The 68,009-nt window shown below is 53.8% G+C and overlaps 4 protein-coding genes and 1 long non-coding RNA gene across 6 annotated transcripts; 4 read left to right on the top strand and 1 right to left on the bottom strand.

Annotated features, from left to right (window-relative positions):
• Nucleotides 1–10,735: 10,735 nt before the first annotated feature.
• Nucleotides 10,736–19,006, top strand: HOXC13 (homeobox C13). The gene is made up of 2 exons (XM_021686777.2): nt 10,736–11,555; nt 17,439–19,006. The coding sequence occupies exons 1-2, from the start codon at nt 10,820–10,822 to the stop codon at nt 17,693–17,695; spliced, it is 993 nt and encodes a 330-aa protein (XP_021542452.1). The 5' UTR covers nt 10,736–10,819; the 3' UTR covers nt 17,696–19,006.
• Nucleotides 19,007–27,270: 8,264 nt separating this feature from the next.
• Nucleotides 27,271–28,884, top strand: HOXC12 (homeobox C12). Its single transcript, XM_021686780.1, has 2 exons — nt 27,271–27,877; nt 28,646–28,884. The coding sequence occupies exons 1-2, from the start codon at nt 27,271–27,273 to the stop codon at nt 28,882–28,884; spliced, it is 846 nt and encodes a 281-aa protein (XP_021542455.1).
• A 5,993-nt stretch (nt 28,885–34,877) lies between these two features.
• On the bottom strand, nt 34,878–38,449 carry LOC110577452. Its single transcript, XR_002480122.1, has 3 exons — nt 38,268–38,449; nt 36,286–36,457; nt 34,878–35,171 (listed from the first exon to the last, which is right to left on the bottom strand). It is a non-coding gene; the product is annotated as an uncharacterized LOC110577452 (long non-coding RNA).
• A 7,141-nt stretch (nt 38,450–45,590) lies between these two features.
• Nucleotides 45,591–48,800, top strand: HOXC11 (homeobox C11). The gene is made up of 2 exons (XM_021686778.1): nt 45,591–46,279; nt 47,534–48,800. The coding sequence occupies exons 1-2, from the start codon at nt 45,598–45,600 to the stop codon at nt 47,764–47,766; spliced, it is 915 nt and encodes a 304-aa protein (XP_021542453.1). The 5' UTR covers nt 45,591–45,597; the 3' UTR covers nt 47,767–48,800.
• An 8,864-nt stretch (nt 48,801–57,664) lies between these two features.
• Nucleotides 57,665–62,821, top strand: HOXC10 (homeobox C10). 2 transcript variants are annotated; one of them, XM_021686781.2, is made up of 2 exons: nt 57,665–58,510; nt 61,701–62,821. In XM_021686781.2, the coding sequence occupies exons 1-2, from the start codon at nt 57,760–57,762 to the stop codon at nt 61,976–61,978; spliced, it is 1,029 nt and encodes a 342-aa protein (XP_021542456.1). In that variant the 5' UTR covers nt 57,665–57,759; the 3' UTR covers nt 61,979–62,821. The 2 variants fall into 2 exon arrangements, 1 of the variants encoding a protein (XP_021542456.1); XR_006540069.1 differs by lacking the exon at nt 61,701–62,821 and adding an exon at nt 60,961–61,007 and having other exon boundaries at nt 58,458–58,510.
• Nucleotides 62,822–68,009: the final 5,188 nt, after the last annotated feature.

The following is a 68,009-nucleotide window of genomic DNA, read 5'->3' as shown; positions in this document are numbered from 1 at the left end:
ACCTCCGCGGCTCCCTCGAAGAGGGGCGCTCTCCCGGCCGCCCAGAGCCTCGGAAGGTTCCAAGGAGACCGTGCGCACCCCTGGACCCCAGCTCCCTGCGGGGACCGGCCAGGGGAAAAGCACTGAGCGCCGCTGCCCGCACCCCTCGAAGCCGCGGGCCTGAAAGCGCGGTCCGGCGCACGGTGCGGCGAGGCGAGAAGGCGGCGAGTCCTCCGCCAGCGCTCCTCGCTCGGCTTCTGCAAGGCCCTCCGCCTGATTTCGGCTGGAGGAGGTGGTCGGTTTTCGAGGGCAGAATACGAGGCTACGGGGAAATTGGACGGGAAGGCAATACTCCTGAGCCTCTTGAACGGCCCTGGGAGAGAAGAAAAATAAAGAAGCTACTGATTTTGAAAATAAAGATCTGGAGCGAGATTATGATCCCACTGTCTTTTCCACTGAGGCTCGCCCCCCACCCCCTACCGTGCACGTCGGAGCTGGCTCCGTCCGAGAGAGCACGAGCACGGAAAAAATGCCTTTTGGGCCTTGAGAAGGGGGACCACCCCCCAGCTTTGGATACTTAAAGCTGAAGCTGCTAAACAATGAGAAAATGGTGGAGAGGGAGGCGTTAAGGGGGTTTCTTCACTGCCCTAGGGGTTTGTAACAAAGCAGATTTTGAACTTACTACAAATACGTTCCCTGTTCACATAGCGTAGGCATCATTCTTCAGGTCCACTGTGTGGGGCGGGTCGCGGCGGCAAGGTTCTCGTGGAAGTGGGCGGACATATTCCAGCATTCTAAAAAACATTATCACGGCGAAATCGTGGGGAAATTCAGGCAACTCTTCCTCTCACTTACCTTTTGATTAGTTGAGTAATTCAGGAAAAGGAGAATTTTGGTTGCTTGTGGAGACCCATCATCGCTGGAGAGGAAAAAGAGAGAGAGAGAGAGAGAGAAGGAAAATCTAATAGAGAACCGTGGAGTGTGTGCTGAGATGGTGGAATGGGTCCTCTGTGCATATTTTCTGGTGTAAAAGGACAGAGTCTGCCTTTCCGGGGCATCAGTTCCAGGAAGGATATTGCTTCCACTGTGGTAAAAGGCATAGTGCTAGATAAAGTTACCAAAAGGTGCAGGTGTGTATGGTGGAAAACAAGGGGTTTCTACTTACATCGCTGGAAAACATCTTTCTTGGTGGGAATAATACTTGGGCTCTAGTGTTTTTTTTTTTTTTTTTTTCCACGGTGCTTGAAGCTCGGTAGGACCAACCTCCTCCACATAATCCTTGGGCTGAATATGCACTTGCAGAGTGAATCTGGGGCATTACTCCCCCTGACTTGAACTGGCAGATTCAGGTCCATATTCTAAGCTGCGCAGAGCATCTGAGAAATCCCTGCTGAGACCAGAGCCTGAGGAGTGAGCCCTGACAGGCCAACGTGAAGACCGAGGGGGTGTCTCTGTACCTAGCGCGGAGCTGGGCTCTAATGGCTGCACCCAGAGAACCAGTACCCTGAGACCAAGGGAGCAGTTACTTTGGGGAAAGGGGGGTTGGGATGGGGCTTTCTTCTTCCCTGGATAAACCACATTTGGGAGACTTTCTTCAAGGGTGGGGCAAAGTTTTGACCGTTGTGAGCCCACTTTTCTTACTGGCAATGTTTGAAGAGAGAAATTCACCACTGTTTATGATCCTGTCCCTACTATTTAAAGTACAAAGTATTCTAAAGAAAAGATTTAATATAGGAAATCTGTAGACCCACAGTGCCCCAGATTTAGAAGTACATTTGAAGCATGCCCAACTGGGTTGTCGTCCTGGGTTTCTACACAAAACAGGCATGCGACATGCAGCAAATGACAACAAATACATAGTCACACCGAAATTAATACTGAGATTTCTGTCATGTGAACAATTTGCTTTTTCTCCTTTACCCTTATGCCAGCTAAGATTTAGACAGCTTTGCAGAAGTCCTTTCTCATGGCTTCTCTGCCTCTGCCCACCCGTCCTTCCCACCCACTTCCCCCCACTTTTTTTCTTTTTTTTGAGCCAAGAATTCTCTCACAAATTTTCTTAGTAGGTGCATGATTTTTTTTAACCACTTCCCTATCCCAAGACTGGAGATCAGGAACAGAAAATAGTTTTGTTTTTCCCTTTCCTTTTGCATTTGGGGGGTGCCCTTTTCCCCAGGAACAAACGGACAGGGAGTGAGAAGGAAGGGAAAGCTGGGTGATTCTTGGTCTTGGCAGTGGTGGTTGTCAACAAAAATTTGCAATCGAGATGCGACCCTGTAGCTAAGCAGAGGAGTCCCCGGAAGCACAGGGACCTGACTCCCAAACCCCCCGCCTAGGCTCCCAGTAGCACAGCCTAGCATGCCTGGGCAGTCGGGTAAACCCCCCGCCTCCCCCCACCCGCAGAGCTCCCAGGGACCTCGTAGGTCTGCTCTACCCCACAAATGAATGTACCCACCTGTGCGCTCGGCTACCGGTGCCCACCGAGTGCACACAAGCGCATCCGTCCGGATCCCGGGGGCGATCGCTCCTGGCTGGCCGGCTCGGGCTCGGCCGCGGCGGGGAGCGGAGCGGGCGCCTCCCGATGCGGGCACTCATCCCGCTGTCCTCCCCTGTCGGCCATTTATTGTCCGGTGTGGAAGCGGCTTTCGCCCAGCTTAAGCTCGGTCGGAATTAGTGAAATCAAATACTCAATAATTACTACATGTAAAACAACAACAATCCCCACATCAGCCTATTAAAATAAACGAAGGACCTCTCCAAGTCTTGGGAGCAATCCAGAGAGAAAAGGGAAAGGAGTCAGAGGCTGGCGCCGAGTTCCCGGCGTAGGCAGGCGGCGGCGACCGCTCCGGCTTTGGGGGGACCCGGCATCCAGGCTCCGGAAGTGAGCCGAATCTCCTAAAGTCCGTGCCCGGGGAAAAAAAAAAAATTGCGCTGAAAGAACAGTGTCAACTCCAGGATTCCGCCAAGTTTGGCCAGAGGGCAGCTTGGTTTCCCCGCAGGCGCGTGATTCCGCTAAGCGATAGGGGCGGGGGGGGGGGGGGGGATCTGAGAATTACACAGTGCAGAGTTGCTCCTGCATATTCTCAGACCTCTTAAAACTAAAATTGTAACAAGCATTTCTGCCTTACCTATGCTTGAATACCATGACCACGACACAGAGAAAACACCGGTGAGGTGAATTAATGAACACGTGTGTACCAACGTGTATCTTCGTCCACAAAACGGTAGGTCCACCCGTCCGCCCCCACACATGCCGGCGTGGGCATAAAGACAATGAAGGGGTTTATATTTTAAAAATTAAACATGACTGTGTTTCATATTCAAGGGAAATATTTTTGAAGTTTTTACGAAGATTACCTCATTATCTGCATAGGGGTATCTGAGGGCACATATCTTGTGTTAGCATCTATCTAAAGTTCCCCTAACAACCAGCAAAGCATATATTATGTACTTATTTGTCTAGAGATGATAGGTTCTATAATAGATGAAAGAGAAATAAATCTGTATTACTTCTTTGGAAGGAAATTCATTAATAAGCCAAGCACTGAAAGGAGAGTTACAAGTATTTTGAATCACAATGCAGATTCTGGCGGAAAAGGATTTTCTTAAGGCTTCAGAGTAGGCAAGGAATTGCACAAGGTTCCCCCTCCCCATGCCGTAAGAGTAGCATGTCTGCAAAACTTGAGGATGGTCTTTTCTCACATCCGTTTGCTTATAGTGGCTTAGTGGAAGGAGAGAAGGTCACCTCTGGAGACAGCTGGAATTGGTGGGTTCACAGAATCTCCCCAAGCTCCCATCCTAAAAGTATTTCCTTTCCTTTCACCCCTACCCATTCCATCAGCCTGCCCCAACCAGCACCCCTGCATGACCAACCGGTAAATGTCTCCAAGCTGTACAAGCACAATGCACACCCATCGCAACACGTGTTCCTCAGCATGGGCACTAACTCTCCAGGAGTGTCCCGGAGCCAGGACTCAGCAATTATGCTCCTTAGAAATGCAGAAGTCCATCAAGTGTGAGGAGCCTGGCTGTGGGTGAGAGCCCTCTGTTCCCCTCCTCTCCCCCCCAAAAAACCTCCCCCTTTTAGGAAGCCTTTCAGAAACAGACAAATAAAATCTTGTTATTTTATTCAAGGCATACAGACCGTCTATGCCTTGAAAGATATTTCTTCTTATCTGAGGTCAATTTTCTCTGGCTGTGCAAGTGAGTGCAGTAATCTTTGGGAAGAGAAAAAAATGGATGTCCCCTCCCCCTTTCTAGTTATTCAGATTTCATCCACTTTGCTGCATGTACAAGGCAACACCACAACTGAGAGAAAAAAGTGCTCCTAAACACTCCCTAGAGAATGGGAATTTGGGTGAGAGGGAGGAGGCAGTGAGGGAAGAAAAGTCTAACACCCTCTCCCCAAGGGTATCATAGGGATAGTTTCCCACCAGTCACTAAAACTGCACCAAATTATATCTTTTAAGGAAGATTGAATTAATTACCACCTCTTGGAATCTTGTTCCAAAGTACCGCAACAAACTCCCTCCTGCCTTTCTGCTCCACAGATCCCAAGCCTGGTTGGCTATTTTAACAAAGGTGTTTATTGGCATCCCCCCCCAAATTTAGTTGAGCCTTGGGTCTTCACTTCCCTTTTTGGAGATGGGGAAATTAAATTTTCTTTCTTTTGATAAAGCATCTTCTGGAGGTCCTTCAGTTGCTTGTGTCCTGCTTGATTATTTTCAAATTAGAATGATTAGACTGTATCTTCTTCTGTGACTTCTGAGGGTGTCTGGTCATGTGGAGAACTAAGCTGTGTGATTTCCCCCCCTTCCTCATGATGAAATGTACATATATACTCCACCATCTGCCTCTTAGGGGTTCCACCAAATTCCAGTTCCCAGCATCACGGTGGCATTAAGGGGGTCTCTCACCTAGTTAGAAATGAAACCTCTAGCCCTTCAACTCTTTTATATTTAGTCATTCTTTGGGACAGTTAAACAGTCCTCTTTGATACAGAAGAATGATGTATTTGGGGTCCACAACCCCTCCTTTTCCTAAGAAAAACGTTATTCTCCATATCTTCTTTAAAGGTAACTAGAAATATGAAAGAGAGAGAGATTGGTCAGCCTCCTTCCTAGGAGCCCCAAATCTAAACTTTAAAAGATGGAGGAAAAGATCAAAAGTGATAAATGCCTTTTCCAAGCATTCAGTTTGTTGGCTTTCTGACCAAAAGGGGCCTTTGTTAGATCTCTGCAAGAAAGCCAAACCCAGCTCCCAGCAAAAACTCCTCCACCTCTTCCCCACCCCCCTCACTCCCTTGTCTAACTTGAAAATGAACTTGGACTTCCCTCTCAGACAGGCCCTAAAACCAGGAGAGATTTTATTTGTCTGTTTCTGAAGGGCTTCCTAAAATGGGGAGGTTTTTTTGGGGGGGAGAGGAGGGGAACAGAGGGCTCTCACCCACAGCAGAAGGTGGGGTAGGGGTAGGGGGCTCAGGGAAGCAAGAAAGGGGAGGAGATACTTGTTAATTTCTAAACTCCATGTTAATTCTCTGAATTTCTTTTGTCACTGGAGGGTGAGGAAAGGGCAAGTGACAGGCTGAGATGTTGCCAAGAGAGACGAGAGTAAGAGGGATGAGATTAGAAGAAGGATGGCGCTGGGGAAGGAGAAGATGAAGAGGCTGGGAAGGGGTTCTGTCAGGAGGTTGGCCAAGCTGGGAGGGTGGGGCCGGAAAGCAGTGGAAGAAAGGGGGCTGGGGTAAGGACCCCAGAAGCCACTGGAGGAGACTTCCTGAGAATTCTCCATGGCAGGGGCTGATTTCCCCGCCAACCCAGTGCACCACCAGGCAGGGTCTGAGATTGTGGGCAGGCTGGTGGAGAATCCAGGAAAAGATTGGTGCTAACAGCCTGAACCTGAACCCCTGTGTGGATCCCTGCAGAACTAGAGAGGAAAGTTTGATGTGGTGCCCCAGGCTCTGGGCCAGCACCACAAGTCCTAGTTGGCAGCAGAAGGGAATGGATTTCTCTGATGTCTAAAAGAGGGAAGTGAATGGGGTCTGGAGGAAGACGAGTTTGGGTTTGAGAGTGGAAAACTCTGAAACTAGGAACAAAGTGATGCCTCAGCCATCCTGGTCCCATCTTCCCTCAAGCTGGGGGCCCAGGGAGGGAGAACAATAAAGGTAGAAGATGCCAGGATGGCAGTCACTGCCCAGGAGGTGAGTTCCCAAGCTGGCAGGAGAGGTCTGGGTGGCCCTTTTCTGATGCCAGGCAGTGGGGGTGGAGAAAATAAAGTAGAGCATGTTCCAGAAGGATCCAGGTGCCTGGGAGGTGGCATCTGTGTCTCCACACTCCTTGGGTCATCCCCAACCTTCCAGAGCCCAGAGACGGGGAGGGAAAGAGGAGAGGAGGAGACTGGGCTAGGCCAGGGAGCCCCAGGGTCAGTCACTTTTCTTTCCTTCTTCACCTATGTCACCTTGGCAACCCACCAAGAATTTGCCCTGAGTGCGTGGGAGGCTGTCTCACTCAGACACACTCTCAGGGGTGCCCTCCCCTAGGCCTTCCCTGAGCCCCCAAACCCTTCCTGTATGTGGCCTCTTAATCCAAAACATCCCTTTCTTTCCTGGATAGCTCAAGCCCTATGTCCTCTGTAATCCACAAATCTCCTTTTCCACTCTGCAGCCCGTGCCCTGGACAGGAAAGGGCCCCCCAAACTATGCCTGCCCACCAAGGCCCCAAGTCTGGGCCAGAATCCAGACCCCATGGTGGTGAGGCTCTTTGTTCTCCAACAGCCTCAACCCACCCCCTCCTTTTTTTTTTTAACTGGAATTTCTCCCATAAAAAAGGGGGGGCAGGAGCTTGAGAGCTTCAAGCTTTTTTTTTTTTTTTTTTTTTTAATCCTGGGGAATTTGAAGGAAACAGAAGAGATTGTGGGGAAAAGAAAGGGAAATCAACTGATGCTTAATTTCCAGAGAGAAGAATCTGGGACATACCAACTTCATTCCTCTCATCCTTCTCTCTAACCTGATGTTTAAGGTACACGAGGCCCTCAAACGGGCTCATCACGCTTGCACCCTTCTGCTGCAGACACTGCTAACTTACACCTCTGACTTTGTCTTTAATGCAGTGGGCCAGGAATTCCACCCCTCATGTTCAGAAAGGCTCAGACAGCTGCCTCTTCATTTTCTTAGTATTTTCCTGGGGCATGTGTAGGTAGATAGGATGGGTATGTAAATCAAGTGTGTATACAGAGAGATAAACAGACCAGCAGAGATCTTTACTTGCATATAGAGGATGTCAGCAGAGAGCTGGGTATCTTCATGAACACACTGGGTTGTGTCCACAAGGGCATGTGCTGGAACAGTGCATGCAGCCTGCACACGGTCCCAAGTCCACAGGCCAGGAGCGAACACACACACACACACACACACACACACACACACACAGTGAGAACCCACGCTGAATATCTCCTTTGTATGTTGGACACTTAGAAAAGAAGAATTTCAGAGTTGAACTTAGCCTGGAACTCAGTCCCTAGAGGAAACTAAGGACAGAGCCCAGCCGTTCCAAGTGTCCCTTTGAGAAAGGAGCCCAGAGCAGAGCCCGGTCTTCCCGATGGGGCTGAGGGGCTATTTTCCATTTTCCTTTGATATAATGAAATGCTGCGTCTTCACTCCCACACCAGCAGCTCAGCTAGAGACCGAGGAGTCACATTCCCTTTCCTTTCTCTTGATTTCCTCTAAACTTCCTCCGCAGTCAAGCTCCAGCGCCCCATCGGCGAAGCCGGCAGGCGAGGTGTGGCGGTGCGGTGGGGGGCGAGCGCGGGCCACGGGTTTCAGCGGCTTTCTAGGGCGGGATGGTCTCGGAGATGTAATTACTACGTTTCCAGGGGTGCATATTCTCCTGGAGTGTTTAATTTGGTTTTATCTGTGTCTCAGCCAGATCCACATTTTTTCGGGGGAGGAGAGAGAAGCGACCCCAGGCTTAAAGTTAATTAACCAAGCAGGCTTTACTTTCCGCCGCCCGTGCGCCCGAAGGCTCTTGCACTGCCGCCTCCCTCCCCGCTCCCGGAGCGCCCCCGTCGCGGAGCCGATTTCAGGCGCGGAATGTCTTGGGGAGCCCAGCGAAAGAACCGGGAATCATTCAGAGTATGCGGTCACGTCTCCAGATGCTTTGAACTCCCTTAGCCCTGAACTTTCCCCTTCTCCAGCCTTCCCACACCCCCAAGTCTCTTGGGGGGCCTACATCTTCGCTAGCTGGTCTTCTTGATGGAGACTTTGGTTCTCTCTCTTCTCGTTGCTAAATTTTGGCCGCATCGTGCCCCTAATAAATGGAATTGTAAAATTGCCGGGTTAATTAAATCTATATCTCATTGCAATAGGAATAGTTAATGTCCTTACATAAACCTGGAAAAGAACATACTATTAATTTTATTTATTGCTGGGCCGCCCTGCACCCGGATCCTTCCCGCCGTTCTGCCCCCTACTCCCAAAGGCTGGGGGAAGCGTGTCTTTGGGTCCGGGTCCGCGGAAGACGCGTCTGGCGTTGGGCTAGAGCATTCCTGGACTGGGGAGGGAACCCCAGGAATGGGGTGGGCGGTTCAGGCCCTTTGTTTCTCCCGGCGGCCCCACAGAGCCCGGTCCACGTAGCCCTGGGTTCTCCACGCAAACCCAGCACTTCACAGTGGGAGAAGCCAGGGCTTCGGCACCCCCTCTACACCTGCGGCTGGAAAACCTCAGCCCTCCTCACTACCTACCCCACCAGCCAGGCAGCAGGCAGGCGGGGGCCAAGGTCAACACAACCCAGTCTAGACTGGCCAGCCCCTGTTTGCTCCCCTTGTTCTACCTTGACCTTGGACTCTGAGGCAGGGAAGCCAGTTTCCTAGCCAAAAGCCAGCTCCCAGCAAGCCCCCACCTTCCCCGGGCTCATCTCTTCTCCCTCCACCACCATCATCGCCCTCAACACACTTTGAAGCTAAGCCGGCTTATGTTTTGTATTTTCTTCCTACTGCCAGCCCAGCCCAAAGCCTGCTTTCAGACTCTGAGGTGACCCTTCCGGATGAACACCACACTGATAAAGATTGCTCATTTTTTATCCTAACTCACTGACACCAGGGCGCTCTCCATCGTCAAATACTACCTTCCCCATACAGGGAGAAGGGACGTGGCCATGGGGCCGCATCTCAGTACAGACTTGGCATTTGCTCTCAGGTTTGAGGGATCCAGTGGGTCCGGACTAGCCTGGGGCTACTGCATGGCCACCCCCTGTGAGCCGTCTGGACAGGAGCACCCAGCATTTAAAATCTGTGGCAGTGGCAGGAAAGAGGGAGATGCTGCAGCCCCTCTCCCCCCCCCCTTTCTCTCTCTCTCTCTCTCTTTATTACCTCACTGGGCATAGGAAACCCAAGTCTGGAGATTGGTAAGGAAGAGGGGGACTTTTTCAAAAATCAGTAAATTGGTGTTAATTTTCTCTTTGACATATGGGGCAATTTTAAAGCATGCAGACACTCCACACTAAAAGGGAGTGACCCCAAGAAAGCCGTGGAAGCCTAAGTTAGAGAACTGTGTTGATCCTGGCTCTGCCTCTGGGCCCTCTTAGGCCGGCTCAGCCCAGGCTGCAGAGGGCCGAGGCGGCCCACCAGGCTTAGGTCGGTCCTTCTGGGGTCTTACAGAGTTGTGCCTGGGAAAGGTCCCTCCAAAGGGGCAGATCGGCCGACTTTCGTTCCACGTTTCCTTTTGTACACCGATCTGAGAGCGCTTGCTCTTGTTCACATCAAGGGCTTTTAAGCTTTCCTAGACCGAATTCTTCCCCCACCTCCTGCCCTTTTCTTTGAAAATCTCACTCTGAGGCTTTTCATTTCTATTGTACATTGAAAGATCAGTCTATCATATTGCCCTCATTTCCCTCCTTTTACTCTTTCTCCATTTTCACTGAGAGTATCACTCCACCCCCTCCGTGTAGTGATGTGTGTGTGTGTGTGTGTGTGTGTGTGTGTGTCTTTTGGGGCTATCACATCCTCTCAGCCCTCTCTGCTCTGCGGTGGAGGTGGAGGAGCCCAAAGGGTCCCTCTCAGACAACTGGGGCTTTGGAGAAAGTGGCTGAAAGTCGGAAATGGAAATGCAATCCCGGCATCAAAGTCTCTCGGTGCGCGGCTTCGGGTTCTTTCCATCCGCGAGTTCTAGGGGATTAGGCCAGGGCCAGAACCAGGGCTCCCCACGCCTTGCCCGCACGCTTCCGCCTGCTTTCTAGTTTATTTATTTAAAAAAATCCAGTTTCTCCCCCACCCTTGGCCCCAACCCCAATCCAGTCACAGCGATCGTTTTTTGGCTAAGGATCAGTCTCCCCCATAGCCAATCTAAACCTAAACCTAGAGGGAGGCGCCCAGGAACAGTCCTAGTCTCTCCAGACCCCTTTGCGTCGGCCAAATTCAGCCTCCCCCTCCCTCTCCCTCCCTCGGGGCTGCCGGGGGGGCGTTGCCCTGTTCCTTTAAATCTCCCAGCTCCCTCCTCTTCGCCCCTCCTGAGAGCCAATCATCAGAGACTTATTTCCTTTTGCCCCGCCCCACCGCAAGGGGTGGGAACCCCAGGAGACCGGGCCCCAGAATCACGTGCGTTGGCAGCATCACGTGGGCGCGGGAGGGGTGCCGAGGGGAGCCGGGCGGGAGACGCCGGATTTCTTAATGAAGTGTCCCCGCATGCGTAGAGGGTATGTAGGGAGGGAGGTGGAAGCACCAGGAGGAGGAGGGGAGGAGAGAAGAGGGAAGGGAGGAGGGATGGGGGAGGGGAAAAGGGAGCGAGGTGTCTCCCTAGCTCGCTGCCTCTGGCAAGTGGAGTTTTTAAAAAGCTCGAGCAGATCATGTCATGACGACTTCGCTGCTCTTGCATCCGCGCTGGCCGGAGAGCCTTATGTACGTCTATGAGGACAGCGCGGCGGAGAGCGGCAGCGGAGGCGGCGGCGGCGGGGGAGGCGGCGGCGCCGGCGGCGCGGGGGGCGGCTGCAGCGGAGCGAGCCCCGGCAAAGCCCCCAGCATGGACGGGCTGGGCAGCAGCTGCCCGGCCAGCCACTGCCGCGACCTGCTTCCACACCCCGTGCTGGGCCGCCCGCCGGCTCCCCTGGGCGCCCCACAGGGCGCCGTCTACACGGACATCCCGGCCCCGGAGGCGGCGCGCCAGTGCGCCCCGCCGCCGGCGCCCCCCACCTCGTCCAGCGCCACCCTGGGCTACGGCTACCCGTTCGGGGGCAGCTACTACGGCTGCCGCCTGTCGCACAACGTGAACCTGCAGCAAAAGCCTTGCGCCTACCACCCGGGCGATAAATACCCGGAGCCGTCGGGCGCCTTGCCCGGTGACGACCTGTCCTCCAGGGCCAAGGAGTTCGCCTTCTACCCCAGCTTCGCCAGCTCGTACCAGGCGATGCCCGGCTACCTGGACGTGTCGGTGGTGCCTGGGATCAGTGGGCACCCGGAGCCGCGTCACGACGCGCTCATCCCCGTCGAAGGCTACCAGCATTGGGCTCTCTCCAACGGCTGGGACAGTCAGGTGTATTGCTCCAAGGAGCAGTCGCAGTCCGCCCACCTCTGGAAGTCTCCCTTTCCAGGTAAGGAAGGGGCCCGAGTGCCGCCGCCGCCGCCGCCGCAGCAGCAGCAGCAGCTAGGGACCCCTCCCCGCCCTGCCTGCCCCGGGGCTCCGCGCCTCAGCCACCCCCGCCGTCTGGCCCCGGCGCGCCGGCTCTGCTGGGCTGCCGATGGAGCCTGCCGGGCGAGCTGCGCTGAGGAATGCGCTGGGGAAGAAATCTGCTCCGACACGTTCCCCGGAGCTGCCCGGCCGAGAGTGAAGCAATCACAGGCGCCCGAGCGCCGGGCCGCCGGCTCGGCTCGAGTCGGGAGCTCGCCTCCTCCTCCCCCAGCCCGCTCCAGTCTCACGCGCGGCTCTTGGCCCCCCGAAGCCCGCTTCCAGCCAGGAATGGGGGTGGGGTGGGCCTTGGGTGCCTTGGAATCCGAAACCGCCAGGACAAAACCCTCAACCCCCCGGATAATTGAGGGAAAAAATAAGAACTATCTTGCCTGAATTTTCAAGATCGTTCAAGCACTAGATAGATTTTTATGTTTGTTTTTGTTTTTTGAATAGGGGTCTAATTTGCCGGGTCCAAAGAAATGCAGAATATTTTCTTTTCTTGATTTATTTTAAGAATTCGGCCACGAATTTCCCGATCGTTAAAGGAGCAGAACTAAAAATCTCTGGAGAGGATGTGGCGAGAAGGGAGTTTGCATCCCTCTCCTGGGATATAAAATTTTCTTTGCCTCTCTGGTATCCTGAGCTCAAATCCTGTGGGTGTTCCCACTGCCAACTCCCCCAGATGTCGGGGAGAAAGAGAGTTTTCTATGCCTCAAACACAGAAAAAGGGGAATGAGGATGGGAAGTGAGGGACTGAAGACCTGTTCTGGATACATCTGGGATCCAGGCCCAGGCTAGGGACCCCTAAGTCTTTGCCTGTGTATGGCGGGGGGGGGGGGGGGGGTGGCAGAATTCACCGATGTCCTTTTCCAACTGAGGCTATTTCTGAACCAGCGGGGATCCTGAAATCCCCATCATTCCCCATGGGAGAAAGATCAGTCCTAGGTTTGTCAAAATCACATCAGGAGCTTTGGATTCAGCACAGCCCTGAGAAATTATGAATCCAAAGCCTGAGTCTGCTCTGGCTGTAAGCAGACCTCGGTGGGAGAGGGCTGACTGGCTCCATTCTAATGCCTACAGGAATGGGGGGGGGCATGGAAGCCACAGATGTCTCCCCATACTATTCAGAGGGCCCCCCAGCTCTACATGTGAGCCCAGGGACATTTTCACTGGGAATTAGAGATCTGAAGACCTCCTAAGGGTGGGCCTGAAATTCCTCTGCATCCGGGATTGGGGCAAGGGCAGATGGTGAAAAAAAAATCACTGAATGATGTTAGAAAGTGTAGAAGATAACATTCTTGCAAATATGAGATTACTTAGTATAACACAACTAAATATCTGGGTGGGACCCACACTAGACACCCCATTCTGGCTGCCAGAAGATTCCAGGATGATAGAATTATAGTACATGGTATCATGTATTACCTGTTCTGAATTGGCAATAATATTTTTATGTAATATAATTTAGGTTATCAACTACCTAATATGAAACAGGTGATAATACATTTCTAGCAGATAGACAATTCACATGTAAGTATACAGTAATATACTATAGACAGATGGCCCTTTAATTCACCATCTCATCCAAACAGAAAACTCCTTAGGAGACAGGGGTCCAGCAGGAATTCCTGGAACAGGGGGAGCTGGTAGGCCTTGCTAAGGGGCCGAAAGGAAGGAGAGCAGATGCCCACCTCACCCACTGTGGGCAGAGACATGGGTCTAGAGCAATGGGCAATGGGTTTAGTGTGGAGAGGTGAAGAGAAGGAGCTGCTTTGGCATCCCTGTGAATGCATGTAGAGTGAGGTGGCAGTGAAGATTGGAGAGAAGCTCAGAAATATCTGAGCAAAATGAACATCTTAAAGATTCCCAGAAAAAAAAAAAAAACCTGCTAAAAATAAACACTTTTTGATCATAGCCTCCTAGAGAAAAAATCTTTGAAATAAAAAAAAATACAGCCCAATTGAGGTTTAATACACTTGCAAATTATGGCATGGAAATGGATATAAAACCCACTATGTCTCAGCAGCGATAGGCTCACACACTCCCCGTGTGGAAACAGAATCAGGCTGGTATATCTCAGTGAGGGCAGATGTCCAGGCAAAAAGCAGATGAAAAAGAAATTATCTTCAGACACCCTGCATCTTTCTACCCACACAGAGATCTTTTAGAAGTAGTGAGATTTCCAGATAACTCTGTCTATGCACTTGTGGTTTGTTCGGCAGCATCTGGGCATAAACACTACTGTCTCTCTTTAGCGCCTCTGGCTCTGAGAAACCTCGCTATGGCGGTCTGGGCTGGTGTGGGCTATGGAGGCAATTGTTCAGAAAGATCCAGATAATTAGGGCCAAGATGTGTTGTGGCTTCTTCCCCCAATTATACAGACCCTTGTTTCATTGCTCCTTTTTTTTTTCCTTCCTATGATGAGTGTAGGCACTTTTTTTTTTTTTTTTTTTTAAAACAGAGAAAAAAAAATTAAAAGAGAGAATCAGTAGAAATTCTAAGAATCAGAGCATGGGGGTGGGGGGGTGGGCAGGGAGAGACAGAGTCAGGATTGGGGGAGAGCAATAGAATGAAATAGTGGGTTCTTTGGGCCATACTGGAAGTCCCTACTGACAAGCCTTTGGATTATGGTTGAGAAGAGCAGCTAGGATTTCTAGCTGGACAAAGTCCTCTTCAGAATGCAGAGCCCTGTTGTAGGAGTGGGTGGTCAAGAGCAAGTGGGCAGTGGGAACCTGTGCACAGGACCCCAAGAGAAGGCTACAGCTGATCATTGATCTGGTTTTTCTTCACTTCTCAAAGGTGTCTATTAGGTCCCCAGGTATGAAGTGGTTTGTGTGTGTATGTGCTCTGGAGGGATGTTAGGGAAGGCTTGATTGTAAAATTAATAATTAAGTCCCCTACTTACTTTAGGCAGTATAGACACAACTCGAGGTCTGAGCTTCCAGATGTTTCTGTATCTGTAGATCCCAATTCCTTTTCAGGCAAGACAGCAGACAGTGAAAGGGGGCTTTTTTGAGAAGGCAAGACTAAAGGTATTTTCCCAAGGGGCCAAAACAACCAACATTTTGGTCAGATCCATTAAAAACTTTGGCAAATCAATCCTTGGCATCCTATAGAGAAAAATAGCCAGTTTAGACCAGGTATCTGCTTTTTAAAACCAATTTTTAAGGATTGTGTTGATTAAACCTCATCAGAAATTTAGAGTTGGTGTTTAGAGGATCCAAAATTGGGTAGGTAACTGTGAGCATTTCCAGAAAGTGAAATAAAAAGTCAGGGACAATTAGCTGGTTAATTCAGGAACCAAAACCCACTTTATCTCATTTTGCTCTCCAAGGAAAAGGAGGTATTTTGTACCAGATAGCCTATTTCCATTTTAGAACTTACTGTCTCATTATGTTGAGTCAGAAAAATCTTGGTTTAAAATCTGGCTCTGCCACTTAAGTTATTTTACCCACTCTGAGCTTCAGATTCCTCATCTTGTAAATTGGGTTTAATAAAATAAGCCTGAAAAAATGTTCTGGGGATTTAAATTAAAAAAACAAAACAAAACAAAAAAACACCAAATACCTCATGGTATCACTACTTACCCTCTTTGTTTTACTCTTGTCCCGGAATCATCAATCTCCTGAATCAGAGCTATGTCTGTAAGAGTAAAACAAGGTTGAGAACTGAGAGATTTTTTAAAAATTATCTTGTACAAAAAATTCTTTTTACCCTAAAGGATCTTCTCTGTTAAAGTGAAGCTGTTTTGTTTTTCAGATTTAAAAAAAAAAAAAACCTTGACCTATTCCTACACAGGCAGAGAAAAGTGACAAGTCCAACCATTTTCCTGAGAAATTGTCATCATGAAGACAGCCAAACCAGGCCATTGGGACCCCCTCTTTCACATATTCTTCCTGAGCACTTTATTTCCTACTGGCATTTGATTGTGACCTCTTCTCTTTCCGGCCTGTATAGACAAGTATTCCTGGGTGAGAGCAGACCCAATGGGAATGGTGTAGGGAAGGTGTTTTATGAGGGTGGGGTGAGAACAAGCATTTCAGGAAGAGCTTTATGTCTGCATTCTGGACTGCCTCTCTACTTCCAAAGGGCAGTAAGAATGAAGGGGGAACCCCAGATATTCAGTCCTCATCATTAGCTTCTGCCTGAAGAAGTCTAACAATTACATTTTTAAAAATTGAGGGGTGAATTATTCAGATGATCTCCCTAATACCCCACTTTCCCCTTGAAAGTGTTGCAATGATCTTTTTATTAACAGAGGTGAGGGTGGAATGGAAGGGGGGATATAAGTGACATATATTGTTCTTAGTTCCTGTGAAATTCACAGACTTAAAGAAATTTACCTAGTAGTGGTTGGAATAACAAGGTATTTAGGGTGGCTAGGGTTCCTGTATGTGATGGAGACAGTTTCTCTCAGCTTTGGAGGAATGGAGAGGAGAGGGGGTTGGAGCAGAATTTGTTCTCTTTTGGTGAGAGGACACTTGGGGTGGGGGGCAAGGAGAGGCACTGAATTCTTTTTGTGGAAGACTTATGTCAACAGCTGGTTTTAACCCAAGAAGGGCTCTCCTAGTGCCTCCTTTGGTGGGCAGACCCTGGGGCATGGACTCCACCTCCAGGGGCCTGATTCCCTACATCTCCCATCCAGGACCTCTCAACTTGGATGCTGTTAAGTGGCTCACAACATTGGACATCTAGAGCGATTGGCTCCCCAGCAGGCTGGCTTCACCTGGACGCTTTTCTTCTCTGTTGGTACAGGTCTCAGATTCCTAGGGCAGAGGCAGTGACCAAAGGCATGAGGCCCCACTCAGTGGTTGGTTCCCACTGAAGCTCTCTCCCTTCCTGACATTCCCTCCCTCAAACTGACAACAGAACGCCTTCCCCTGATAATGGGGCACAGTTTATGCTAATGGATGCCCAAGTGATCTAACTGCAGGAAGGAGGACTTTTCCTGAATACTTGCAATCCTCTAGGCCCTCAGACCAGGGTGAAATTTGTAGGGACCCTTTTAAGGGTATGGGATTTTAATAACAAATGCTGTGCAGAGCTGTATTGGAGCCTGAGGCAAAAGGAAAAATCAGTACTACTGGTCCCATGTTTATTTTAAAATTTGTTATTCTGTTTATCATGGGGTTTTTTTGCATTCATTTCGATTTTTTAAACATTGCATTAAAATATTACTTACCTCCATTCCCAAGTTTTTGGCTCCCCCCTCTTTAAAAGTTTTCACCAGGGGCGCCTGGGTGGCTCAGTCGTTAAGCGTCTGCCTTCGGCTCAGGTCATGATCCCAGGGTCCTGGGATCGAGCCCCACATTGGGCTCCCTGCTAGGCAGGAAGCCTGCTTCTCCCTCCCCCACTCCCCCTGCTTGTGTTCCCTCTCTCGCGGTGTCTCTCTCTGTCAAATAAATAAATAAAATCTTTTAAAAAAAGAGTGGGAGTGGGAGAGGGAGAAGCAGGCTCCCCGTGGAGCAGGGAGCCCGATGCGGGGCTCGATCCCAGGACCGTGGGATCATGACCTGAGCGAAGGCAGACGCTTAACGACTGAGCCACCCAGGTGCCCCAATAAATAAAATCTTTAAAAAAAAAAAAAAAAAGTTTTCACCAGAGGCAACACATCAGTGGCCTCACCTTAGTCGTGGCCTTGCTAATAACAGGCGCAAAGAATTAGGGGGCAATTCGTCTGTCCCCTTCGAGTCCCTGCCGGCACCTTGAGCCTACTCAGTGGTGCAGCCTGGGGCGCACAGCCCGGTTGGCCCAGGGTCCAGGCACACAACTCACTTCCTGCCGCCCGGCTTCTTTCTGCCCCCAGACGTGGTTCCCCTACAGCCCGAGGTGAGCAGCTACCGGCGCGGGCGCAAGAAACGCGTGCCCTACACCAAGGTGCAGCTGAAGGAGCTAGAGAAGGAGTATGCTGCCAGCAAGTTCATCACCAAAGAGAAGCGCCGGCGCATCTCTGCCACCACGAACCTCTCCGAGCGCCAGGTCACCATCTGGTTCCAGAACCGACGGGTCAAAGAGAAGAAGGTGGTCAGCAAATCAAAAGCGCCTCATCTCCACTCCACCTGACCGCCCATCCGGCCACCCGCCCCGTCTATTTATGTCGCCGCTTTGTACCATTACCGAACCCAACGAAGGACGCTTCGCCTGGTGCAGACGAATATTTAATGTTAACAAGCAAGAGTGACTGCGCCGCGGGAGGCAGAGAGGATCAGAGGGCGCGCTCTGCGGCCCCCTACTCCCCACCCCATCCTCAACTCCCACCCCTGTGCGGATGGGACCTACCAGGCCTCAGCAGCTTTGGAGGTGGGTCTGGGTGGGCTGTGGGAGGAAGGCCGACGGCCTCCACTCCCTTTTGCCTTCATCCTTCGCCTTGCTAGAAAGCTGAGAGGCAGGGGGCGAAGAGCCCGATCATTCCAACCAAAGCAGGGTTGGGGAGCCCCACATGACCCCATTCTTGCCTCATCCTTTGCCCAGGCAGGTTGATGACCCTCCTGAGGGTGAGGCCTCGGTGCAGGACCTGGTGAGCTCACACTGTCCTTCCAGTTCCTCCTCCTGTTCCCTGTCCCTCCCGCACTCCTTAGTTAGGCAAGATTTCCCAGGTTAGGTTTTCTGTGCATATTTTAAAAGTCGCGTTAATATTAATGATAATTGTTAGGGATCTGGCATCGTGATTGGAGTACAGACAGCGCATAGGTTTTCTTTCTTTCCTGTTTCAACAAAAGCTAGAATTGGTGGAGGAGCTGCCTACCCCCACCTCAACCAGGAAACTGAATTTCTCCGGAGCCGACTTTGCCCCCACTGCCTCCTCTGTTCTGCTCTCTCAGTCAACATGCAGAAATCCAAGGAGGATGGAAGCTCCAACCACACTGCCAAATATGTCTCTCTCTCTCTCTCTCTCTCCCTCTCTCTCTTTCTCTCCCTCCCTCCCTCTCTCTACTGGGGATCAGGCCAGGCACAGAAGCAAAACATTTTTCTAAGGAAAGGACAGACTTCTCTTCCAAGGGGATGGAGAGTGGGTCCCCCAGCAGAGCCCCTCTCCAGTTGCTTCTCCATGGAGGCAGTCACTGAGGAGAGCGCCTCACACTTTCACTTTTACTGATTGTCCAGAGGGAAGCAGTTTTCTTCCAGGAGGCCAAAATAACCAGCCCCCAATTAACCAGCTAATGTAGACGCTGCCTAACTATCCCTCCTCAAAGGCCAACTTGCTCCTGAGGGGGGAGGTCCCTCACCTTCTCCCTTCCCACTGGTGCATTACAAAACAGTGTTCTTTTGAAATGTTCATCAGAAATAGGCTTTTTTAAAATGTTGTGTATCTGTATATAGTGTTGTGACGTCTGAATGACAATGTACTGAATGCAAAAAGAAAAAAAACCCACAAACCTGTTTTTAAAATAAAATCTTTTTTTTTTTTTGCCTTGATTTTATTACTCAGATTCCTTCTGCAGACCCTTCTGTCCACTGGCTCATCAGGGCCATCTTTGCTGCCCTGACAGCCAGAATGGGCAAGGGGAAGAGTGTAGACATCACCCGCAGCTGGGTAAATTTCAAACTCATATTCTGTTCCACTCAAGTTTTTAAAGTGAGTTATTTGGGTTGTTGATGTGATCTAGATAGGAGAAAACTCCTTCAGAAAAGAGGAGTGTACCTTGGGGAGAGAAGGATGAAATCAGCGACTGGGAAGGCCTGGAAGCAGGTGAGTGAGAAAAGTACATTGCCTGTCAACTTCAGTTATAATGGTTGGGCTCAGATCCGGATTTAGGAGCTGAGAAGGTGGCACGCGGCCCAAGCCAGAGCTGGATGCTGTGGTCGTAGTGGACGTGGTAGAAGCGGTGGGGGCCGTGGTGGAGAGCTAATCTTGGGGTCCTGGGGCCCTACTGCCCCCAGAGGGTCTGCAATCCCTCCAGCCAGTGCAGGGCTGGGGCTGGGAAGGGGTCTGCACAGCCTGTCCTGCTGGGGGGCAGCCGCAAGCTCAGCACTCCTAGGCTGCTCTCTTTTCTTCCCCATCAATTTATGCAGGGATATCAGGCCGCTAGGACCCCTTCCCTTCCCCCCCTCCCCCCCCCCATTCATAAGCCAACCCCACCTTTATTTTCCAGCATTCCTGGGGACCACAGACTTCTAGGCTGTCAGGAGCTGTGTAGACTCTGCTATTAATTTGTTTTCCTTGTCGCGTCCGTCGAGCCTATCTCCCTATCTGGTGGAGTTAATGAGATCGTTAAGTTGTCAGGTTAAGAGACTTTTAAAAAGCAATATAGCCTAAAATAATGTTATCTCAGATTAAATCTTTACTGCAGCAATTTTTATTTATATATAATATTTTTCCTCTCGTGAGACACAATGACTGGAGGCATTGGGTTGGAAATCAGAACTCTCCGAACTCCCTTTGCCCGACGGTTGAATTTCTTACAATTTTATTTAAATAAACGTTTCTGGGGGTGAAACACACACACACGCGCGCGTGCGCACACACACATGCACACACACACCATGGAGTCTGAGAGAGAGACAAAGAGCAAAGAGCCTGAAGAATTCATCCTCCATAGACGCTCTGCTAGTGATGTGCCTGCCAGTTCCGGTCTACTCCATTTCAACTCTGGGTTAACTATCAAAGAATCACATGCTGGGAAGTGGGGTTCAGGGGGGCATAGGTGAACCTCTCAGGAATAAGGTTCATTCATAATTCCATCTTCCCTTGTCTTATCACCTGCCACTTTAACCTCTTCCCAAAACCCTGAGTCTCTCCTAGGATGGAAAGAGTTGAAAGTTAAATGTGTGTGTCCGAAAAAGGAACTGAGCAGACAAGAAGCCTGGGGCTCTCTTGATATGGGCCCCCATCCCTCTTGACTTGCGGGTACATTGGCTTTGTCCCATGACAGCTGTCGATACAGTGGAAGTTGGAGACTGTAGGGAAAGAGAAGTCTAGAGTTCTCCAAGGGATCTCTCTACTTCTGCACACAAACTCACAGAGAGTCTAATGAGGGAGTCTTCCCACACAGAGGGACCCTCCCTAAGGCCCCAGAAGGGGGCGATGGAAAAAAGGAGAAAGCTCATGCAGGCTCATTGGGGTTGCATTGGGACACTGAAAACCCAGGCAAAGACAGCAGTCCCTCTGAGTCCCTGGGAGCCCCGGTGTGCCAGGGGTGTTTGGGACCGTCTCTGACACTGGATTAAATATACCTGAATGGGTTTTGGAGGATTATCATGTCTGGATCAATTTTGGAGATGCCTCTCCCATAAGAGTAAGCAAGCGTGAGAATGGAAACTCCTATGTGAGACAGGTATTGTGTGAGTGTGTATTCTGGGGAGGCAAAGATGGGAATGATGCATTATTCTCTTCCTGATTGTGTGGGTCCTTTACCTTTCCTTCCTCCAAGAGCTGGCGTTTCTCTTTGGGGACTCTGTGGGACATTCCTGTGAAGGTGTGTGTGTGCATGCGCACACCCGTGTGTGTGTGTGTGTGTGTGTGTGTGTGTGTGTGTAGAGAGAGAGAGAGAGCTTTTGACCAGTGGAGATGTTCCCATGTGTGTGCAAACATATAAGTAGGAATGTTGTCATCACAGAGTGTAGAGCATGTTTACTTTTCTTCACTCAAATCTGTAAGGAGCCTTTCTTTCCAAGGCCAATCTCCTAGTGCTGATGCGAGAGTGAGGTTCCACTCTATATGAGGGTGCAGGGGGATACGAGATGTGTGAAGGGCTGAGAGCACAGAGGCTGCCCCTGGAAACAGACAGTCTTTCTCCTCTGGGACTGGGGCTCCTATGATCTTTCTCATAATCCAGTGTCACTCCCCACTCCCCATGCCTCCCCCACCCCACTCCCCAGGCCAGGACTGAGGGGCCTGACTGGGCTGGAGCCTCACAGGATTCTCCATCTAGAGGTCACTCTACCAAGCTGCCAGGGAAGGCTCAGATCCTTTCCTGGGCTTGTGGGGAAAAAACCTTCCCCACCCACATTTTAGTCCCCAGACCCAGGGCCAGCAGAATGGACCTTTCAGCCTGTAGTCCCACAGCTAAGAACCCACCTAAGGGAGCAAGGCCAGCAGTTCTTGGGGAGATCCCTCCACGACTGTGTCCAGACCATCTGTTCCTGAGGCTGGTCCACAGGCAGCTGGATCAGCAGGCCAGTGTGGGTGTGAGGCAGGGGCCCTCCCTGGGACATTCTCCATCTCTGGGAGGATTGGAGCTCAGAACCCTGCAGCAGGTCCCCAAAATCAAAAATGAGCTCCCCACCCTAGGATCCACCTATGCCCCGACTTGGATGATGTCGGAAGCCCACCCCTCAAAAAACTCCAAGTGCTGGTTCAGGCAGATGTGTATCCACACCTGCGCTGGTGGAAGATTGAGGGGCCCTGGGGAGCGAGGGGCTTCTGGGAGGAGGAGGGGGCCAGAGCCTTTTTGCAACCAACCAGGCTCTTCCTCTTTTAGCCTTGACCGTGACTAGGTCTTTCTGACCTTGACATCACAGGGAGCACAGGAAAGGGGGCAGGGTGGAAAAGGCCTTGATCTTCCGGTGGCCAGAGAAGGGGAGGGCCGCTCGCCCCCTTGACGCGCCATCCCCCTTCCCGCCAGAGCCCGCCGCCTCTGTTTACACACAGAGGAGGTGTCGTCTCCAGTCTAGACAGGGGCGCTAATAACGCCCATAAAAGGCGGCCTCTCCAGAGATGTTCTGCAACTCGGCTCCCGCGCGCCTACCGCTGGCCGCTCCCTCCGCCTCCTCCGCCCCGCCCTCCTCGGATACCAAGGCTGGGCCTGCGGCGGCCCTGGGGAAGGGGCACCCACAAGGTTTCTAGAGGCTGAGAAACCCCGCCCCGCACCCTTCTGAACCTCTTCTGTCTCCAAAGGTAAGTAGACCCCCGCTCTTCCAGCCTAGCCTCGAGGTTAGCAGCACATCCTCCCACCCCCACCCGCCAGGCCGATGGCCCCCACCTCAGTCCACCCGCGCCCCCTCCCCGCCCCGGGACTGGGGGCTTGGATTTGGGAAGCTGTGGAGGCTGGGCCGAGTAGACCCCAAACAGATCTCAGCCTCTCCCCAGTGCTGGGCCTGGCCACAGGCCATGGTCACAGCGAGGCGCTGGCTGCGCAGCGGGGCAGAGGGCACTCGGGTAGTCCTCACCCCATACCGAGCTTCGAAGTCTCGGAGACCAGGCCCCGGGCTCCCGGATCCAGGGCAGGCGGCTGTGGGTGTGGCGTTTGATGAGAGTGGGGTTTGTTGTTGTTGTTGTTGTTGTTTTACTCGGTCCCCACACCTTTCCTGACACTCAGTAATTCACTAGGCGGAGGAGATCCTCTGCTGGCGGAGGGGGAAAATGTCAGAGCCGGGAAACTTTAACTATTAGTGCGCTGAAAGGACAGAGAAAATGGGGAAGAGGGCTCATTTAGGGGTGCTCAGGTGAAAGGTGGAGAGATGGTCTCCCGGATGTTCCCGCCTGGGACCCCCCTCCACCCCTTCCCATTTTCAGAGTGGCAATCAGGCTGGGGTCTTGTGGAGGGAGGGGGCCCAGGGATGCCGTAGAAGGGTTGGAGGAGGTAAGGACGCTGCTGACCCCAGGCCGCTGGTGTGAGCCTGACAGCCTGACTGGGCCCCTCACCCCAGGTTCCTCTAACGCACCCCCCCACTCCAGGCTGCAGATGCCTAGAAAGCAGCACCTGGAGAAGGGGTCTCCCACCCTTCCTCTTAAATCCTGGACACCCGGAGGGGTGGCTGGGAGCCAGGTGGGCTCCAACCCCTGGAGGAGTTAGTGAAGGAAAGAAAAAGGAGACGGAGCCCCCCTACCTCCACCCCTCCTCAGCCTTGTCTGAACCCAACAAAGAGGCTGTACCAAACCTGAGCTGCCTCAAAAGAACGAAATAGAGAGGTCTGAACGGTCGGGCGGGGACCCAGACCTTCCTCATCTGCCGCCCTTTATCTCCCCTCTCCACGCCCGCTCAGTTCCTACTCACATCCCATCCGCAGCCCAGGCCCTGCCTCATTTGCATACGCGGCAGAACCGCTTTCTGCAAACTAGGCAGTGACCTTGAACTGGGCCGCTGAGGCCTCGTGACTGACCGTGGAGAAGGCAGCACCGCGCGGAACAATTCTGACCTCGGGTCCGCGGGGGAACTGCTTCCGGCGGCTCGCAGCCCCTCCGCGGTGGCCCGAGCCTCCCGCAGCCGCCTTGCCCCTGCCACCGGAGCGGGCACGGCTGTTATAATTAACTCCTGCCGCCCGGCTCGGCGCGGCGGGGACTCGAGGCCCCGCGCAGAGCCCGCGAACTTGCGGGAGGGATGGAGGCAGCGACAGAAGGCGCGGGAGAGGCGGCGGGGCAGCCAGCTGGTGGGTGCGCGGGAGCGAGGGCTGCCTCGGGTCTTCAAGGAAAGTCTTGGGCCGCATCCTAGCCTTCAGTTTTAATTAACCCCTGAGTTAATGAGCGCGGCATGGTTGAGCCAGGCCAGCTGCAGCAGGAGCCGGCGGCTCAGGGGCCAGCAGGCAGGCCGCCTCTTCCAACCGTGGGATTTGATGAATGTACGGGAGAGTGGACGCACAGAGCCCTCAGCAGTTCCAGAGCCTGGGTCTGGCCAATTACAGTTTTGCGTATGGGCTGCGAAGTGCGGGTGGATAAAACTCGGCTAGCCGCGGCCGCCCAGCGCTTTGGGTTGCGAGTCCCCCCTCCCCCCGTCCCCTCCCCGTAGCCCTAGCTGGTTCTTCGCAGGCGGCTCCCGCCGTGGCTGGATTTAAATTTGAAGCTTCGCACCCGAGCCTCCCGCCGGCCCCGGGGACCCAGGCTGGGCGCGGCGCTCTGGGGCGCGTTTGTGGGAGCCCGGGTTAAGGAAGGGGCTGAGCGGCGAGAGTGGTAAGGTGTGCCTTAAAGGTGGGCAGATCCGCGGTGGTGCACTTAGATTGCCTGGGTCCTCTCCGGGGTCCTGAAAATCCCTAGGCTCACAATGGGCCTCGAGGAGCAGGACACTGGGGATGAGAACGTAGCTGATGGTTCCCGGCAGCTCTCCCTGAGGGGAAATCAGGGTCAGCCGCACGCAACGAAGGGGGGTTTGTGCGTGTGCCATTGTCCACAGAGTGGAAACCTGGGGAAAATGCCCTTTTCGGATGGGGCCAAATCGGAGGGGGAGAAACTGCGTGCCCGGAGGAAGGAAGCCCTCACTTCGTTCTCAGTTCCCCCAGCGTTGCATCTGCCGCCCTGTGGCCGCCGCTCCGTGTGCTCGGCGGCCTGGCCGGAGGGCAGCGTGCAGGGCTCTGGGCCGGAGGTTTTCGGGCTAGAGAGGGACAGGGAGAGGCTGGGACCTTCCTCCTGGGGTCCCCTTTCTGGGAGACTGGAGTCATCTGGAAGGGTAAAAGAGGACGGGAAGAAGCCTCTGCCCCACGAAGACTAGGGATGACTCTGCGCAGCTCAGCTCGGCATCCCTCATACCAACAATAGCCGCCGAGCACCGAGGCCTGGAGGCCTGGAGACCTTGCTGCCCGCGCAGTGTCTGATTGAAAAGAGCAACAGTACTCAAGTCACACCCTGTTTATCTTTAGGACCAAAATAACCCCCAAATAAATTTTTTTTTTTAATTTTAAATTTTCAGTGGTGCTCATTAATGCATCTCGAAAAGGGGGACACACATAGGATGCTGGAGATGCTGTGACGTGGAATTTGCAGCTCAGGGATGCTCCTTTCTGCAGCCGCGCAGCCCCTTAATCAAGCACAAAAAGGCCAATCCAGGCGGTCTCCTGCCCGCTGCTCGCGCCATTCTGACTGGAGGTGACTGCGCGGGGCTAGCATCTCACGCCTCGGCCTCGGTTCCGGCAAGTGGGCCCCGCGGGTGCCGGGCGCGGGGCGGGCTCCTGGGGGTGGGAGGGCCCTGGCCGGGCGTCCCGGCAGCTGGGGCGGGGAAGGGGAAGCGGGCGAGGGGCAGGCGCCGCGCTGCGAGCCCTGAGCTGCGCCGGGCAGGGCGACGCTCGCTCGTGCGGACACATTTCTGTCCGAGGGAGCAGTTCTGGTTTGGGATATGAAATCGCCCGGCGAGCTGTGGAATTCCAAGAATCTGCGTTTCTCTCTGCCGCGTCCTGCAGAGGAGAGGGACAAAAAGGGAGATGAGAATCTTCGGCTTCGGTCTGCTTTTGTAGCTTCGGCTCATTCTCAGATACTTAACTTTCACCTACATGGGTTTCTTTCTGCCATATTCTCGCGGAGACTCTCGGTTTCTCCAAATTTCTCTAGATCGCCTGGTGGTTTCCGCATTTAGACGTTTGCTGAACTATCTATTTTACCTTATATTACTCAAAGCCGTGCATTGCATAGGAGCCTGAGACAATCAAATAGAAATCCGAGTATTTTGTCTACTAGACACCAATAGAATACACCCAGTTTTGAGGGCTTTGTTTTGGTTTTCACTTTAATCCATTTATCTGTGCTCTGTGGACTTGGTTGAGATGGATTGTGGTTTCCAGATGTCGATTAATCTCATCAATGGCCAGCATTAGGTTCTCAGCCTTCTACGGAAGGAGCTGCTGAGGTTAGCACCATAAATATAATTTTAAACCCCAACAAGGTGATTCTCCGGAGTCCTCTCCCTCACCCCCGGCACATCTACTGGCATTGGCACTGCTCTCTGATGGTCCCAGCAGCAGGCTGGGCTGGTTCTTGGGTGTGGGGGGGGTCTCTTCTGCAGCGGGAGTCATGAGGCTCTCAGGCCAGCCAAGCCCTGCTGGGGTCCCAGAGCCTCTTGCTGCAAAGACTCTGGAAGACCCCCAGAAGCCCATCTGACCCACAGAAGTCACAGGCAAGAGTTCAGGCCCCCAGATTTTCAAGAGCAGGTAGTCAGGTCCACATAGAACTGGGCACCTCCTTTTTTCGGCTTCTTCTGCCTCCTTTCTGCATCTCTCCTCTAACAATGAGTGGAAGTGTGAGGCTGGGGTGGCTCCCAGCTCCGGGGGAGGGGGCGTGGATGCCCAACACTAACAATTCTCCCATAGTCCTTCTTAGAGGAGAGGACCCCAAGTGTCTCCTAAAATTCCTGAGGAGAAAGAGCTGAGGAAGAGGAGCACAGCAGCGGCAGGGCTGGGAAAGACAGTGGCAGGGAAACCTGTCCTTACCCCCACTTTGCCTCTACTGTAAATAAACCCCAAGCCAAAGGGCTCACCCGTCTCCTTAAACAGCCAGTAAACTTTATATGACACAATATCTAATAGTAATTTATTGGGGAGATATTGTAAATTCCAACGGTTTTAGTTAATAAAGGAGCTAATTAAAGAAGGACAGGCTGTGCTTGGCCAGCTGTTGGCGAGAAGATAATACATCTGGGGGGGGGGGTGCATGGTGCAGAAATGTGTATGTGTGGGTATTTTTGGTGTGGCTTTTTCCTTCTTGCCCCGTGTCGGGCGATTGCCTCACTCTCTGCATTAGGTTTTATATGATATTTTAAAAAAACAGAATCCAGCGAATAAATCTGCCCCCGCGTTTTGTCCCCCCACCACCCCCACTGGGGAAGGGGGAAGTTGGAGTTGGTGCGGGATGGGGGGCGGGGGGGATTCGCTGTCCCCACCCATCCCCCTGGCGGCGGCGCCCACGTGAGCTGGATGGCCAATGGGTGGCCGGCGCAGGTTTAACTATGTTTAATGTCAGATAGCAATAAAGTAGAAGCTGCCGGTCCGGCCCCGCGGAAATGGGCGAGCATAATCTCCTGAATCCCGGGTTTGTGGGGCCGCTGGTGAACATCCACACGGGAGACACGTTCTACTTCCCCAACTTCCGCGCGTCCGGGGCGCAGCTGCCGGGGCTGCCTTCGCTGTCCTACCCGCGCCGCGACAACGTGTGCTCGCTGCCCTGGCCGTCGGCGGAGCCCTGCAATGGCTACCCGCAGCCCTATCTCGGCAGCCCGGTGTCGCTCAACCCGCCCTTCGGCCGCACGTGCGAGCTGGCGCGAGTGGAGGACAGCAAGGGTTACTACCGCGAGCCGTGCGCCGAGGGCGGCGGGGGCCTGAAGCGTGAGGAGCGCGGGCGCGAGCCGGGCCCGGGAGTCGGGCCAGGGGCAGCGCTGCTGCCGCTGGAGCCGTCGGGGCCGCCCGCGCTCGGTTTCAAGTACGACTACGCGGCAGGCGGCGGCGGCGGCGACGGTGGCGCGGGACCCCCGCACGACCCGCCCTCGTGCCAGTCACTGGAATCCGACTCCAGTTCGTCCCTGCTCAACGAGGGCAACAAGGGCGCCGGCGCGGGCGACCCGGGCAGCTTGGTATCGCCTTTAAACCCCGGCGGCGGGCTCTCGGCCAGCGGTAAGGACCCCGGCCCGCTCGTGCTGCGTGCGCAGGACCGGACAGCTCACCCGGGCGGGCAGGGTAGGACTGAGCTAGGGCCGCCTGCGGTGACCGAATGTGTGGTGAGGAAGCGCTTCTTTTAAAAAGAAGTACGGGGTGGGGGGGGGGCGCCTATAAACATGTAAATATCCCCATAAAAGAACTGCAGAGAGTCCCCTTTTAGCCGACCTGCGGCTGGAGGGGGCAGGGAGCTCCGGAGAAGGGGATTCTGACAGACATTTCCCCAGGCCTGGGGGTGGGCGGTGGGGACCCAGAGCTTGGTCCCCGCTCTCTACGGCCTCACCCTCCGCCTTCGCACAGGCTCCTACCTACATTTTTCCTCTTAAGAAACGCCACTGGACCCGGTTTACTCTGGCCACTCGCTCCTGTCTGTTTTAGCTGATCAGGGACCCCATCCCGGAGGATGTGAAGGGAAGGGGCCAGATATCCGGGAGAAGAAGAGGTTTGGGGAGAAGTGAGGGGATCGGAACACAGAAGGGTCAGAGATAGTGCAGTGGGAGGTAGGGTTGAGGAGGCAAGGAGGAGTGAAAGGGGAAAAAGAGAATGATGAAGCTGGGGGAGTTGGTGGGGATGAGGGTCTGTGTAGAAGAGAGGAGATGAGACAGGAGGGCAAGGGCCTGGGATTGGGCAGTAGGCCAATGTGAAAAGGGCTGGGGAAGGACCAAGGGCACTGGGCTTGTCACCTCTTGGTCCTCTGGCCAACACTGCCGGTTCGTCTCCACCCAGGCGCGCCCTGGTACCCGATCCACAGCCGCTCCCGGAAGAAGCGCAAGCCCTATTCGAAGTTGCAGCTGGCGGAGCTGGAGGGGGAGTTTCTGGTGAACGAGTTCATCACGCGGCAGCGCCGGAGGGAACTCTCAGACCGCTTGAATCTTAGTGACCAGCAGGTCAAGATCTGGTTTCAGAACCGGAGAATGAAAAAGAAAAGACTTCTGTTGAGGGAGCAAGCTCTCTCCTTCTTTTAGGGGGCAAGACACGGGCACTGGCCCCAGACTGAGCTTGTCTCTGGCAGAGAGCAAGAGGGGGCGCTGCCTGGGACGCATTCCCCGCTTAGAACACCAGGCATCTCTGGCAGGTGCTCCCTGGACATCCTCTTGTCTGTTTTGTTTGTGGTTCCCTCCCACACCCCCACACCCCCCCCAGCAGGCTCTGCCAGGTCCCAGAGAGAAGGGAAGAACCCAGCCAGGGAGGGAGGTGCTGCAGGCAGGGGATAGGGACAGGGAAGGCTGAGGTGCTGGGGAGGGGCTGGTTTGCAGCGGGACTGGGGCTTTTGGCCTCGGGCTGAGGATCTGGAGGAAAGGTAACCGGGTGCTCCCCCCACCACCACTTTCCTTCCAGGATCTTAAGTCAATCAGCCTGCTGTAGGCAAAAGTGGGGACAATGGAACCAAGGCTCCCCAAAGCCTTGGCTCCCCAAAGCCAAGGCTCCAAGAGTGGAGGATCCGTGGAAAGATTGGAAGGGGTTAGGATAGCTCTGGGAGGGCAGGAGGAAGTGTGGGAACCTAAGAGGAAGTGCAGTTTGGGAGAACACAGTGATCAGTAATGCTCAAGTCCACTGGGGTCTGGTCCTCTAGGCCTGGACACCGAACAGACGGAGGTACAGGCGTTTGGCAGACCTGGCTACAGACAGGGCGATCATCAGCCCTATGTCCCCTCTAGGGCAGCCTGCCCGAGAAGTCTCCTGGTCCCCTTTCTCGAAGGCCCTGCCCGCCCATTCGCTCACAGGTGTGTTGCCATCCACTCTTACCGCCGCCTAGGCGGCTGCAGACCGGAAGCCGCAAGCGCGGGATTGCGAGCTGAGCGGATGCAGCTTCAGGTTTAGTAGCCACCCCAGGGACCCCCACCTGGCCCTCCAGGAAGCCCAAGAGGCTGTGAAAGAGGCCGTGAAGCCCAGCATTGATTGACCGGGAGCGTTTCTGGCAGCCGCGGCTACCGCCACTGATTCTTCCTTCCCCGCTGGCGTTCACGGTCACGGCCGGCCACAGGCTGGACCGGCATAATTTACGAGGCAGGAGGAGAATCTGCCCGTAAAGGGGCTACCGGCCGCGGAGGCCCCTGCTCAGCCCGGGTTTCCCAGGCTGGTGACAATGAAGGAGGGGGGCGCTGCTGCCCCCCACACAACTCCTTTCTCTCTTTTACCCATCCCCACTCCACCCGCCCCCCAAAGTGGCCCTTTGTCTCAGGATCCGCTGCCTCCGCCTCCCCCTGGCTGGCGAGCCGCCGAGTACAAGGACCACAGCAGAAGCAGGGGCACATCCCCAGAACTGCTTGGAAGCCAGAGTGGCTTCTTCAGCCCAGGGCCTTTTATTCATAGCGCCCTTCAGGCCCCAGCCCCAGCCCAATAGATCTAGGCTGGCTTAGGAGAGAGAGGCAGTGAAGAAGCCCCACCACACTTTCCTGCGCTCCGTTTTTATCCCTCTTGGTGAGAGTCCCTCAACCTCCCCGTCTGCTGACCCACCCTTGCCAGGAGTAAGAAGGTGAGAAGAGGGGACTGATGGGAGTTAAGCCCAGCACGCACAGTGTGAACTGGCCTGCTAGCTTGGTGTTCTTCCTGCCTGGGAAGAGTCTCCCCTAACCCACCCTCGAATGGCAATCCACAGAGCCTGCCACTCTCCCACCAGCACACAGCTTCAAGTCCCTGTACAGGATTGTGCAGAGGCGTGGGCAAACAGAGGCACAGCGGAGCCCAGCACCCCCATTGGGCCCATGCCACATTCCTGACTGTACTTGTAAGCGGTCAGCCTCATGTCCCCAAATACAGCCCTGCAGAGTGGCCGTACAATCACTTGCCCTCATCCCCCACTGGGCACCTGACACACTTCCCCACTGATAGAAACTTGTTTCGCCTACATACAAGTTCGCAGAAATCAGCACCATTCCAGCTGTGGGCACAGTCCCTTCTGGGCTGGCCCTGGGTACGAGGCGCTCTCCCCTTTGCCTGGTCACTCATGTACCCCTTCATGCAGCCCCTCCTGTGACCTTGTGGGCTCTGGGGTGCTGGATTCAAGCTTCACCACTCCAGCCTGGCTCCCACAGCCTAGTAGAGAAAAGAGACCAGAACACTCCAAAAGGGGTGGGGGTACAAAGATATGCAATATTCTTTTCCTGTCGCTTTAAACTTGACTTTCGTGAGCTTCTCTGTCAATCTGCGTCCTGTTCTCTTGTGTCCGTTGCTAGTACCTGGTGTAGTCTCTGTGGGTAGATGCCCTTCCCAGCTCTCTGTAATGTGCCCTCCTATTCAACCGTCTGTCTTTAGCACGTTTTCCCTTTATATAGTCCTTGTACAGAGTTGCTTCATCATATTAATAATAACAATTTAAAAAATGACTGAACGATGATGTGATTTTTTTGAGAAAGAATTTTAAACTGACTCCCCACACATGGTCTCCTCTGCCCAGAAAGAGTGGGATCCCCATTCCTAGCAGCTCCCCCACTTGATTGTCTCCAGCTCAGGTGAATAATAAAAATAATAAATGTATAATGATAAAGGAAGAATGGTGCAGGGGCAACAAAAATATATGAGCAACCAAGATCTGTTGATGAGCTGCCAGCTCTAGTCCCAAGCAATTACTAGCAGAGAGAAAACTGGGGGGATAGGAGATTGGGGGGGGGAGGAGAGGGATATCTGAGGAGTCATGGGGTCATAAAAATAATGTAGACAGCCCAGAGGAGGCTGAAGCCACCTTCAGGGCCAGAAAGAGGAAGTCTGAGCTGCAGGATCTCCAAGAAGTGAAACCACAGTAGGGGTTCAAGTAGGTTGGAGCACGGATAGCAAGAGTGCCCTGGGATATGGGGTAGGGGTTGGTGGAACCACACTTTAACCCCAGGGTCTAACCCCATGGCTTCACTCTGAGAGCACATTTCGTGCCCTGCAAAATGACTAGGTAGGGGACTAAAGACCCCTTGGAGCTGGCGAAATAGGCTTCATCTCTCTCAGCCAACAACCCTCTCTGAGCCTTGCCAGAGAGAGGCCCAGGTGGAAGCCAGAGTCTGGGTTCCGGTAGAGCCCATGGGCCCCCTGCACTTCCACTTCACCCCTTCCTTCTGGGTGGGACATCCTCCCTCTGCCTCCACCCTTGTGCCTCTGGTCCCTGAGTTTCCCTTTCTCACAGCCTGGCTCCAATCAGGGAGTCTCCTCCAGAGTCCCCCTCCACCCTCCTGGGACTGCTTTGAAATAGCAGGGGCCCCCACCAAGCCCAGCGTCCAAGCCACACCTCCTGCCTTGAAATCTTTCTCTCTCTCTCTCCCTTTCTTTCCTTACTCCTAGAAAAGCTAACAAATTTAAATTGAATCCCATTCTCCTTTTGCTCCTAACACACAGCTTGTCTTGTGCAGCTGAGGGATTTGGGCAGGAAGGAAGATCCCAAGCTTTGGGGGGTCACTCATACAAAGGCCTCCACAGAGTACAGGCAAAGCTGGGGACAGGATAGCTTCTGGTAGCCATGAGCTGGGAGAGGGACTGGGTGGCTGGCTGTGTCTGTGTCCGAATTAAGGGGGTGGGGGGGGGCAGGAGTTGAATCCCAGTGAACCCAGGCCAGAGACTACGATCTTCTTAGGACACATCTATACAGAGAGAATTAACAGTGAAGGTATTTCTGGCTAAAAAAGAAGGGAGGGAATTTAAGGAGGTCAGGAATAACTGGCCTTTAATTTATTCCCTTGATTTATTCCCAGAGACACTGAGGATCTGAGAGAGGAGGTACCTTGTTGGGTGGTGTCTACATAGGTCCCAAAACTCAATAATTGGGGAGACTGTCAGAGTAGAAAAGACACTATAACCTCTTCCTAATGGTTAAAAAACTTATCCTTGGGTCTCTGGGCCAAAGAGAATGTCATGGTTGGAGCCTCAACCCAAATACTCAGGGTAAGGCTGAACTCTGCATCTGGGCAAGGATTGCATCTATTTTGCAACTATTTGTCTGGTTTAAACCCTCAAACTACAATTTACTCCATGGACTTTAAGACAAAGAATCCCGTGTCTCTAACTGGGTCTTGAGGAGCAAGAAATGGAGAGAATAATCTGGATACTTCAGGTAGAAAATATTTCTGCTGTTGTGTATTTGTAAGTTTATACCCTCCCTGGCCCCGGTTATCTACCCAGTTCCACTCCACTCTGACACAGCTCCGGTATTTAAAGCCGCTATCGAGCGGGCGGGAGATGGGCCCGGCCGCCCGGGTCCTGTGGAAGCTAATGCAGCCGAAAACCCGGCGCGCGATCGATGGCTCAGACCCAGAGCAGAGCAGGGACCGCCAGCCCCATCTACGAACAAAGCAACCCCCCGGACCTTGGGTTCCGGACATGTCGGAGCCCCAGCCCATCGTCCCCGCCATTACCAGGATAATAGGAGCGGCTTTTAGGCCCCGGGCCCGCGCGGGAAACACACCCCGGAGCCCCCAACCCTCTCTGCGCGGCGGGCACAGGGAGGCGCCGGAGGGTCCGGTGTAATTCAGCGCGCGGTGGGCTGCAGGCGCCGGGTCCCGCAGCCGCGCGTCTGCCGAGCCTTAGGCCCGCGCGGCCGCCTTCCGGCGTCTGCCTCCGTCGAGACAGAGCTGCGGGTTTTCCGTGGAGAAGCGTGCGGCCCGCGCCCGCCGCCCTGAACGCCCCGCACCGCTGCGGACCGGCGCCGTGCTCGCGGTCGCCGCTCAAAGGAGGCCCCGAGACAAAGGCGCGGCGGCCGCTGGTGGCAGACGCGGGCGCCTGGAGCGCTCCGTGGCCTGGCCCGGCGGAGAGGGCTCTGGGAGGTCGGTCCACGTCCCCGGCCGGCCCGGCCCCCGCCCGCTGCAGGGCCCCGGGGAGGGGAGACCCGGCGCGCTTCTCAGTCCCTGCTGCCCCGCGCAGCTCCCCGCCCAACAGCCGCCAGCAGCGCCGGTCGCCGCCCGAGGGCCGCCGGGCCCCCGCCAACGACGGGATGACCCCTGCTGGCGGGAGCAGAGGAGGCTGCCGAGCCCCGCCCCGCCCAGCCACTCGCTCTGAGCACCCTGGGTCTGGGCGCGCCGCGCGAGTTTGTGGGAGACCTGGAAGAACAGCCCGAGTCTCAGGCGCTGCCACGCTGCGGGGACCAGGCCTCTCTGCTAAGTGCCCTCCCTCTGCTGGGCCCGTGGCGTCCCCACAGCGGCCGGCCGCCCTCCCGCTGGGCTTCTCACCGCCGGCGGCGCTGGCCCCTAAAGCCTGTGCCGCCTCCAGGAGCCCGGCACCCGAGGCGAGGAACTGGGCTCACGGGAGACCAAACACAGCCGGACCTTTAGCCAGTATAGCCCAGCCGGCTGCCGGTGGGTGATCCCTCCTCTCTGAGCCAGAGCCACTTCCTGGAGACCCGGAGACAAGGCTTCACTTTGTCAGTTTCCACGTCCCAGAGTGGAGAACTTCCTTCGAGGACAGGTCTGCGCGGATGGAACTCGCGGGCGGTTCTTGCTAGGAAAGTTCCCTGTGAAAGATGCATGGTCCGTATGCGGGGCATGGGAAAGATGTTTCAGAAAACACACACTTGGCGGTACAGCCAACATAAGGGATACATTGAAACAGTCTAAAATGCACAGATATCTATATTACATGTACATACTGGGCATGGAAAATATATTTCTCTAGGAAACATACATACAGAGGCACCTTTATTTGTATGGGAAAGCAACCTTCCGGGAAAAGGTTACACAGAGCATGGATAAACACAACTTGTAAAGATTCATTTACATAAACGGTACACTTGCATATATATCCTACACAGGGAATATACAGTCCTCATCGATTTAGCTACATAGATGTATCCATTCCATAAGCTGTATAAAATCATGCATGGAAAATGCATCCAGATATTAATGTGTCCACATAAAAAGCGCATGGAAAATACATCATATTATTATATATACACAAATTGAGTATCTACCCAATGTATGAAAAAATATGTTCTGTAAATTAGTTTGTTTACATGGTGTGTGCGTACCAAATACATTGCAGTACATTCTTTGAGCTCACATATTATTGTATTTATAATACACATCTATTTGGCTATCTTACAAACAGTAGCAGGAGGAAGCTCAGGCATTGGCAATAACCATCTCCACCAGCTGAGCCTCTTTTCTGTCTTTCTGTTTTTCTATTATTTCCATCTTTTAAAACCCCCTTCTATGTCTATATGGATTATTTATATAAGTGGTCTCCTATCTCAGTTTCCCTAGTACATCTCTTGCCAAAGTCAGGGTCTATATTTAGAATCCCAAGTCCTGTTTGCAGCAGGGTCTGACTGCATAATCACAGCCTGTATGGAATGAGCATTATGTAATTAGGTTACCCCTGTGTCTCAGGACTTGTTCTTCTAGACCTAAGATAAATATATTAGAGACTTACTCTAGGCTGCCAGTTAAGGAAGGGGGCTGGGGAGGGAAGAGGGAAGTGCAGTGACCTGGCAAGTTGTGTAACAGGCAGCTTGGGGGAAAGGCAAGTTCTAGGTGTATGCTGGGCACTCAGGGTTCCTGAAAGCCAAAGTTTGTTTAAATTTTTTAAAATTTATTTTTAAAATCTCCAGTGGAGAAAGACGCATGAAATAAAGGCCTGACCTGGTCTCCTACGTCCCTCTCAGACCCCAGAGCAGCCCCACTCCCTCTCAGCTAACCAGGAAGAGGATTCTAGCCCACCTAGCTCCTCAGCAGCGGTTAGCATCCTTAATGCTGGCCGGGTCTACACCGGCAGCAGGGAAAGTTTACCCTGGAACCCAAGTTTTTCTCAACAAAATCCACTAACCCTTTTGGAGAGGCAATAATAGCCGAAAGCATTTTCTGACCCTGAGCGAACTCTGTTTTGGCCCCGGAAAAATGAGTCCCACTTGGGTCTTCCTTTAGTAGCTAAAAATCCGAGACTGCCTGACACACGCCTATGGAAAAATTCTTTGAAAGACAATGCACTCACACCCCGCAGAGATATTGTTTATGGGTTCCGTGTAGACACGGCCATATTTTACTGTCCAAAGGAATCAATTAATTAGTGCCTCGCCAGTCCCCGCGCCGGCCGCTGCTTGGCTGAGCGTGAGCGGCTGAGATAGATGTGCGTGGCCAGCTCGCTGGTCTTGTTAACAAGCCTCGTCATAAAGATGGAGATGATAAGGAGAGCGCGGAAGCCCTGGCGGCCGCGAGGGGGGGCTCCGAGGGCCAGCCCACAGCGTGTGGGGCAGCGGCGGCCGGCCGAGTCGGAGCCAGAGCCCTTGCCGGGTGCTGCTCCGGCTTCCGCTGCTCGCTCGCGGTATCCAGTCTTCTCCCCTTCTGGGGCGTTCACGCTGGGACTCGGATAATTCCCTCTCTTCTCCGCTCTTCTGAATTTTCCCTTTTCTTCATCAAGCCCCAAATTAAAAAAAAAAAATTTAATAAAAATATGTAAACCTCTGTCTGTGAGTGCCTGTCTTGCTCTCTGCCACACTTGTTCCGAGACCGGCTGCCTCCTCCTTTCCCTGCATTACTCCGCGTGGTTTCATCTCTGTCTGGAGCTCTCTTCCCTCTCTGGCTTCATGGTTGCTTTTTCTACCAGGTTGGTACTGGCTCAGGCCCCAGTGAGCTTGTAAAAAAAATAATAATACAAATAACCCCTGGTTATCTTGCGGCAGAGTTAACACCCCCTGATAAGCCAGACCCCATGATAAAAAAACCCAACCTTGGATGTAATTGCTGGTTTGGGTTGCAACACTTAATTCTGTTTATTCCCACCAATGTGCATACTTAATGAAGAGATATTGATATTAAAGGGCAGGGGGGAATTAATTTTACTTTTATGGTCATCTATTAAGAGCATAAGATGGTCTGAGTCTCCTTTAAAGGGACCAAAAAAGGGGGGAGGGAGAGAGAAGGAAAGGGAGGGGGAAGGGAGAAATATGACTGAAGGCGAACAAAGATCTTTGCCTGAAGAAACAATGTAACACTAGACAGAACTATAAAGTCTGGGAATGTAACAACGCAGGACCCTCTCAACTTCCCCCATTTGGAATCCTGTCCCTTGCACTTCCTGCTGAAATCCCAATCCTGACTACACAGCAGTATTCAAGGAAGAATTCATGCAATTATCTGGATAATTGTAGGGAGAGAGAGAGAGAGAGAAAGCATTTCCCTTTTATTGTCTGATCCTCTCTGGTGTCAGTGCAGAGGAGGGGGGGTGTTATATGGGATATGGAGGAAAAGGAGGTAGTAGGGTCTCCCAATGTCACCCTAAGACCTACAAGATGGCTACTCCTGAACCAAGAAGGTCCAAGGCAGGAACTCATAGATTCTTTAAGAGATTTTGAAGGCTTCAGTGATCCAGTTTCATTTTCCAAAATATTTGTTTGGTTTTACTTTGTCTGTATAGACCTGCCTCATCTAGTATTGTAATTATCAAATAATAGATAATTATAGGGGTGTCGATAATATCATTTATTTTATAGCCGCACAAGATATGATTAGAGTTAATGTCAGAGGCTCTGTTGGAGCCTGGAAGGCAGCAAGAGGTAAGGTAGAGAGAGAGGCAGATTGCCTTTCTCTTTCCTATTTTTATGTGTGTGTGAATCTCCAGAAATCCCCAATTCTCTAAATCCCCTTCCCAGATGTGTTAAGGGAAATCTCTACAATTTTAGGGGTTGGGAGCTCAGAGAAGGGCAAACAATTTGGTACTTAAATCTCCCCCTTAGTCTCAGGGCCAGTAGTCTCTGCTCTCCCATGTTCCCCCACAATGAAGGGCTTCACCCTCAGTTCAAAACTACTAAGGTCACAGAGACTTGGCAATTTAGGCCAGTGAGAGGAAGACAGGGTCTTACCAAAACCAAGTTCATTGTCATCCTCAAGTGGGCACTGGGTCCAGAGTGAAGCCCCCTTTGATCCCAATTTGGCCTTCTTTCCTGGACCTCTTCCTCAGAGACACCTGGATGGGAGCAGAAATAAGGTTAGGGCCCTGGAGGTTGGTTGGGTTGGGGATGGGGAAAAAACTGAAAATCTGCTTTCTTGTTTCTGGGATTCAGAACACCAGAAACCAGAAGCCTGGGCGGGGGAGGGGAAGGGAGAGAGAGAGAGAGTTTGTGGTAGAGAGCCAGGCAAGAGAGAGTCAAGGGAAACCATGAAACAGGAAGACAAGAATAAAAGGAATGAGTGAAAGAAAAGGGGCAGGAGGAGAAACCACAGGGAATAAAGGAAGGAAATAAAAAGGAAAAGCTAGAAAAGGAAATAAGAGAAGAAAAATGGAGGAACATTTAAAAAAGGAAAGAAAGATTTGAAAGCGAAGGAGAGGAAGGAGGGAGAACAGAGGCCGGGGTCTGCCGGCTGTGCGCTCTGCCAGGCTGCCTGCAGCAGTCTGGGTGGGCGGGGGGCGCCATGACAAAGTGAAGGTCAAGTTAGCATCGTACCTTATAAGGAAGGCGTCGGTCCTCCATTTCAGCCTTTCTTTCTGCCTGGACATGGCCGTAGCATTTCTAGGCTTGTAAACACTGGACTCTTTGGGGCCTTAGAAAAAAATAAAGACCCCCTTCCTTCCTTTATTGGGGGTGAGCTCCACCGGCTGGGGGAAGCAGCGGACAGAGAAGTCAACTAATGAAGACTCTGGGAAACTTTTCTCTCCTTTTCTCTCTCTCTCTCTGGCTCCACTCCCGCCAGCTGGGACTCCCTCCCTCCCTCCCTCCCTTTCTCCCTCCCTCCCTCGCTCCCTTTCTCCCTCCTCTTCCCAGCCTAACGCCTCTTTTGCTCTCTGTATCTCTGGGTCTTCCGTGTCTCTCGCCACTGTCTGTAACTCTGGGCTCCGTCTTTCCACACTCCCCTCCCCTACTGCAGACTTCTAAATCCGTTCCATTCCACCAGGAAAAGGAGCAGGACATAAGAATTGGAAAGAAAATTAGCCATCACAAAGAAAAGTTCATTTACAGCCTAAATGTCTATTAAGATTTCCTTCTGAAAATAAGGCGGTACACTCGGTAAGGAGGAGAAGTGAGGCAGCGCCAGTGGGAGGGCTGATGAGGTAGGAGACTTGGATTTATTTATTTTTCAGATCAAGAGGCGGAGAGAAAGGGGGAGAAGCAGACAAGCGAGAGAGAAGCGTTTCAACCCGGCAACTAGCAAAGGAGGCTGCAGCGGGCGGGACTGGGAGCAAAGCGCGCGGGCCGAGGACCCGGACCTGCCGCCGCGATCCTGGAGCACTGACCGGGCTCAGCCTAGGCCTGGGGTGCGGAGAAAGGAGCATATCCGAAATCTGTTGGCCTGAGAAGTGGGGGAGAGGCAAGGACGGAGGGAGGCAGGGAGAGACAGAGGAAGACGGCGCCGCAGCGGGCCAGCCAGAGGGAAAGTGAGTTCCGGAGCTGCCGGGGCGGTGGCGACCCCGGCGGGCTGCGGGCTGGGGGCAGCGGGCGGCTCAGCCGAAAGCCAAGGCGCCAGAGAAAGGAACCTGAAGTGGAATCCTTGATCTTTTCCCTGCAGGGTGGCACTGGGGGAGAGAGGGAGGGAGAGAGAGAGAGAATATAGCGTAGGGGTGTCTGTGAAGGGCTCACCTCCTTTTTCCTGGCCCTGACAGCCTGTTTTCTCCTGCTCTGTGCCCACGGAGCCCTTTTTAGGCCTAATCGTTGCTTTTCTAATGGCGAGGGAAGGGAGAGATGCTCAGGACAATTCTGGGGACTTCTGGTTCAATCTGATACTCCACAAAGCCCTAATTTTGTCACCTCCGCCCTTCTCAACTGGAAACCAGCCTCTAGGGTCAGTCCCCTCCCACTTTACCTACCAGGCTAAGGTGCCTAAGGGCTACTAGGGACCCGAAGGAAGACCTGACACCCAGGTGGGAGCAGCCCGAGCACCGGGGGTGGTCAGTGGAGCTCCCAGGCCTCAGGGCCTAAGAGCCCTCCCACCCTGCATCCTGATAATGAAAAACAAAGGGGGAGGACTTGATTATTTCTGATGGTGTTAAAGGATCCAGGCTTAGAAAAACAGCATCTGACCCTGAGCTCTAAGGTGATAGGCGTCTCTCCCACAGACAGTTAATCTGGGCAAATGTCCCACTGCCTGAGCTCCAGGGGCTGAGGAGGTGGCCAGGGTGAGGACATTTGCTGCCAGAAAGCCCCAGGGAGGGAGCGGCAGGCCCCTTTGGTATTATCTAGAGTTGTGTGGAGAGTATTTTAAAAGGTCAGAATGAAGTGGGGAGGCCCTTTCTGATGTCCCCCTCAGCTCTGAGAAGGGAAGCCCCAGGAAGTGAGGGAGTTTATGAGCTGGGACATTTCCCCCTAATGTGGGAAAGACAGAGATAGCCAGACCTCATCCTGAAAAAATGCGTTTTGTGCCTGTGACAGAAAATTGGTAGCTGCTTGGGAGATTTCCGGACTTTTAGGGAGTAGAGCAGGGCCAGACTCTGGGGCAAGGCAGAGGCTGAGGTGTGATTTAGGGTAAGTGGAGGAATCTAAGGGAGTAAGACTAAAAAGGTATCACCCAAATCCATTTCCTCAGAGAAGACACACACACACACACACACACACAATGGGCTCCAATATTGAAAAACACCAGATGATCTCCTTCGAAGGGACATAAATAGGCCAAGCGGATGCAGGTTAATAAAACCTGCAAAAACCCAGACAGGAATACTTAAAATGCCCCAGAAACAAAGCACACTGTGACAAATTCTCACCCAACACACAAGTCCATGCACCAGAATGTTCCCAGGCACAGAGAGACCCTCCCCACCCTGCGCCTCCCCACTTGGACACTCAGGTGTACCTGCCCAGCTCCAGGAGCACACACAAATCTGTGCACTTTCCTAAACTTACACACAGAAACCCTTGGGGGCAAGGGGCAAGCGCTTGGCGGCACACACACCCCACTGAGCCAGACCCGTGTCTCCTGAGCCTCAATAATGCACGATCCATACCCGGAGATAAAAGTCTAGACAATAGACGGCTGTTTATGACAACAGGGCTCTCCAAGTTTGGAGCCAGGCGATAAATCTCTGGTGAATCTTCCTGTAACTCAACTTCTGGCTGTAGTGACGAGAGAACCACGGAGACCACAGAGAGAAAAGCAGCAAAATGCGAGAGACTTTTAAATCGCGAGCAGAAGGCGACTTCCCCGCTGGGGCAGGAGAGGGCAGGCGGCCACACTCGCCCCACATGGCGCGTCCACACTGTGGAAGCTTTCGGATCAAGCTTCAGCACACAGGCGAGTCAGGTTTCCTGGCCCCCCAGAAATCGGGGCGAAGTGTACAGGCAGATGGTGGGGCATGGAGGCTGGAACAGACCCACAAACCGTTCTTGCTGCAGGCAAAGGGTCTTTTTTTGTTGGTGGTGACCAGAATCTTCCTGCTATGCGTCACCTGAATTTTTTCATCCCAGTCCCCCTCTTCTCCCTAGTGTTCTCTCTCTTTCTCTCTCTCTCCACCCCCCCCTTTTCCTTTTTGGATTGATGGGCTGTTCCCTTTTGCATTTTCGACCCAGGCGTCTGATTACAAGTAAAGAGCCACTGAAGTTCATCTCATAAAAATGCCGCGAGCTCACTTTGATCTGCGCGGACTGGGTCCGAGCCTAAGTAGGCGCTAAAGCCAGGGAATGGCGGCTCGGGCCAACCGGCCTCCGCTTGGCGGCGGGGCGGCCAGAGATCCAGGTGGCCCAACAGGGCAATCTGGCCCAGAAAAGACATTTCTGTGCTGCTGCAACTGGGTTTGGACACCAAGGTCCAATAGTAGCAGCTCCAATTCAGACTGCTTTTAAGGCATTTCCTTCATTTTAGAGCATTTGGTGAGGGGCCCAGTGAAACTGGCTCGTAAAATGGGACTTTTATGGGGAGAAATGGGGTCGCGTTGCTAGCCTCCTGGGACAATCCCTCAGTGGAGGAAGGTGGGTGGGGCTGCAGGGGGCGGAGAAGCTGCCCTTCTCCCTCCCCCTGTCACTTCCAGGAGCCGAGAAACCTCAGAGCAGCACCCACTGGCTTGGGTGACCTGACTTGGGTCCTTGGGCTTGGGGCGATGGCCAGGGCTGAGGAGAGGTGGGGGCCAAGGACCAGCAGTCCCACCCCCCCTCTAGTTCTTTGGCTGAAAGTGAGATGTGTCCTGGGATGCAAGGTAAACCGCTGGCCTAAAAATCCCCAAGCACACTATAGAGGGATTACTAAACACCCCCGATTGCTCTAAGGGGAGAGAAAGACGTGCAAGAAGGTGCGAGCTGATTTCTAATGAGGGTTCATCCTTGTGGGCCAAGCCTCCGAGCGCTGAGGTTGTCCACGCGCCTGATGCTTATCTCTTACTGACTCCACATGGGACTGAACTTAGAGTCCAAGCCCACTGGAGCTCTAATGATCCCTCTTTCTCCTCTCTGGCTTTCCCTCTTGGTGCCTGGTCTGTGGGATGGGCCCCTTTCCCTGGTTCCCCCAATCCGCTCTCTAGAATTGGGAGGTGGACAAGCTGCAAGGCCAGCCAGCGCTGTGTGTGGGGTCTCCCATGCGGGGATTCAGAATTCAGAAGATACTACCCCCTTCTGAAGCCGCCTCTGGTGTCCGCGTGTGGAAGGGAGCATCACTAGATCTGTTTTGGTCCTGGCCAGAGTACAGCATCAGCTGCCTGGACCGAAACGCAGCTGCCTGGAAGCGGCCAGGCAGGCAGGCGGGCTGGAGGTGCCGACTGAGGCCACCAAGAACCAGTGAGCTAGGCAGGATGGCCCTGCCCTGGAGGATTTCAGGTGAAAGATGGGACTCCAGGATTGTGGAAGGGCCACAGGCACCCATGAGATGGGGGAGGGGAAGCCACCTCCCGCCAGGGAGTGGGGCTTGCCACGGTTCTTAGGAACTGATTTGGAACCACAGTTGAGTCTCATGTTGGGCGGATTCACTGATGCCCTGGGGTCCAGCCTGGGGCAAGCGCCACAATCTATGCTTTGGAGTGGTCCTGGACTGAGGGTTGGGCAGGGAAGTGGTCAGCCCACACTGTGGGCATTTTTGCCCATCAATACCTTGCTGACCTCATTGTCCAGGGCCTTCTTTCCTTGACTCTGGCAGCAACCTCCAGTTGCTGGGATTTTAAAAAAGTTGTTGAAAAATTAAAAGTCGGACCAAAACTAGGAAAAAAAAATTGAACTTCATGCCTTACTTTTAGGGGGAAGAATATTAATTCTCAGAAGCCTCTGTTGGGAGACCTAGAGTTTCCTGGACATCAACTTCTTTGACATTCTTTCTTGCCTTCTTTTTTGTTTCAAGGAAATAAAGCCGCCACTGGCTCCTTGCAGCCGCCTGGCTCACTTTTATGGTGGCCCTGGAATAAACTTTGGTGGTCAAATTCAAGTGCTCAGGCCCACAGCTGGCTCCTCACAGGAAGCGTACCCCTCCCCACTGTCGGCCTCTGCAGTACAGAATTTGCCTTGGGGGCTTAGGCCCCACATCGCCCTGGAGACCAGGATGGAGAAGGAAGCAGGGCCCTGGGGGAACTGGGAAAAGCCGAAGCCGAGACTCTGAGCTCTTATCCCCACCTCTGCAAGGGATAGGGGTACCTCTCTCTTCCCTCTTGCTGGTTCCTATCACTGTTTGGAGAACATTTTGCCTCCAATAAACTTGAGTTTAATGAGGTCAGCACGAACCCCATAAAAGCCATAGTCCATAGTTCCCCATCATTATAATTAAAAACGCTAGCCCCAGGTCACCCTATAAAAAGAGGTAGAGGAAGGAGGAAAGCAACAGATTTTTCTTCTTGCAGCTCCTCACTGACGGAGAAGTCCCACACTTGAGCAAAGCCGCAATCTAGTTCCTCTTTGCCGTCATTTAAGATCTGGCCAGGACTAAAGAAGGGCTCAGGAAGTATGGCCCACCAAATAATGGGTAGAGGGGTATCCTTGGGTATTCCAGAGCCACCCCAAGAATGAGACCCATGGTCAACGTGGCTCCACTCCAGGTGATGCTCTAAAGGCTGAGCAAATTTGGGAAGGCAGGAGGATTGAGAAGGAATGGATTTGGGGAGTTATATCTGGGGACATGAAAAAATTTTTTGTGTCTTCTCCATCTGGTTTTGGGGCCTCAGTATGTGTCACCAAGCTCAGCAAGAAAAATCAAATCCAAATAGTATTTGTAAAGTGGAAATCAATTTTAACTAAGAGTTAGGGGTTAAAAGAGGGTTTGGGCTATTTCTGGCTTTCCCTGAGTCCTTGCAGGGCTTCAGTCCTCCCCTCCTGCCTGAACAATTCATGCCCTGGTAGCTCCTCTTTGGATCCAAGGTTGCTTTCTGCTTATGGCAATTGCTCTGGCCCCTTGGATCCAGTCCAGAACCTTTCAATAAAGTGATTCTCAGCTGCCTAGATGTGTCCCATGGTGCCCAGAGGGATGAGAGGCGAAGGAGGGCAGAACTACTGAGTCCACCTCTTGGGCCACAGATGTCTAGGAGGCTGGTGGACATGGAAGAGGGCAGGGAAGGGCTGAGAAATGGCAAAGAGGCACCAAGGCCTGCCTACAGCCCCCTGGGAGCAGGGCTGGGGGCCTCCATTAGGGAGTGGTCCTTGGCCCTGCCCTGCCCACCCAGGTTCCTCAGCTCCCTTCCGCTCCCCTGCTAGTCTGTCCAGCAGACCCACACCTGGCCCCACTGCCCACCTCCCAGTCCCCAAATCATTCAAGGATAGGAGCCCCAAACCCAGCCCCCCCATATCCTTCCTGGACCCTGATTCCAGGCTTCTTTTCGGCCCCCAAGCTGAGGCTGAGCCCCCAACCCAAAGGGCCCCAGACAGAGAAAATACATGGCTCTCATTCCAATCTTTATCTTTGGGGTTTGAGATTTCAAAATCCACAGTGGATGTAGCTTTCTGCACATTGATTGACAATAAAGGCAGGCATGAAATATTCACCCAGGGCCACTCTCTCATACTAAATATTTAACACAACATTAGAGAAGGTTTTTCCCAGACTTGGCCAGGCACCGGCTGGGCGGCTGGCGCACTGCTTACCACTCGTTTATGACTAATCTGAGTCCCTAGCCGCAGGCAGCACAGCAGAGCCAGACAAAGTTGGGACCCTGGCTTGGTGCTGGGCTGCCTCACCTTTGGAAAACTTCCCATACTCTTCTGAGGAGTCTCTCCAAAGGGGAAGGGGAGTCCTGACACACAGCCCTGGCCAAGGAAAGAATGGACTTCTTCAAACTCTTGTAAAGAGGCGCTGGCCCTCTGCGGGTTGGCGGGGTAAAAGTCCCTGAGAGTTGGGAAGGATTCACATCTCCCGCGGAACCAGGCGGTGGGGAAAGAGGTCTTCATTCCCACCTCAGTCTTGGGCTCATCATCCGGAGGAGGCAAGACCCCCCAGAGGTGGGAGCCCTCCTCCTTCCCTCAATTCTGGGGTGGGGGGAGAAGCAGCTAGAAAAAAATACAATTACCCCCTCCCCGCCACCCCCCCCACCGCCCATCCCACCGCCCACCCCACCCCAATCCTCTCTCTCCTCCTTTGCTCGCTCTGTGGAATGGAGAGGAGGGGAGTGACGAGAGAAAAACGAATACAAATCTGCAATTGATTTTCATAATGTTTCTGCGGTGTTTGCAAACCAATCGCCTGAACGTCCCCATCTTACCTAAGAGAGAACCCCTCCTACGTCTGCGAAGTGCTCCGAACTGATATATGACAATATCTACTTTGGATCACGTGCTCAGGGAGAGAGACTAAGACGGATAACGCGTCATCTCGCCTTCCCAAATTTTCCCCCCTCGCTAGATCGGGTCCAAAACCTCCATCTGGAGCCGGCAGGAGAAGAGAACGATGTTTAACTCGGTCAACCTGGGCAACTTCTGCTCGCCGTCGCGCAAGGAGAGGGGCGCTGATTTCGGCGAGCGAGGGAGCTGCGCCTCCAACCTCTATCTGCCCAGTTGCACTTACTACGTGCCCGAGTTCTCCACGGTCTCCTCCTTCCTGCCCCAGGCCCCCTCTCGTCAGATCTCCTATCCCTACTCAGCCCAAGTGCCCCCGGTCCGGGAGGTCTCCTACGGCCTGGAGCCATCCGGCAAGTGGCACCACCGGAACAGCTACTCCTCCTGCTATGCGGCGGCCGACGAGCTTATGCACCGGGAGTGCCTGCCTCCTTCCACGGTCACCGAGATCCTCATGAAAAACGAAGGCTCCTACGGCGGCCACCACCACCCCAGCGCCCCGCACGCAGCCCCCGCCGGCTTCTACTCCTCAGTCAACAAGAACAGCGTTCTGCCTCAAGCCTTCGACCGTTTCTTCGACAACGCCTACTGCGGGGGCGGCGACGCGCCCGCCGAGCCCCCCTGCCCAGGCAAGGGCGAGGCCAAGGGGGAGCCTGAGGCGACCCCGGCCTCGGCACTGGCGTCCCGGGCTGAGGCGGGGGCCGAGGCCGAGGCCGAGGAGGAAAACACGAATCCCAGCTCGTCCGGTTCAGCCCACTCGGCGGCCAAGGAGCCGGCCAAGGGAGCCGCCCCCAGTAGGTAGCAGCGGCCGGGACACAGGCGGGCAGCGAGGGAGGGAGCGCGAGAGGGAGGGCGAGAGCAGGGGGGAGGCGAGGGGAGCGGGGACGGCCTCGTGTTTTGGGTCAGTCCGATTTTATGTGGAGTTTTATAAGCATTCAAAGGATTTTATTATAACCTACAAAGCCCTCTCTCCCAACGACTCGACTTTTTACGATGGAGAAGGGGTGGGGAGGGAGGGAAAAGGGCTCTTTGGAAAAGCCGGGTGAACCCCCCTCCCCGTTATCTCCCTCGGTCTGTGAAATTTTTAAAAGCGCCACCATCGCGAGCGATATTAACTTTGATCGTGAACTTAGAAGAGCATTTAAGGAAGGATGGGGAGCCGGGCTGCCGGGGGGTGGGACGGGGGGGGGGGGTGGGGGGGGAGAAGGGGGAGGGCGATGGAAAGACAGGGAGAAACTCAGAGAGGGGGAGTGGTAGGGGAGAGGCAATGGAGCAGAACCTGAGACCGGAGAGGCAAGCCAGGACTGCTCTGCTTCTTTTAAAAACTATTTTTGAAATGTTCAAACTATGTGTTCACGGGTCCTTGAGCAGAACCCCAGCAAGCCGGAAGTCATGGCGACAGGGGGTGGGGAGAGGCGGCTCAGGGCTCCGCGCGGCTCCAGGCCCGGGTCTCAGTGTTTCCCTGCGGTCCGCGGCCTCGGCGCCGGCCTAGCCCGGTAGCGTGGAAGGCGCGGCCCTCCGGGCGTCCCGGGGCGCCAGGGCCCCCGGAAGCGGCTCTCGGGTGTCTTTGGTGCCTGCTCTCTCGCTTCCTCCCCGTCTCCACACTGCTCTCGCCAGCTCTCACTTCTTCGCGCCTGTTCTCCGCGGTCCCCCCAGATTTCTGCGGGAGGGGTGGGTGGGTGCTCAGAGCCACTTGGAGGGCAGCGCAGGAAGGGGCCGAGGACAGCGGTTGAGCCGGCGGGTCCCCCGGACGCACTTGGCCCGGCTGGTTTCCTTCTTCCCCGGACTCCACCAGCCGGGGCTCTCGCCCGAGGGGAGGGGCGGTGACCCCGCGGTGGCCGGGGATCGGTCGAGCCAGACCTGGCAGGGGGTCCCGGGCTTGCCCCAGCCCTGCGGCCCGAGCGGGGAAGGCAGGCCGGCCTGGCGGGAGGGCTGCCTGGCGGTGGGGCTGGGAGAAGGGTCGCTGAGCGCTCAGCGGGCTGGGGTCGCCCGGGTCTCACGTGTCTCTCTCCCCTCTCCTCGCACTTGTCCCCTCCCCTCCCCTCCAGACGCCCCCCGCACCCGCAAGAAGCGCTGCCCTTATTCGAAATTCCAGATCCGGGAACTGGAGCGAGAGTTTTTCTTCAACGTGTATATCAACAAAGAGAAGCGGCTGCAGCTGTCCCGGATGCTGAACCTGACGGACCGACAAGTGAAAATTTGGTTTCAGAACAGAAGGATGAAAGAAAAAAAACTAAGCAGAGACCGGCTGCAGTATTTCTCGGGAAATCCTCTGCTGTAACCGCAGACCGGGCCCTTTACGGGGAAGGGGGAAAGGGGGAAAATTATTTTATTTTATTTTTATTTTTTGTTTTCTAACTCGCCTTCTTTCCGCGGGTGGAAAACTGGACTGTGGCCAGGGCTGGCCCCCACTGCCGTCGCCCGCACTTCTTTCTGGAACCTCCTTCACCTTCCGTCTGACTCGCTGTGGGACAGGGACCGGGCCTGGAAAGAGGGTGAAGGGAAGTGTCTAACCCACGGCGAGTGGACATCCTTGGCGCCGAGGCCAAGACTCTATTTAAAAGAAAACACACCTCGCGACAACGTCTTGCTGCTCGGATTGGGTGGGGGAGGGGCGACAGTAGTAGGCGCCTGAGCGAACAAATCCTTGAACTAAAAGCCTTCCCTTGCCCAAGTGATAAGATCTGCGAAGACACCGTGTCTGCGAGGGGAGACTTCTTGGGCTCCCCACCCCTACCCCACCTCGCCCCACTGCTAGGGGGCGGCTAAATGTGATCCTGCCTTGCTGTGAAATTTCTGTACCTTCGACCTGGTGTTAGGTGTGCAAAGTCCGTGTCCTACCTCCGTCTGTGCCCAGGCGCCGCCTGAGCCTAGTTGTTCTCCCCGTGAACGTGTAGAGCCCTCCTTTGAAATTTCTTAACTGGTGCATTGAGGTTTCCTAACCTATTTCCAAGCCGTGCCCCACTCCATGGATTTATAGCTATAGTCTATGCAGTTGTTACCTCCTTTTTTTTTTTTTTTAAGGAAGAAAAAAAAGATTAGGTTGGAGGAGGCAGGAGGGAGGTGGGATTGGGGGCCTCCCCCATGCTGGGGCCTGAATTTTTGTAAATAAATTTCACAAGCATTTCTTTCTACCCAGAGGGGATGGGGTGGGGGGGGAGGACTCGCCTGGAATGAGATTCAAATCACCCATCTCTCTCCATGAGCGTGAGTGTGCGTGTACGTGTGCAATCCCCACCCTGCTCCCGTCCCAGAGGGATTGCTGTGAATTTTTTTTTTTTTTTGGTGGCAAATAAAGATATTTCATTCTGTTCAATATTATGATTTTATTTGACCCTTTTATTAGCCCCTCTCCTCTTAAAATCCTCAAGGCTCCCAAGGTGGAGGAAGAGAATGGTGGGTAGAGGCCAGCTGGGGAGGACAGGCGTGTGAAGGTGAGGTAGGCCCGAGCGGGTGGGCCTGCACCCTCTCCTCGCTGGCAGGGGCAAAAGCGTGGCGGTAGCGTCGTCCTGCTCTCAAGCTGAGGACATTCCACGGCTACTCTGAACGCTCTCTCCTCTCACGTGCAGCTCGAGCTGCGTCCAAACGCCCAGCAACGCTTTCCGTTTAAGTACACGTTTGTTGTGGAGTTAATTGTAACCATCATCGAATTTAAATTTATAGGAATTTTCTTGGCTCCACCACCCTCCCGCCAGATGTCTCCGTCTGTCGCAGTTAAATGTGCAGGGTTGAGGGTAGGGCTTTCTTTTTTCTCTCTCTCTCTCTATGAGAAGACTGCATTGGAATTTTTATATACAGTTTTGAAGGAGGGAGGGGAGAGGAGGGGAAACCAGCCCCCTCCCTTTCCTCACCGAGGCTGGCCCCTGAGGGTGGGAAGGTGGGGCTGGGCCCCTTCCCCTCAAGCACAAATGGCCAGGTTCCTCCAGACACAACAAGACGCTAGACTGGGGCCACCCTGATGTTTGTACATTGAGTCTCCCAGAGTAGAAAGCCCCAGAGATTCGTTTTGTAAGGGGTTGGCATGCGGTGGGGCACTGGGTAACTGGGTGACCCTTGGGGACATTCGCCATACCCATCTATATTTGCTGCATGAGTTCTTTGTTTTGTTTTCTGTAAAAAGATAACCATAGTCTTTTCAAGTGCTTTCAGCGAGGGCCCTCTGGCAGTCTCTGTTCCAAATTCGTTATTTAGGGGCAAAGATTTGGAACCGGTTTCTCTCATCTTTTCCCTCTCTTTGGAACTGTTCTTATATAATTCAAAGAAAATGTTTTTGTCAATACGATTCTGTGGAATGACAGACAAAAGCACCCCGATAATGGGCAATCACATCCAGGCTCCGGCGTTGTTTTTGATGACAGGGATCCATGCAGCTCAGCTATCTGAATCTGTAATTCGTAAATGTGAGTCTTGAGACAAAATCTGAAAGCTAAGGTGTATATAGAGCCCCACAATTCCCTTATGTGCTCCCACACAAGTATTTTAAGTTGGTGTGCCTCTGTGCACACGGGAAGGAATCTTATATGTATGTTTTCGGCCTGTGCTATGGAGTAAACCTGGCCCCATGCACATCTAGGGCTTGTGGCCTCTGGGGTGTGTAAGCACTGGCAGTGTTTATCAGTGTCAGCAAGAACGCAGCTGAGGGCGCTGTGTGTGTGTGTGCGCGTGTGTGTGCACACGCAAGACCTCTCTCGGTATGATATTTATCCCCTAGTCATATCAAGGAATATTGGCATGCTGGCCATGTTTCCTATAAAATAAGATGGGGATAACTCTATTAAGCAAACCTGTTTTTAGAGCAAAACGTTAATCTCCAAATGGATTTGGATTTTGGAGAAAAATATCTAAAACCCACAGCTATCACTTGCCCTGCAATATGCAGGCCAGAAAAGATCCCTGGCCCCAGAAGGGATTTCGGAAGGCAGGGGGTCATAGTGAAAGAAAAACAAAGGCTTCTATGACCCAGGCCCAGGAACCTGCCCGTCCTTGGCGACCCTCTAAAAAGAGAAAAAAGGGGTCTCTGTCCCCCCCAAACAAACCCATCTTCTGGCCCCTGGGATGTCCAACCCCCCTTGCACTCTGGGCTCAGCCTCTCTGGGTAATCCCCTCCAGCCAAGGCGCTGCCCTGGAACAAAAGAGCTTCGTCTAGACGCCGCCATAAAGCACCCCCCATGCCTCTAAACCCAGTTTCATTTCGCCCTTAACGACCCAGTCTGGCCTGTGTTAGAAAATGCTTCCGCTCTAAACAGTAAACAAACCCACAGTGGATAGTCTTGGCTCCCCCAACACACCCCAGACCCCCACGCCATTACCCTCTTGCCCCACATTTTCCCCCTCTTCTCCTCCAGCTTTTCTCAGCTCCCAGCTCCCCAACCCCCTCCCCCCCCCCAGTAAATAAACCCGAGGCCGAGTTCAAAGTTTCTCGGAGCTAAGGAGGAATGTTGGTTGTAAAAATCCAAGTTTATAGCGCACGTGGGAGTTTACAAGGGTATTAAGTGGTGTGGGCTGAGAGAGAGCACTCTGGGCCCCTCCCCCTCTCACTATGGGCTTTAGGGGTTCAGGGAGAACCTTGGAGACTTGAAAAGAGAAACGGCTTGGGGCCAGCCTTGTGTTTGGGGTTTCTTTGTCCCTTAGACCCCTGGGTTGCTGAGGAATGGGGATACAAGGGCCCCTTAGAAGTAAGCGCACACAGGCGCTTCTGAGAGCAAGCCCACAGGTTTTAGATGTCCCAGATGCAGAGGGTGGGCAGCTCTGCTTTGGGAAAGCAAGAAAGTTACAGACCAGGTGTCTGAAAGGTGCACAGACATGGGGATACCTAGAGCCTGTTCTCAACCAGAGGGAGAAAAACTACCTGGGGCTAATTTCTCGAGTGGGCTGAAGGCAGAGGGGGATTTTCTCACCCGAGCAAAGAAGAACTTTGAACTTCAAGAAGTCAAGGGCGCCACCTCTTCCCTTTCCCCGCCCCCTCTCAGGAATCTGTAGGGCAATTCGTTTCTGGGCCAATATTCCCTCAAGGGGGCAGTCCCTGGGGTTTCCTGGTGCCCCAGGGCTGGATAATACTGTTTGCTGAACCCTTCCTGCTCAGAGCCCGCCAGAACCCTGTGCACGCGACTACACTCTTTATTATTCATATAAACCTTTGGAAAAGGCAATGCCCGGGAAGTTTTTATAACTTTGTTTGGCATAAAAGTTTTACAAGATTCCTCCTCCTTTCTAAAAAAACTTTAAGTTTTGGTCTTGCCATGGAATGAAAGCTCAGGATCTTTAGGAGGTTGTGGGGAGAGAGGTTCTGGGGCCCTGGTGGGGGAGGTGGTGGCATCTGAAGCTGCCTCTCTCTGCCTAAGGCAAAACAGGCTGAAGGCTGTAGTCAGTCTTTTCCTGAGGCCCACCTTGGAGCAAGCTTTGGGGTCTACCAGCTCACAGAGGCTACAGGCCTGCAAGAGAGTCCTGGCCACTCTGTTCTTGAGACATACCCTTGCAGACCCCCAAAGTTGGGCAATGTCAGCAGGACCAGACCTTCCCCATCACTCCCTCTTGTTCTCCTGCAGGCATCATTCTCTCTCTCTCTCTCTCTTTCTACACACACACACACACACACACACACACCAAACACTCCCTCAACCCACCACACAAAGTAGAGACCCATAACCTTGACTCAGACCGCCAATTTGAGAGAGTCTACACACACAGTCTTGCATCCCTATTTCTTGCAAAGTCCACAGTGGGTTTGAAGAAAGACAGAATTCAAAACGCCAAGAAATTCCTGCCCAGAGGTTCCAGAGGACTGCAAGACTGTAGTCCGGAAGCACAGAGAACAAAGGTGCCCATGTGGGGACATGGCTTTGCGTTGCTAAGCCCACGGGTGACCCCCTCAGATCTTGACGCTCATCTGGGACTGACAGAGCCCCCACTCCTTCATTCCCCCTGACTCCAGCCTTGGGGATGCCACTTTGGCTCAAATTGAGCCTATTTTAATGTTCAGCTCTGGAGGTCAGGACAAAGATGGAGCAACTTCTCCAAAGACAGGCCTGGGGGACAAGCCTCCTTGGAGGTAATGGGACTGAAGGTACCTGAGCCCTGGGACCGGATGCCTCAGGGAGCCATCGGGGCCGGTAGGAATGTGCCCCCGCGCCAGGTTTTCCTTCCCTCTGATGGCAACTGCTGAGGCCTGGCCGCCGGCCACTGCAGGCCTACACTTCGCCTTGTGAGGAGCCGAGTTATTAAGGCTGAAGGCCGGAGAAGGTCAACTCCAAGCCTGAGCAGTGAGGCTGCAGAGAGATGCACCCGAGCCTGGGGCTTTCTCCTCCCTGAGCTCTGCACAAGAGAGAAAAACAAGAAAGGCTAGGGGGGACCGAAAGTCAAGGGGGAAGAAAAGCAGTGAGGAGGAAAGAAAAGAGTCAAGAATAAATTGTGTCCTAAAGAAAAAAGGAAGAAGGAAATGAAGAAAACCATGAATTAAAAAAGAGAAAAGATCAGGGGGAAAAATGAAGGGAAAAATGAACTGCAGGAAAAGAGAGAAGGAAAGAGAAAGAGAAAGAAGCAAATAAAGAGAAAGAAGGATGAAGAAAAAAAAGGAAGGAAGGAAGAGAGAGAGAGAGAAAAAAGAAAGAGAGAAAGAGGGAAAAAAGATGCAAAATGGATCTTCGAAAAGGCATTTAGCCGGTAAGGGAGGAGCGGGGGTTTTCTCCGAAGCCAGCCAGCCCAACCACAGCCCTGACTCCCCACTGGAAACCCAATCTACTGGGGCAACTTGGGAGCAAATCACTAAAGTGGGGGGCCAGGCTTCCCCCCACCAAGACATCCTCCCATCTGTTTCCTTCTCTCAGAGCTTCTTTCCGAAGTGTTTGCTGTCTGGTTTCAATTCAGGAGGCAAAGTTAAATAACTGGCCGCCCTTCGGCGGGGCAAGAATGGAGTTGGGCTGGCGCAGGTTTATCAGACTTCAGGATGCGGGGATCGTGGGGAGCACGTCTCTTAGGTAAAGGTGAATATTTGTGGCTGTATGCGCACAATGAAGCGCAAGTTAGACAAGTACGGAAACGGTAAATTCCGTAGCATCTAGGGGCAAATGTGTACAGCGTCCAGATGTGAGAGGGACTCTGATGGCGGGGCTTCCAGGGAGGCTGCGAGATCCGGAGTAGACCAGAGGCCCTCCAAGGGTCCTGGGTCTCCCATGTCTCTCTTGTACCTGTCTGAAAATCTCTCTCTTGGGCTTCTGAGCATTCTGCAGTTTGCCTGGTATTTCCCTGCTCCCAACTCAGTCCGGGCACAGCCCGGTGTTAGTGAAGGAGAAAAGCAAAATTTTCCTTCAAGTTTTGGGTTGAGAATAATTTTTCTGGGCCTCCAAAACAAGAGGAAAAACGCCTGCAACTTTCCCCGCTGGTGTGATTTTATTTTCCATTTCACTTGAAGAGATAGATTTCAATACACCAACTTTACTATTATTTTATTTTATTATTTTACCCCAAAGGGAAAGACGCTCTTCCTTTTTTTCACTCCACCTTTGGAATTTCCCAGACGATTTCTTTAACCTGTTGGGGAAACTCTCACTTTCCTTGGAAAACTCGGGGTGTTTCTGGGGGCACGTTGAGGGCTGGCACCAGGGAAACAGCCGTGGTTCCTTTCTATTCGTTGAGCACTATATTTTCCTTCTTCTGTTTTCACATGGGGACCCCTAGTGCCCCAGCCCTCGGCCTGCCCTCTGGAACCACCGATCTTCCTGGAATATGCAAGAGATCTTCCTGGAATATGCAAGAAGCGAGCAAGGGGCACCCACCTCCGCTCTCTGGCTCACAGTTCTACAGGCAGCAGGAGGCCCAGTCCCCCGTCTCTGCTGTCCTTCCAGGTTTGGGGTAGCAGGAAGAGTGCCAGGACACTTGGGGTGGGTGGGATTGGTCAAGATGTAGGTGCAGGCTGAGCCCTGTTCTGGCCTGCCACCCCTGGATTTTCACAGCCCCAAGTTGAGGCAAGAAGGGGACCCCCGGAGCCAGGCATAAGCACAGGTCTCTCAGCACTCCCAGAAAGTTGGGAAAATGTTTTAACAGGCTGAGTGTAGCCATACAGACTTCTCTTGACCCCAACCCAGTTCCTCAGGGGCGCGGGCCTGAGGGTCTTGGCTCTGTGGGGTAGGACCGGTGGGTGCCTGGCAGCGGCAGCAGGCGGAATGGCCGTGGCAGCCCGAGTGCCTTTGAACGCCAGGCCGGGACAATAGGATGGAAACGGCCTTTGCTCGTGGCCTCGGGAAAGACCGAGCCCAAGGGGGCAGGGCTGGGACCCACATCCGACTGTACTTTCCTGGACCCGCTCAAATGCTCCCCTTGCCCCCTGTCCTCACCCTCACGTCTTCCTCTCTTTCGCCTCCACTGTGGTGGAATCCCAAAGTCTGCAAAAACCCAAGTTATTCAAGTCTGCGTCCGCTCTCCGCTCGGGGTCTGGTTTAACAGCTCCGGGTTTGCGTTTATCCTGCGTAATTAGAAGCAAACATTTGTCCCACCGGGGGTCCCACTTAGGCTGATGAATTTGATTTCTTTTTTCATTAATGGGCCGTGTTTATCATACTTCTAATTATTTCAACTTTAAACACTATTCGTTCTTGTGAGGAGGTGAGAGCCCAGGCGGGAGGCTCCTTCTCCCGGGGGGATTATTTCCATTAATAATGGCAAGAATTCTGAAGCCGCTCCAACCCCTCCCAGAACTGAGGTAAGGAGTGAGTTTGGGATGGGGGTCGGGCTGGTAAGGAGAGACAAGTCCTGAGGCGGAGGGACTCTGCTCCTCTCCTGTTGGTTCTCCAGCTTAAGTCTTGGGGCTTGCTGTTTTTTGAGAGGTAATCTGGAGTTTGTCTTTTTCACCCTCCGCCACCGCCCTCGCCCCCTCCCAGGCTAGGCTCAGATCCTTCCCCTGTGAGGAGACTCTTGGCAATCTTCCACCCCCCCCAGCCAGATCCCAGCCTGGCCCGGCAGAGGCTCCAGGAGCCCTGGCCCGGCCGCCAGCTGCTAACACCGAGAGAAAAGTCAGGAAAAGCTAGGGTTGACCAAGCGGTACCTGGGTGTGGAAGGGAGGGCCCAGCAGACCCCCAAACAGGGGGCAAGGGCAGGGGACTGGGATGCCAAACTCCACGGAAAGGAACACCAGGTGGGAAAATAAAGGAGATGTGAAAGAGGGGGGAGGGAACCCCCCAAAGCCATATAATTCTCAATTGCTTTGGTCTTTAATTTCATCGCCCCATAAATGAGGAAATATCAGTTCCCATACTAAATTTTTATCCCCGGCTGATAAATATGACGGGGAATTTTCGTTGGGTCCTCGTAAAAGCGAACAGTTTCGATCAAACTGGTGGGGAAAGACTTATGCAGATAATACAAACAGAGTGGCCATAAAGTCTCTGCCGTTTCCCGCGGGGTGGGAGGTGGGACAAATGGCTCCCTGGATTGACGGCTGCCCGAGCTGTCCCAAGTCTTGTCTGGGGCCTAAACAGCCTACCCTTGCCCCGGCCAACCCCTGTGCCGAGCCCACGGTGACCCCTGCAAATGAAAACACAAAACCATTTCTAATCTCCCCTGGCTGGCCCTGCAAGCGAGTCACACATTACACATTTTCTGCCAGTGTTCCCAGGGCCCACGGACCCCCGTGCCTCATCTCTTGCCCCCTGGATGAGGGAGTTCCGTGGATTTCCTTCCGAAATCCTTTTCTAGCAGCCGCGGGCTTGGGCCTCTCTAGAAGCAATCCAGCCTCCACACTCCTCCACGCCAGGGTGCCCGGAGCACCGGTCCTTTTCTGGCCAGGCTCCAGCCCTTTGGAAAATTGAAACCCGAGGCTTCGTCCATGGGAAAATGCGGGGCGACCGGAAAGACAAGTTATTTTCCAGATTCCGTTTCCTGAGGAAGGGGTGGAGAGTTTAGTTCGCTTTGGGAGAAAGGAGATGGAGAAACGGAAAGAACTATTTAAAACATACCTTGTCCCTTATTTCTCGTTTTTCTTTTTTTTTTTAAAAAATAAAAACCACACAAACACGCTTGTTCCTCTTCTCCATTCACAAATGCTCCCCAGCTCATTCGCTCTATAAAGGACACTGCTCCGGGTCGGATTTTGTCACATCTGGTGTCCTAGTTTCCCGTGTGATACGTGACTCCCACAAACCAGCGGAGGCCCTGCAGGTTCCCTCTTCCTCTCTGGGAACATTCCCTGTTTTAGTGGGGGCAAGGTCAATTGGAAAGCAAGGGCCGCCAAGGCCTGGAGCAAAAAAGCCGAACCGACTCCAAGGCCAAAGCCTTCCAAGCCCCTGAGATGGTGACCCAGGAGCCGCCCACTGCCAGGCCCAGACTGCATTCCCGGGTCGGGGAGCCGGCGCCTCTGGTCTCTGGCTTCCTCCTTCCTCGACCCCTAGATCCACTGGAAACCTCCTTTAACCTCCTGGAGCAGCCCTGAAGTGATCGTGACCCCCTCCCTCGTCCATTCCAGACCCTGGGGATTCCCCCCTCAACCCCCACAGGGAACTTGTAACTCAACCAGCTTCCATGAAGGGAGGTCCCCGAACTGAGCTCCCAGGCCAAGCCCGGCGAACCCGGACGCAGGAGAGCAGAAAGTTTAGTTCTGTTTGGGATTCCTTAACTTTTTCCTCCCTTTCTCTGCCCACTGGAGCCCTCCCCACCCTCCGAACCTCACCCCACACCCATCCCAAGGGAAGAAGCGGGGGCGAGGGCCAAGGAGAGGAAAAGAAGAGGTAAAAGAGAAGGGAAGAAGTACCTGAATCGTGTCTTGACCTTTTAATTTGAATTTGACTGTTTTGAGCCCCGAGTTGCCTTGCTCTCTCCCTCTCTCCGGCATGTCCCCCTCTCCGCCCCACTCTCCCCAACAGTTACAGTCTGGTTCCCGGATAAACAAACCCCATTCTCCCTAGAACCCCCCCCACCCTCCTCCACCCCTCTCCTGCCCCTGCCGCCCCGGGGGCGCTTCCTTTGTTCGCGGGGAAGGGTTCCGGCGCCCCTACCCCGAGGCGGCTGCTAGGTGGCGCTGTTACTCCACGCTGCGCGCTCCGCCTGCCGACAACTTGACCCCGCTGACGTCACGGCCGTCTGAATCATCAAGGCCATTTTCAAATCCCATTGGTCTAGCCGTCACATGGTGAGGACCGAATGCGCGGATAATTATGGAGCTGATATTTCCCCCCCTCCCTTCTTTTCCCTCCCGCCCCTCCAACCGCCCCCCCTCCCGGATGGGGAAAAAAAAAGATGTCAGCTCCTCCGCTGTAGTATTGCTCCTTAAAAACCCCTCTCTCTGAAAATGACATGCCCTCGCAATGTAACTCCGAACTCGTACGCTGAGCCCTTGGCTGCGCCGGGCGGAGGAGAGCGCTATAGCCGGAGCGCAGGCATGTATATGCAATCTGGGAGTGACTTCAACTGCGGGGTGATGAGGGGCTGCGGGCTCGCGCCCTCGCTCTCCAAGAGGGACGAGGGCAACAGTCCCAACCTCGCCCTCAACACCTACCCGTCCTACCTCTCGCAGCTGGACTCCTGGGGCGACCCCAAAGCCACCTACCGCCTGGAACAACCTGTTGGCAGGCCGCTGTCCTCCTGCTCCTACCCACCTAGTGTCAAGGAGGAGAATGTCTGCTGCATGTACAGCGCAGAGAAGCGGGCCAAAAGTGGCCCCGAGGCAGCTCTCTACTCCCACCCCCTGCAGGAGTCCTGCCTCGGGGAGCATGAGGTGCCCGTGCCCAGCTACTACCGCGCCAGCCCGAGCTACTCCGCGCTGGACAAGCCGCCCCACTGTGCCGGGGCCAACGACTTCGAAGCCCCTTTTGAGCAGCGGGCCGGTCTCAACCCGCGCGCCGAACATCTGGAGTCGCCCCAGCTCGGGGGCAAAGTGAGTTTCCCTGAGACCCCCAAGTCCGACAGCCAGACCCCTAGCCCCAGTGAGATCAAGACCGAGCAGAGCCTGGCGGGCCCAAAAGGCAGCCCCTTGGAGAGAGAAAAGGAGCGGGCCAAAACCGCGGACTCCAGCCCAGACACCTCGGATAACGAAGCGAAAGGTAAGGCTGCCTGGGCCGCGGCGGCCCGGCTGGGACGCTCGGACACTTGGTCTGCGTGGCCGGGGCTGGGGCAGCGGGGAGGTTTGGGCCGAGGAGGCCCTGGACAGTCCAGGGAATGCGATCCCTGCTTGCGACTCGTGTCTGCTGAGCGCCAGGCTGGTGGCGCGTCATTTGGCTAAGGAAGGTAAGCGGCAGAGTGGAGGGGCCGGGCCGGCAGCGGCCGTGGGCGCCGAGACCCGGGAGCGGTGCGCACCGCGGGCAGCCTGCGGGCGCCTGCTGCTGCCCAGGGCTGATGACGGCTCCCGGGCGCTTGCTGGCTTTGGTTTGCTTGCTCTATGGTGGTGACTTGGGGAGCTGATGTCCCTCGTTCGGGTCAGAAGCTTGCAAAAAGCTTAAAATGGCGATCTTGGACCAGGGACTAGGGAAGGCTTGGGAGAAGGGGGATTTCTCTTTACTGCGTTTTCCCAGTAGAAAATTGTTTCCTTCGAAGCGCGATTTGTTGTTTGTGGGTCTGATTTGCGTGTGTGGTGTGGGCTCCTGCGGTTTGGGCTCGGCCGGGGGGCCTCGGGCAGCGGGGGCTGGGGTGGAAAGAGGTGGAGGTGATGGGCTGCCTGCCACGTCCCTCCCTCCCCCAGACGCCTGGCTTGGGGTCGGCGTTGGAACAGGGCATTTGGAATGTTGTAAGTTTCTTGTCTCCCCTGTTAAATTTCTTCTTCTTTTTCTTTTTCTAGTTAAATTAAAAAAATATTTTTTCGTTCTTTTCCCAAAGCAGCTTACAAATGAGTGGTTGGGAAATTTCTGTGTGCGTGGCAAGCGGTTTTCTGCTGAAAGGGAGTGTTGCTTTAGTTGGATTTCATTGTGATTTTGCCTGGGAAGAGAAAGCCTAGCCAGAGTTCAAGCTCAGGGTTCAAGATTCATTTCTGTGGCAGGAACTGGGGGCCTCCAGGACCTTTCTCTGACTCCTGGAGAAAGAATGTGGAGGAAACGGGAGCAGTGGAGGGAGCCTGAGGGGACCGACTTTCCCTGAAAAGTTGGAGCAAAAAGCATCCAGAAAGGCCCAACTGGGAGGAGAGGAATAAACCTGTTTCCCATGGCACTGACTACTGGAGGCTGTATATAAGTGGGGCTCCTTGGATGTAGAGGCAGATGAGATCCTGAGGGCTGAGCAGACTGGGGGTGGCCTGGATCTTGTGGCGCTTTGTATATGGATGCGGCGCACACGCGTGCCTGGCGGCGACCTGTGTCACACACACACGCCTCTCGCATGCTTCGCGCACACTCACGCATGCCCGCTCACACACACACACACACACACACACACACACACATGCACTGTTTTGGCGGGCAAGGGCAGAGCCTTGCTCTCTTGGGTCTCCTTTGCAAAGGTGGCCTTGGCAAATCAGCCCATAGAGAGCCCAGCCAGAAGATGAGCACGGGTGTGTTCATGAGGCTGAGGGAGGGAGTGAGCTACCCACACCCACGAAGCTTCCCTGTGACACATGTGCAGCAGGAAAGCTTAGTTTTGTGCCCTCTCCCCAGACCCTGAGCTTTGTTGGGAAAGAATTCTAGGGTAGGAAAAGCTGCGTCCTAGCCCCACCAAAAGCAAAGTCAAGGTTAACAAGCCTACCTCCCAACTCGAACTGCCCCCATTCCGGTAGGCTCCCCTTTCTCCCCTGCCCTCCCCACAACAACCTAAGCCCTTCCACCCCAACTAATCCCTCTCGGTCTGCACTTTGCCTGTGCCCTTCTTGCCTCCACTCCCCCCCCATATGGTGTCTCCACCAGGCCAGAGGCAAGAGGGCTTTTGGCCAGACTTCCCAATTTGTAATTTCTCCCTTCCCCCAAAACCCAACAACCCCAATGAGAAAATGAGAACCTTTAAACAATTTGGCAAGAGGCTGCAGGTGCAGAGGCGGGAGCAGAAGTAAGAACATTCAGATGCCTTAAACTACAGCCTCAACTTTGCCTTTTTTTTTTTTTTTTCCTGGTGCCTCTTGGTTCCCCTAGGGCCCCTGCCTCACTCCCCATCAAGATGAGATCCAGGAGTCTGGCAGTTCCTTTTGGCAAAGGCGGGAGATAGAGTATAGAGCCACCAGCAGCCACCTTTGCAGGGTGCCCTTCTTGGGTCTCTGGACTCTGGGTTTTTTTTTTCGTAGAAAGGATGGCCAAGGGTTCTCCTGCTGCTTGAGGAGCAAGGCTGGTCCATTTCAGCAAGAATGTGTACCAGGGAGAGAAGCTGTCAATAACATAATGGGAAATACACACTAAATCTATAGCATCTCCTTCTATCAATAGACACATGTGTACAGATGTGTGTGTGTACATTTGTGTAGGAGTGTGTATCTGTACAGGAATATACATGTACATACAGGCATTCATATCTATAGAGACTAGATGGAGATTTCCAGGAGGCTGCATTTCCTCAGGATATCTCTCTCCCTTGACCTTAGGTCCTATGGCTAGGGCAGTTGTCTGAGGACCCCTCAGCATGCCCCAGAGCTGTTGCCCCTGACCTCCGCTGCCTTCACAAGCAACCCGGCTTCAGCCACTCACACCTGGGGGAAATGGCCAGGAGAGGAAGAACTGGCAACGGGAGATTGAAAGGGGCAGAGTTGCTCTGTGGCACTTCAGGTGGGAACAAGGGCTGGGGGTCTGGTACAGGGACAACTGCAATGGCCTCTGGCCATAGGGACTAAGGCGACGTCCCTCTGTCCCTCCACTGCGTTGAAAGGGGTCAAAGCTCTCTGGGAATTGCTCTAGGCAGCAGGGTGCACTCTGCAACCCGGTCTGGGGCCTGGGAAGCGCTTTTCCTTCTAGTTGGATTTTTCCAGAACTGGAATGGAACAGAGAGGAGGGAGGGCCTGGTGAGGTTGAGAGCGCCCGCCAGGGTCAGGAAGCTGAGGGAGAGTGGGAGTACTCAGAATCTGCTAGGTCAAGGTGGATTTGGGTCATTTAATTAATAAATGCTTTGGAGGCAAGAGCTTTCTGTCTTTCCCCATGTAAGTCTAGACCCCAAAGAAATTCTAAGAGCCCTGAGCCCAAGAGGACCCCACCAGCCAGGCCTGTGGGGTGAGAACAGCTCCCCTGTGCTCCCTGAGCTGCCCCCACAGCAGGCCAGCCAAGGCTGCAGCATGCTGTGAGGGTTTGCCTCTTCGAGGGATACTTATGTAAATAATGTTATTTTTAACAGAGGAGATAAAGGCAGAAAACACCACAGGAAATTGGCTGACAGCAAAGAGCGGAAGGAAGAAGAGGTGCCCCTATACTAAACACCAGACGCTGGAATTGGAGAAAGAATTTCTGTTCAATATGTATTTGACGCGAGAGCGCCGCCTGGAGATTAGCAAGACCATTAACCTTACAGACAGACAAGTCAAAATCTGGTTTCAAAATCGCAGAATGAAACTCAAGAAAATGAACCGAGAGAATCGGATCCGGGAACTGACCTCCAATTTTAATTTCACCTGAGCGCGCGGCCTCCCCTCCCCCTCCCCTCTCTCCCCACTCCTTCCTCTCCCCGCCCCTCCTCCCTTTGTGCCTGGTGGTATATTTTTTTTTTCCTCCCTGAGTATAAATGCAACGCGCCTGCAAAAAAAGGCAAAGACCTCAGACTCTCCTTCCAAGGGACCTATGGTTCGTGCTGCGAAGATGCATCCACCTCAAGCATGAGAAATGGGGTGCCGGGGTGTGGGGTGTGGTGTGCCCGCATAGATGAGGGTGGGAGTGTGGCTGGTGTGTGTGTCAACCCCCTCACTCACCCACGCACTCACACACACCATCCTGTCCTCCATGCAAAGTTAAGGTCGAATCCACCCGATCATAGGGGGAAAAAGAGGGGAAAAAATCAACCGGAGAGGGTCTGTAATCTCGCAGAGCACAGTCAGAATCGCTCCTTCCTTGCTGCATTTCCTCCTTAGGATAATAGACGTTTTGGAAAGTTCAGCTAGTGTTTGTGTGTTTGTCCTAGCGCCCAGCGCCTCCACCAAACCCTCTCCGTGTCTTTACCTCCCAGTTGCTCTGAGAATCTGCTTGAAGTCTCGTATTTGTACCGCTTTCTGCTTTTCTCCCATCCTCCCAAGACCCCACACATTCCCCCCCGCCACTGACACCTCAGAAATTCCATCCAGAGGAATACAAAAAATTTTAAAAATTAAAAATAGAACATAGTGAAGCAAAGACAGACTGCCCCTCCCCCTTTAAATATCGCCCTGTCCCTGTCTGGGAGTTGTGTTATTTAAAGATATTCTGTATGTTGTATCTTTTGCATGTAGCTTCCTTAATGGAAAAGAAAATCCTAATAAATTTCCAGAATCGTAATGTTCAAATGGGTGGTTTTTTGTTTTTAAGTGTTTTTTAGCAACACCCCCACCCCAAAAGAGACTGTGTGTGGATGTGTGTGTTTTGTGTTCGACTCATCTCCTAGAGCCTTTCTAGAATGTCTCTTGGCGGGTTTAATGTAAGTGAGAGACCATAACGTTGATTTAAATATTATCCAGGTGACCACAATAAGTCAAGGTCATAAAACAGTAATGTCAGGACGGTCTTGGTGCGCGCGAGAGGTGGATTTTATGATCTGCAAATATAATGTGGTGCTGCAGTAAAAGATGCATTTAAAGGTGACTGGAGGAGGGAAAGAGGCAGAGAGCAAACTGCAATCTTGAGGAGCAGACGGATCTGATTGCCTGGGGTGCTGGGCCAGGCGCACCCCACTGCAGATGGGGGAACCCCAAGAGCCCCCCACCTATCCAAAGAGAGGAATAAACTTAAACGCCGGAGGGGGACGAGGAGCTCAGCCACCCCCCCCACCTCGACAGCAGCAGCAGAAGCCCGGGCGGAGGCAGGAGGAGGAGGCGGCGACAAGGTAAGAGAAGCGGTTTCTTGTTCTTCTCTTGGCGGCGGAGTGGGGACCAGCGGCATCCCCAGGTGCCCGGCGGGCAGCGGGCACAACAGGGAGGAAGGTGTTTCGGGTGTCCGAGCCTGCTGAGAGCCCAGGCTTGCCTTGTGGCCGCTCGCAGCGGAGGGCAGTGGCCGGGAGCTCCTTCTCCTCCCCTCCCCGACCCGCTGCCGTGGGGTTCGGAGGTTAAAGGGGTAAATCGGTGGTTTTTGGCTTCTTTCTCTGCGCGGGCACTTAGGGTCGCCTCGAGGCCGACGCATGGATCTAGATGTCGCTCAGTCTGGTCGTCTGTTGGGGGAAGAAGAGGGAGGGTGGGCTTGAGAGGGCTAGAGCTTGAAGCTTAGGTTTCCTGCTTTCTGCTGGTTTGGATCTGAGCCTTATTCAGGCTCTCGGTCCCCACGCTCCCTGGCCGCGGGGCTTTGCCAGGCAAGTGGCCTGATGGGAAGAGGGTCTGAAGCACAGACTCCTTGGTTCGGCCACCCGGCCACCCGTAGAGGCAGGGAAGCAAAGCAGAGCTGAGAGAGGGAGAGGATCAGAGGGAATCCAGGAGGAGAGCGCAGGAGAGCCAGATGGACAAGACAGGGGACCCAGCTCAAGAGTGGAAGGACACTCCAGCTTCCCCCAGGGCCAGGGCCAGAGGCAGGGGAATAACTCCACTGTGGTGCTGGGGGCGGGGCGGGGGTTTGGCAGCTGGAGGTCCCATTTCACCAGAGCTTCCCTGAGCAATTTGCTTAGACCAGACGCTGTTGAGGCAGTCAGACCCCCTACCCACCCAGCCACCCAAAGTCTACTCTCTAGTCCTTAGGGAGGTTGTGGGGGCGGAAAGGGGGACGGGGCTGAATTTCTTCCTTCCCCAACCCCCTTCCCTTCTCCTCCCGATAGATGCAAAGCCGAATCTCCCGCCCTGCTCGCTCAGCTGATCTGTGGCTTAGGTAGTTTCATGTTGTTGGGATTGAGTTTTGAACTCGGCAACAAGAAACTGCCTGAGTTACATCAGTCGGTTTTCGTCGAGGGCCCCAACCCACCTACCCCGCTCCTTCCCTCCCTAGTGGGACTGCCCCGCAGCCCCCTCCCAGATAGGGCAAAATGGGTACAGACTGAGGAGGGCAAGCTGTGACTGGGGCCGCAGGACAAGTCTGGGGAGCCCCGCTTTATACTGTCCACTCCTCAGCCTGTCCCAATCCCTGTGACTGAGGGAGAGGAGTTTTTCCTGCAGCTATTGTTTCCTGGGCCCAGCTGATGGAGACAGACAAAGAAAGTCTAGCCAATTCCAAGGAAATTGAGGAATTTGAGTAAGAGGTGGCCTAGTGGGCCAGCTCAGTTGGGCAGCAGGGTGGGGCAGGATCAGGAGAGAGAAGAACACAGAAAGAGAAGGGAGTCTCTGGAAGGGCTAGCTTTTCTCACCTGCCAACCTCCAAAGACAAAAACCTGCCTCCAGTTGGCTGGGGCTGGAGCTTCCCCTTAGACAAGTGGAGTGCCTTGTGGGGGGGAGGGGGTTCCAAGAGTTGGGGAACTCTGAGCACCAGCTCAGCCACCTCCCCTTCCCCTTCTATAGCTCCATCCCCATGAGAAGGGCATATTTAGGGTATTAGTAGGTTAGAGGAAAGCCATCAAGTCCAAGTAGAACCCCCCCACCCACCCACACACACCCTACTGGGAAACCTCAGGGCAGGAACCTGGCTCTAGTCTCTGTGTAGCTGTCTGTGGCCCATACGCCTTGGCCTGTTGTGTCTCTGGCTATCAGGCAGCTGCTTGTCTTTGCGCTGTGTGGAGATGTCTGGGTGAACGGAGGCTGCCAGCGCCCACCATTACCATATTTTGTTGGGAAGGTTGTTGGCTGATGCCAGGGGGAGGAGGGGAGGATAATGGAGTAAAGGAGAATCTGAGCAATGTGAAACTTTGCAAAGCTTCTTCCCCCCTCCTTTCCCCACCTGGTTCCTCAATTCTGACCCTGGTTGCTAGAGAGAAGAGGCTTCTCTGCCTGCAGAGAAAAATGGGAGGGGGTCAGGGAGAATGGGGAGATACACCCCTGTTCTCAGAGAGGCTGGGAAAGAGAAAGCCAAAAGGAGAAGGACAGGCTCCTGGTTCTCTTACTTTGGAATTATTATGATTATTAAAGCATTATGAACTTTGAGACAGGGGAACAAAATTATGTCCCTGTTACAAAATATATACACAGAGTTATATATTTTCACAGTGGTCTGCTGGGGGGATGTATCTAACCTTGTATATGAGTGTGGGTCTCTGTTACTCTATCTCTGTCTTCTCCAGACTCTCTCAAATTCCCAGTATATTTTTACAAGCATACTTTGTGTATTTTTTTCTCTCTCTCTTATACAAAGAGATTTCTTTTGACCCCAAGGAGGCTAGAGGAGAAAATGGGAATAGAGCCTTTCTTCTCCCTAGCTGAGTTTGTTAGTCTGTCTTTCTGTCTCTCCCCCAGCCCTTTGTGGGAGAAAATAATCTCTTCCCTTGAAGGGAAATGCTCAAATCTCTCTATGGCTCCCGGGGAAATAGGGAGGTTTTCAGAGAGGAAGGCCAGCTGGTGCGAGGCAGGCAGGGGCTCCCCTGGTTTGGGAGCCCCTAGCAGTCTCTGAGTGTTCAAGCTGTCAGAATCACAGGGCCAGTTGGAGTGAAGGGAGTCCCAGGCAGGGGCGGGGTGTTCAGGAGTGCCTGGCTTGGAGAGAGTGTCCCTGATGGGCCGAAATTCACCAATGAACGACTTTTGCGCTTTGGGTCTCTCTCTGCCCCCATTTCCGTTTCAATGTCGGTGGGCTTCTGGGGGGGTGGCCACAGAGCCATGAGTCTGGGGTGTCCCCCTTCCCAGATCCTGGGGAATGGGGTGAGTTCTCATCGGGCCAAGGTGAGGGGCAGTCTGGTGGCCAGAGTCCACCCCGGGGCCCTGGGACCATAGATTATGGCTAAAGCGATGGTGATTATTTATTCGCTTCGCTGGAAGGGAGTCTTCAGAAGAAACAGCGTGAAGAGGAGGGAAAAAATTATCTCTCGTCTGCGGATATTAAGATGGATTTTTATTTCTTAAAGGACCCTCCCCGCCGAGAGCGCATAAGCGTAAACTTAATATATGCTCCGCAGCCCAACTCCAGAAATCGCAATAAAAGTTAAAACCTCCCCTACTGTTTTTTTTTAATTATGATATGGGAAAGAGGAGCAGGATTTATAGAGCTGAACTCCCGGCGTGTGAGTGTTTAAGACTTGCGGGAGACGGAGGAAAAGGCAAGAGCTCGCCAAGGAAAGCCTTGGTCTCTGAGATAACTCGCGGGCTGCTGGGGCTCCGGCTTAGCCCGGCCGATCCTCTGTGGCCTCCCGGGGACCTCGGCTCCCCGGCTCCCCGGCACCCTCCGCCCGGGCCCTCGGCCTTGCCTCGGCTCGGAGATACAGCTTTTCTCGGGAACAGGTGAAGGGCAGCAGCGGCGGGGGCCTGGGGGCTGCGGGTGGGCACTGGGCTTTGTGTGGGTCCCGTGCAGGGGAGGGGGTTTGCAGTCCGGGGCAGGGTCGCGGCCCGAGGGTGGCCCGGCGGGCGCCTTGGCTACGAGGGGTGTCCGACCCGGCGCGAGGGCTCGGACAAGGTGGATTGTGTGTGGACTTTGGCCGCAGACGGAGCAGAGCGGGCTCCGGGGCGGAGGCCAGCCGCGAGGCGGGCAACCGGATGTTGAGTCTGTAGGAAGGACCTTGAGGTCTGTGTGGTGTTTGGGCTGCCGGGGGGCGGCGGCCCGGAGTGTGGAGCGCGCGGGGCGCGGGGCGCGGCGGTCCGCGTGGGCGAGGCAGCAGGCCCCGCACACCTCTGCCGCTGCAGGGCCGGGTCCTGGGCGTCTGCACAGAGGCCGGCCAGTGGTCAGAGCATGGAAAATAAACGCGGTTAAGGGTCTTTCTTTCTTTCTTTCCCACATAAGAGGTCCTTTCTTTCTCTCTCTCTCTTTCGGAGATACCTGGATTTGGTCCAGAACAGGTTGCCCGCGGGAGGGCCCCGCGAGCGGCAGCGCGCGAGGGAGGGAGAGAGGGAGGGAGGGCGAGAAAGAGGGAGGGAGGGAGGGAAGGAGGGCGGGCAGCGGCGGCTGCGGTGGCCGGGGCTTCCCTCCCCCGGCGGGAGGCGGCTGCCCTGCATCTGTGGCCGTGGGGAGCCGAGGAGCAGGTAACGAAGGCGCTTCCCGAGGCGGGATTGGACCAAGCCAGAGGGACCGAGTCTTCCGGGTCTCTGCCCAGCGCCCTGGAGGGGAGAGAAGGTAGGGAGATCGGCGCCCGCCCGGCCTGGCAGAGAGGCCTCGGGAATGTTGAACCTGTATTTGATTTTAGGCTCACACTCATGTTGTGAGTCTGTCTGCCTCCGGAGACGCGGTTTGCCTGTCTGTCTGTCTGTCTGAGACGTCCCAAACCCTAGGCTCTCCTTCCAAAGGCTGAAAAAATCGGGAAATTTCGTCGGAATGTGCACTTTCATTCATTGGATTCTCTGCAACTCAGCGGGGCTGGCTGCTGCGCCCCCAAGTTGGAAGGGAGCTTTCCTCCAGCTTTCTGGTTGCCGGATCCTCTGGTTCCCTCCGCCATGGGCTGAGTTTCCGGCTCCAGGTTCGCGGGTTGCCCTGAGGT

This window comes from Neomonachus schauinslandi, chromosome 5, assembly GCF_002201575.2.
Source record: "Neomonachus schauinslandi chromosome 5, ASM220157v2, whole genome shotgun sequence".
Lineage (NCBI taxonomy): Eukaryota > Metazoa > Chordata > Mammalia > Carnivora > Phocidae > Neomonachus > Neomonachus schauinslandi.
Note: the sequence above shows the minus strand (reverse complement) of the source record. Positions and strands in the feature narration are given on the sequence as shown.

What these genes read in the sequence shown, in the direction of transcription:
- HOXC12 (XM_021686780.1), top strand. Translation starts at nt 27,271, where the DNA reads ATGGGCGAGCATAATCTCCTGAATCCCGGGTTTGTGGGGCCGCTGGTG. An exon ending in CGGCGGGCTCTCGGCCAGCG is followed by an intron (nt 27,878 to 28,645) that starts GTAAGGACCCCG and finishes GTCTCCACCCAG; the next exon opens with GCGCGCCCTGGTACCCGATC.
- HOXC10 (XM_021686781.2), top strand. Translation starts at nt 57,760, where the DNA reads ATGACATGCCCTCGCAATGTAACTCCGAACTCGTACGCTGAGCCCTTG. An exon ending in CTCGGATAACGAAGCGAAAG is followed by an intron (nt 58,511 to 61,700) that starts GTAAGGCTGCCT and finishes TATTTTTAACAG; the next exon opens with AGGAGATAAAGGCAGAAAAC.
- HOXC11 (XM_021686778.1), top strand. Translation starts at nt 45,598, where the DNA reads ATGTTTAACTCGGTCAACCTGGGCAACTTCTGCTCGCCGTCGCGCAAG. An exon ending in GGCCAAGGGAGCCGCCCCCA is followed by an intron (nt 46,280 to 47,533) that starts GTAGGTAGCAGC and finishes CCTCCCCTCCAG; the next exon opens with ACGCCCCCCGCACCCGCAAG.
- HOXC13 (XM_021686777.2), top strand. Translation starts at nt 10,820, where the DNA reads ATGACGACTTCGCTGCTCTTGCATCCGCGCTGGCCGGAGAGCCTTATG. An exon ending in CTGGAAGTCTCCCTTTCCAG is followed by an intron (nt 11,556 to 17,438) that starts GTAAGGAAGGGG and finishes TTCTGCCCCCAG; the next exon opens with ACGTGGTTCCCCTACAGCCC.